The sequence below is a fragment of the Rhinichthys klamathensis genome, unplaced genomic scaffold, assembly GCF_029890125.1.
Source record: "Rhinichthys klamathensis goyatoka isolate OS25496 unplaced genomic scaffold, OSU_Roscu_1.1 h1tg000670l_1, whole genome shotgun sequence".
NCBI lineage: Eukaryota > Metazoa > Chordata > Actinopteri > Cypriniformes > Leuciscidae > Rhinichthys > Rhinichthys klamathensis.
The window spans coordinates 417,182-489,270 of record NW_026607106.1 but is presented as its reverse complement, the minus strand read 5'-3'; the positions used below and the strand labels follow the sequence as shown (position 1 = coordinate 489,270).

At 37.7% G+C, this 72,089-nt stretch overlaps 4 protein-coding genes across 6 annotated transcripts in view; all 4 read left to right on the top strand.

Annotated features, from left to right (window-relative positions):
- Window positions 1–3,154: 3,154 nt before the first annotated feature.
- il21r.2 (interleukin 21 receptor, tandem duplicate 2) lies at window positions 3,155–7,997 on the top strand. Its single transcript, XM_056241752.1, has 9 exons — window positions 3,155–3,381; window positions 3,628–3,757; window positions 3,856–3,979; window positions 4,101–4,267; window positions 4,353–4,504; window positions 4,676–4,844; window positions 5,937–6,015; window positions 6,132–6,216; window positions 7,310–7,997. The coding sequence occupies exons 2-9, from the start codon at window positions 3,652–3,654 to the stop codon at window positions 7,811–7,813; spliced, it is 1,386 nt and encodes a 461-aa protein (XP_056097727.1). The 5' UTR covers window positions 3,155–3,381; window positions 3,628–3,651; the 3' UTR covers window positions 7,814–7,997.
- A 10,046-nt stretch (window positions 7,998–18,043) lies between these two features.
- On the top strand, window positions 18,044–23,156 carry pdpk1a (3-phosphoinositide dependent protein kinase 1a). Its single transcript, XM_056241748.1, has 13 exons — window positions 18,044–18,637; window positions 18,817–18,859; window positions 18,950–19,087; window positions 19,198–19,342; window positions 19,423–19,520; window positions 19,820–19,895; window positions 20,001–20,069; window positions 20,485–20,581; window positions 20,661–20,834; window positions 21,693–21,889; window positions 22,211–22,268; window positions 22,426–22,578; window positions 22,839–23,156. The coding sequence occupies exons 1-13, from the start codon at window positions 18,362–18,364 to the stop codon at window positions 22,929–22,931; spliced, it is 1,617 nt and encodes a 538-aa protein (XP_056097723.1). The 5' UTR covers window positions 18,044–18,361; the 3' UTR covers window positions 22,932–23,156.
- A 4,124-nt stretch (window positions 23,157–27,280) lies between these two features.
- On the top strand, window positions 27,281–45,364 carry kctd5a (potassium channel tetramerization domain containing 5a). Its single transcript, XM_056241750.1, has 6 exons — window positions 27,281–27,586; window positions 32,815–32,923; window positions 33,091–33,182; window positions 33,995–34,090; window positions 41,487–41,612; window positions 43,025–45,364. Exons 1-6 carry the CDS (start codon window positions 27,365–27,367, stop codon window positions 43,052–43,054), a joined length of 675 nt encoding a protein of 224 aa, XP_056097725.1. The 5' UTR covers window positions 27,281–27,364; the 3' UTR covers window positions 43,055–45,364.
- A 7,297-nt stretch (window positions 45,365–52,661) lies between these two features.
- The window catches only part of usp31 (ubiquitin specific peptidase 31), a 26,243-nt gene continuing 6,815 nt past the window's right edge, over window positions 52,662–72,089 (top strand). For all 3 annotated transcript variants that reach the window (XM_056241742.1, XM_056241741.1, XM_056241740.1), the window contains exons 1-14: window positions 52,662–53,479; window positions 55,997–56,134; window positions 61,238–61,332; window positions 61,418–61,510; window positions 65,276–65,411; window positions 65,619–65,766; window positions 66,517–66,691; window positions 66,870–66,981; window positions 67,120–67,214; window positions 67,821–67,898; window positions 68,343–68,472; window positions 70,378–70,497; window positions 70,766–70,991; window positions 71,102–71,260. In XM_056241742.1, coding sequence (XP_056097717.1) covers window positions 52,949–53,479; window positions 55,997–56,134; window positions 61,238–61,332; window positions 61,418–61,510; window positions 65,276–65,411; window positions 65,619–65,766; window positions 66,517–66,691; window positions 66,870–66,981; window positions 67,120–67,214; window positions 67,821–67,898; window positions 68,343–68,472; window positions 70,378–70,497; window positions 70,766–70,991; window positions 71,102–71,260 — 2,236 coding nt within the window. In that variant the 5' untranslated portion in view covers window positions 52,662–52,948. The remainder of the gene's footprint in view (window positions 53,480–55,996; window positions 56,135–61,237; window positions 61,333–61,417; window positions 61,511–65,275; window positions 65,412–65,618; window positions 65,767–66,516; window positions 66,692–66,869; window positions 66,982–67,119; window positions 67,215–67,820; window positions 67,899–68,342; window positions 68,473–70,377; window positions 70,498–70,765; window positions 70,992–71,101; window positions 71,261–72,089) is intronic.

Here is a 72,089-nt window from a genome sequence, read left to right as displayed (position 1 = left end):
AGCCATTTTGTCTTTATTTAAACTTTGTTATGTAAGTGTGTGTCCAATAGGGGTCTGTCTTTGGGTAATTGGTTACTGAATATAGGTGGGAACCTTCCTTCAGGTGACAGGTGGAAAAGGAAATTCCTCAGGGGAGTGTTATTAGTCCTATCTTGTTCAACATAATGATAAATTACATATATGAACAACTGGGAGAGAGTAATGAAGACCTATTATATGCAGATGATGCTGTCATTTGGAAAAGAGGACGTAACATTTCATATGTTAATGATAAGGTTCAAAAGGTTCATATACTTGAACAGTGGGGAGTTGATTTGAGGTTTTAAATTTTCTATTCCAAAGTCACAGGTTGTGTATTTTACTAGAAAGAAAGTCCCTGAAACTTAAAGGGATACTCCACTTTTTTCCACATTCAACCGATCTCCGGTTCTGGCGGTACCACTTTCATGACAGCAGCAGGCGTAATGATATGACGCAGCGCCTGAAAATAGTTCCGTTGTGTTGATGGAAGGTAGCCTATTTTCAGGCGCTGCGTCATATCATTACGCCTGCTGCTCTCATGGTACGGCAGTAAAGTTTCTTGATTATTACGCAGGAATGAGAGTATAGTTCCTAGCCATATCAGCCTAGAAAATCGCAACTTTACATTTTCCGTCGTTCTTAGTGCACGATGTAACTACAGAAGAGTCAAGTTTTAAATAGGAAAAATATCGAAACTCTTTGGTCATTTTTTTTTTAGAAATGCTAATGTTCTTGTCCACTTCAATGATGTATGCTAAGCTATGCTAAAAGTGGTACCGCCAGAACCGGAGATCGGCTGAATGGATTCAAAAACGGTAAAACTCAACAGTTTAACTCTGGGGGAGTTGTAAAATGAGCCTATTTCCAAAAAAAGTGGAGTATCCCTTTAAGAAAATTATGCTGTATAATCAGCAACTTGAAAGAAGTGACAAATTGAAGTACCTAGGAATATGGTTGGATGCCAAACTTACATGGAAATATCATATTGAATATATTGAAACAAAGTGTAAAAAGGAGAATGGCCTTATGCAACATGAGGTCACTGGACATAATTGGGGAGATGACTCTAACATACTGTATATAAAGCACAAGATCAACGATTGACTATGGTTGTATAATGTATAGCTCAGCATGTAAGACATCCCTCAAGAAAATTGAAAGAATGCAATTTAAGGCTTTGAGGATTGCCCTTGGTGCTTTTAAAACAACTACAAGTGCTTTATTAGTAGAATCTAAGGAAACCCCTATTAATTTAAGGTATGAGAAATAGTCTTTAACTTATTGGGTTAGGTTAAAAGGAAGTTTTAACAACCCAGCTCTTTAAGTGCTTAGTGATTGTTGGGAATATTTTAAAAAGTCCAGTGGGTTTGGTTGGAATATTGACAATTTAGTGAATCATTATGGATTGAAAGAATTGAAGTATGGCCCAGCATTAGCTTTAAGCTGTGTTCCTCCAAACCAGAGGTAAACATTGATTTATTAGTGGAAAAAAAGTGAGCATCTCACCAAACAAAGTTATACTGAAGCCTGTTTAAGTTATTTAAATACTTCATATTATGGATATCTGAAAATATTTACAGATGATTGTAAAGAACCCAAAGGTCAATGTGGTATTGGTATTTATATTCCATAATTTGACAAAAGATATGGATATAGACTGAGTGACCTTTTATCAGTATACACAATAGAGATGACTGCAATAATAACTGCCCTTAGGTGGCTTGAAGAGACTAAACCTCTCTTTGGCAGTACTACAACATTTTATAACAGATAATGCAATACGAGAAGCTTTGGTATTAGAGGTGAAGCATCTTCTTTTAAATCTTATAAGCCTTGGATTAGTTGTTCAGTTCTGTTGGATTCCAGGTCATTATGGAATTGATGGCAATGAAATTGCTGATAAATTAGCTAAAAAAGCACTGGAATTAGACCAAGTAGGAATTCACATTGCATTGGGCAAAGGAGATGCTGAAGCATTAATTAAATCAGAGATGATGCTAAGGTGGCAAGATGAATGGGGATCAGAGAGTAATGCCAGACACTATCATGGGAACCAGAGCAGTGTTGGAGGGAAAAGAATCACTTCATTGGGTCTTGATAGGCATGAAGAAGTTGTTTTAACCAGATTGAGGTTGGGCCACACAGGCCTTAATTCCACATTATCCTTAATAGATACAAATAATGGCATGTGCTCTGAATGCAAAGTCCTGGAGGATGTTACCCATGTTTTATTTAAATGTAAGAAATTTGACCGAATTAGACAGAAATGGAAAGACTCTGATGCAGAAAATGACATTCATAATATTTTACAGGAGCAAGGAATGGAGGGACAAAGAATCAGGTATTTCATAATGTATCTTAATGATACTGGTTTAATTAGAAGAATTTAGTATTTTTAATATTTTTTATGATTTAATGTGTCAATTGCCAACGCCAATTTTACACACTCCTGTGTAATAGTCCAGTGGATGGCGGTATATATCGTGAAGATATGATCCGCCATTAAGCAGAAGAAGAAGAAGAAGAAGTGACAGGTGTTCCTTGAGGGAAGGTGCACTCAGTTTTTTGACCGCTACGTTATGCTATGCTACTCTGTGCTATGCTACGCTATATGCTATGACACGCTATGCAAGTAGGGAATCTGTACTGGTGATGGACTTGGAACTGTAGATTTATTGACTGTTTTTTTTACTCTTGGAATGAAGACCAGTCACGGTTAAATAAATCTACAATGTAAGCATATTAACTAGTGTGTGGACATTGAAGTGAATAACAACCTGAGCGTGCGTCCAGTTAACTGTTTGGTTACTGACATTCTTCAAAATATCTTTCTTTGTGTTAAGCAGAAGAAAGAAATTCTTACAGGTTTGAAACAACTTGAGGGTGAGTATATGATGATAGAATTTTAATTTTGAAGTGATATCCCATGATTACATGTTGTTTTATGTTTTTGTACACTGTAAAAAATGATATGATCCATAAGTTATGACAACATGCATTTTTCAACCTTTTTTACGTCATGCAAGAATCAACACATTTTTCAAGTCAGTTTAATGTAATTTAAGTTGAAATGACTATCAAACATCCAAGTTGATTGTTCCTGCAACTTTTTTTAGAGTAAGGTATGTTCACCAGGACAGTTTAATTTAATGTGAGAATTTACCTCGTGGTTCCACATGTGTGAGAACCTTGTGATGCCATCTTAAACGACTAATCGGAGATTTCAGATAACTTTGAGGTTAAGACCTCCTACATAAACAGGAACTTCTCTGTGTATAAAACCAACTTGATGCCCTTCACTGCCACAGATGTCAACTTTCACGCTATTATGTATGTCTCCAATGCTTCAGAATAAATTTGGTGAGTTGATATAATTGTGTCTGTTCTAACATGTGTTCTTTAAAATTTGAGCCTAAATACAGGAATGTATGATACATATGATTTGTGTTTTGGCTTTTAATGTTCAAGTACACGTTCAGGATAATCACCTTATTTGTAAAACTCTAGAACTTAAATCAATGGAACCTGATGGACTTATATTGAAAGTGTTTCTTTATCAGTGTAATTGTTTCATTTATGGCTAACTTTTCAATGGGGTCTTTTCAGTTGCATGCTGAATTATGTCTTGAAATGTGGAAGTGTGTGTACATACAATCCTTTACAAGAATGATGAACCGCACTGGAATGATCTGCATTTTCTTGGCTTTTTTAGTGGAGCTTAATGCCAGTTCACAGGGTAAAAAAAGGCTTCTCAAATCTGCACTTTTAGTCACAATGGATTTTACATGTAGTACTTCCAAAAATATGTGACCATTTTTCTGTTTCATGTTTCAGCTCTGACAAAAGGGCTCATCTGTGTGACAGATTACCGGAGAACCATCAGCTGCTCTTTAAAACTAACAGTCACACCCACTAGAAACACATCATACTGGCTGGAATTTAAAAGGTCGAAAGACTTGTAAGCAGTTATTCATTACCATTGTCTGTTTAGTAATTCATACACTATTTTTCAGTTGAATTTGTGTGCATTACAAGTGCATGTGCATTTGTGTGCATTACAGATTCTCCCAAACACACAGGCCGTATATATGTCCACTCCAGAGAGCACGTGAAGATCACACCTGCAGTTTCACAGTAGTTAAAACAATGGCTAATTTTCATGCTTATAATGTGACGCTTCATTATTTGGAAAACGGCAGTAATTATTCGTCTCTGCTGGATGATGATTTTCGTCCAGCAAAAAACAGTGAGTAAATCTTTATGTAACTAAAGAAAAAAGCTTTTTTTTTCTTTTTATATTTCACATACATGAAGCTTCTCTCTTTTCCCAGTTAAGCCAAAAGCCCCATTTAATCTGACGTTACAACATGTAAGTGGGACGTATCGTTTCGTTTGGAAGAATGGATACGAAGATCATCCATTCAAAAATGCTCTACCCATCATGTACAAATTCTTGTACTACAAAGATGGAGAAAATGAAAGCGTAAGATTAATTAGAGATTAATTAGAGTGATGATTCAGCTGTAAATGTCCACCATTCATAGTGTGTGTTCTCAGAGAACATCCTCAGTTTCACCCACATGCTTTGAAAATGAATGTTTTCTATGAATGGTTTCACAATGACGTACTTTTCTTTTTTCTTTTTTTTTTGAAGGAGGTTAGTGTTCATCCAAACACTGAAATGATTCAGATTGATGAAATGAAGCTTGATCCTGGAACTACGTACACTGCTATGGTGAGGACTGGGATACATAAAGATAAGACATACAATGGAACGTGGAGCGACTGGAGCAGGACAGTCAAGTGGAATACGGCATACAGAGGTGGATACTGTGATAATGATCTATATTTACACTCTCATGTACTTGATTTATATAAATCTATATGTTTGCTGAGAGATTAAAGGTGCAGTAAGCGATTAAAAAAAAATGCTGTTGAAAGTGGATTGGCCAGAGCAGCACCACACGCTTGTAGCCAATCAGCAGTAGGGGGCGTATCCACTCATGATGGGGGAGGAGAGAGAGAGAGTGAGCAAGAGGGAGATTTAGGCCTTGTCCACACGGAGATGTGTTTAGCTGTATATGTAAACAAAAAATTGTATCGTATCGCCGTTTCGTCCAGACGGATCCGGCGTTTTGGGAGCCTGAAACCGCTGTTTTTTTTTTTAACCCTTTCACACGTACGATCACACCGGTGATATTAGAAAAGAAAGCTGGAGAGACCTAAGCGGGAAGGCCTGAAAACGGACACAGAGATTGCGTTGTTTCTGAGTAACATTGACTTTGCTGATTCACAAAACAAAGATATGCCAACCCGATCTCATGACCAATTCGTACGAATTTGTACGAGTGGCTAATTCGTAACAATTCATACGACCTGACTCGTACGAATTTGTAGGATTTTTGCTAAATCGTACATATTTTACGAATTCCAAATTCGTATGAATTCATACGAATGACCTACCCCTGACCCCGCCCCTAAACCTACCCATCACGTGGGTTTAGACAAATCGTACGAATCCGTACGAGTGAGTTCGTATGAATTCGTACGAATTAGCCACCTTTTAATCATTCGTACAAATTCGTACGAATTGGTCGTGAGATAGCGTTGGATATGCTGTTGTTAGCTTTAGTAACAGGACAGTTCTGAGTGTCATTGAAGCATTATTTTGCTTTAGCTATAGCTATGATAAAGAGACATCCACTCTTGCATTGCGTTTTCATGCATTTGGGGGTGGAGCAATGAAGAGAGGGGTGTGTTTGTTTGGGATTATTTCAAATATCAACAGTTTCTCAAAAATCGCTTACTGCATCTTTAAAATATAACAAACTGGGATGGGTCAAATTTATAATTTTTTCTCAATTTTATTAATATTATTATTGTTGTTTTTTATTTATTTATATTTTTGGTACAAGATGAGTCCAGTCAAGTCAGCAAGATTGTCATTGGAACAGTTTTAATACTCGGACTTTTAATTCTGCTTCCTGCTGTAAGGTAATTGTTTATCATACATGTGCTATTGCCACAAATTTATGCAAAATTATGCAATACACCAACAGGTGAGACAGGAAAGGTAACTGGATATAAAATGTGACATTTATGCATTGCAGTTTTAAGATGAAAGAAATTTCATTGGTGCCGACACCAGCAACGTACTTCCAGCCTCTTTATCAAAATTACCAGGGCAATTTTCAGGTAAGATTTCAGACTTCAAATAGACCAGGGTTTCCCAAGTGAGGGACCCGTTTGAACCCATTGGTGGTACATGAAATGAGAACAAGGGACTTGTGAGAAAAATTACAAAAAATAAACATAAATAAATCATGTAAAACACTGAGAACCACTCAAATATAATATGTAAGCAATTAAGTACGAGAGGCTGTGCTGTATCGTGAATAAGTAACGGCTGAAGGGCGTTGTTAGGCACGACGCGAAGCGTCAATACAGGCAAGTGCTGTATCGTTATTCACGATACAGCACTTGCCTCGAGTACCTTATTGCTTTTATAAAACGGTTACCACACAATAAAAATATTAAAGTAAAAAAAAAATGTATTAGTGCAACTTTCATAAAGTAAAATCACTAAAAGCCTTCCTTCCGCTAGAAAAAAATAGTCCCTGACCGTGAACAGCAACAACGTTCCAATGTGTAATATGCAGGAAAGCTCAAATAAAAACAACATAGGAACTGCAGTGTTGCAACCGTTGGGTGGTCATAGCCGTGTTTTATCATGAATAAAGCACAGCTATTGACCAATCAGAATCAAGGATTGGAACTAACCGTTTTATAATAATTCATATATAGATAAATATATTTTTAAGCGTATTTTATTTGAAAAAGTATGTATGTGATATAAACACACACACACACAGTATGTACATGTCATGCCCATTACGTGTTTATAGGTGAGTAGTGTTTCTTTACAAAGTAACATCGCCAACTACTGGCCTGGCAGAATAATACAAAGTTTTTAGTCGTTTTCATGGAGATCCATGTTGTCTGTAAACGAAAAACGCAAAGTAACATAAGTCATATGTATAAAAAAGAAAGAAAGAAAAAAAAACGTATAAAACATTCAGAACCTTATGTTATCCTACATAATATTATGTATAATATCAATTAATTTACAGTATAATATATATGTATATATTTATACTGTATTTTTTACACACACACATTTATATATATATATATATATATATATATATATATATTGTGTAAGATATATCATCATATTCATATCAGATTAATATTTCCTCTTTTATTATCCTCTTTTTTCCCCCAAAAGTGTTGGGTTTTGGCAAAAAGTCCTTTACAAAACATTCATGTCATAGAAGACTTTTCAACAGTCGACAAGATTTCCGAGGTCATATCTACACTACAGGATCAGGTAGAGAAAACGGGCATGTATCCGGCAGCACAGTGCCATCAACCCTATGTGGGCCCCACAGCTGAGGTCTGGGCCCCACGCCAAATACCCAATACGTGCAGCGAGACCAGTATCCCATGTGAGGAATTTTCTTTGTTCTGTGAAGTGTTGCCAGATGAAGTGGACGACTTCATGCAGTCTCTCAGCGTGGCGTGTCTGAGTGGAGATGTGCTGTGTCTGAATGACTCTGCTCTTAGTCTTGAGAGCCTTGAGGACTTTGAGGCCTCTGAAGCACCAGTTATCATTAACCCAACGCCCATGCGTTCGAAACAGGACTACTGCACTCTCACCGACATTCCCACAAGCCCCGTCCCCACCATCGCCAGAGATATAGAGCTGGATGAAAACACCTTCAGGGATTAAATGCATGAAGACATCTGTAGTAGACAATGACATGTGGTCATTCTGAACTGACATATAATGCATTTATTCACTTTTTGAAGTATACAATTTATGCTGTAGAACAAGCCCTTTTCAAATAATGTTATCAAGGAATTCTTATTCTTCACTGAAAACAAGTTGTCCACGCTAAGAGGTGTAAAAGTAGCTCCAAAAGTAGCTGAGTTCAAATGAGGTTTGAGGTTTTGTGTGCAGTGATGTGATTCTCCAGATTCTGTTTTTCATTAGTGCTGAATATATTTCTATTTGTGATATTTGTACTAAGAAGAAAGTTTAAATATTGCGTATTTCATGTGGAAAAGCACACTAACACTTAAAGCGATTTCACCTTGAAGAATAGATGTTATTTAGTAATGCACACAGGAATTCAGTCTAATTCAAGGTTATTGAAAAAAATCACAATATGTAAATAATTTTCTGTTGTTGTTGTATGATTTATTATTGAATCTGTATCATGAATTCAATTTTCCAGCAGAACAATGACCCTAAACACTTAACATGGGAGAATTAGGAGTGTGTGTGTATATATACACATGCATCACATTTTGAGATTGCTTTTTATCTGTTTCTCTGTTCTGTTCATTTTTGAGTTTCTTTGTTAATCTTGGGCTAATCTTGGGCTGTTCTGTTCTCTCCCTGTTTATTTCTATGGTTTCTAATTGATTGTGTTAGTTTCAGTTCAGGTGTGTTTCATTAAGTATCTAGTTAGTTTCTCCCTTTGTCTGCTGTGTATATAATCCCTCAGTTTGAGTTTGTGCTGGTTATGGTAGGCTATTAGTCGTGTTAAGTTGTTGTGTACTGATTGTTTCAAAGAAGCTTTACAGATATAACAGGAAAATAATGCAACAAAGTTTGTATCTAGAAGAAAATAGCGTTTTTCTCCATCACCAAATGTTTTGACAATCACAATACACTTATTGTGATGCAAATTTTTAGTCATAGGCTGCCTGCATGTTAACAGGTAACCCGGCAGTTTTTCGTAAAATAAGTCTTCTGTAAAATAAAAATATTGTTATTATTTTCAAATTATTATTTTGTTATATTTATTATTAAATACTATATTGAACAAATGAAAGTATTATTACAATAGTAATATTTCTTATTTAGTTAATATTTTATTTAGCAATAATACATAATAATCATATTTATTATTAATTAATAATAGTCATATTAATATATCAGCACACAATTGTTGTGAATTTTAACCAGGATAAAAAAAATCGTAATTCGACTTCAACTTAAGTTATGCTGTAATAATAAATAGCTATTTTCCCAATACCTTTCATGCAAAGAAAGAAGCTCAAAGAGTGGTTCAAATAAATATAGTTTTAAACAGGGTGGGACAATTAGTTCTATAAGAGGTTTTGGGGCCTTCGTATTCACAAAGGGCCAACAGTAACACAAGTTACAGGGAGCCCTCATAGTTCAATTGCCTTGTTTAAAAGGTCCTGTATAGACTATACAGGACACATATATTACAGCATAAATAAACATTTGTTTTCATTGTTAATGGGTTTTCTGAACCAAACTGGATCACGCAGCCAGGGCCCCCCGGGCTTCTGGTAGTCAATGACCCCTGGGCACTGGCCCCATAGGCCCGGTACGTAATCTATCCCTGCATATAATGGCAGATCAATAATATTGTTGAATATTACATTAAAGCTGCAGTCCGGCATTTTTCCTCTTTGTCGCCATCTCTGTTCGAAATCTGCAATTGCAGTCATTCGCGGAATTATCAACTTTACGTGAGTTGTAGTTCAACACCCTCGACACGGCACAGCGCGGATGAACACAATGTTTGAGGAGAGTGTGCAGCTGTCAGTCACCGCGCCGATGTGGATATTGTCATTCAGAATCACAGATTATTCTTTTTGGAAGTATGACCAACATAATAATTTTCACCGGGAAATGTCATCTGAACTAGTAAGAAACATTCACTTTTGTTCTGGTTCTGACATTGCAGTAAATCGCGCTGATTAAATCTAACAATTGCTTATAAATTATCATTTCACGCAAAACCGTGCAAAGTAGCTATATGTTCTCAAATTGTTAATGTTAACAACGTCAGCAAGCATTGCGTGACTACATCATGTAATGTCCTTCCGATATTATCCTTGTTTTCGCATGGGTCCGGTTGCAGTCTCTTTTTTTCTGTAGCCACTCCGAAGTCCGAACGAAGTCTTTTGCATGTTACAGCGGGTGAGTCTCTAGTTGTCACTGATGATGATCGTCGTTTAAACCTTTCTGGATCCGCCATCAAATTGATAAGTTTAATTATATCAAGTGCTGTGAGAAAAGGCTATAAATCTCTACCTCCAACATCCTCACACGCAATATAGCTTATACTAGCCGAGACTCCTTCTTTATGTGTACAGATGTGACGTAATGACGCAAAGACATGCTCGAATCTCCCGCGGAAATCCACCAGTACCACTGGAATTAAAAACATTATTACAAGCTTACCGTTTTGCATCGAGCTAAGGCAAGCAGATAGTTTTGAACACTGGCTGGTTATGTATTTTATCAAATATGTATTTTGGATAATTTTTAACCCAAAAAAAGCTACGGACAGCAGCTTTAAATGTCCCCAACTAAGCAAGCCAAAAACGAAGGATCTACAGGAATTTTCACATACAACCATCTCTATAGGGTTTACTGGAAAAGGTCTGAAAAATAGACAGACAGACACATACACACTCACTCACTCACTCACTCACTCACTCACTCACTCACTCACTTACTTTTAGGGTAAACTTCTGGTACATGGAAGAGCGAATGAATGAATGAATAAAAGTAACCTTCACCAGGCTAAACTTCAAAGGAGGCAAATGGGAGAGCATAAATCAATAAACAGGTAGACATATATTTTGTCTTCCCAGTTGCTTCAACAGCCAAAGAAAAAATCCACAACTGTTGCGTTTCCACTAGGCTACAACAATCCAAAAGATTAAAACAATGCAGAGATTACGGCTGTCAGATGAGGGAAACGGTCTCTCCATTGGCCGTGCTGTGCTGCCCTCTGCTGTCCGGAGAGCCCGTGCTGCAGTTCTCACGGCAACTTCTCCACTGCATGAGACGTTGTTGTGGTGTGACGTCAGAGCTGGCAGGAGAGAGAGGCAGCAGCGGCCATCCACTAACAGCTCTGTAATGACAACATTACTGAGACATCTGCCTGTGAACGTCCATGGCCAAGACCAAGACCCAAACAGTGAGTATATGATGACAAATACAACATTAGACACCGAGTGACACTGAATGATAGGGTGTCATGGTCCTGCATCTTTACAGTGTTCAAATTAGCCAGTTGCTATCTTCTTCTAGCTAAGCAGCTTATTGTTTGGGGAGGGATTTCACTTTAGTAAGTTGCAATGTCTCTAAATGTAATTCAAACCATTTAAGTAATTTGTTTGGGTGTTTTGAAAGACGAAGAAAGGCGTGTTTTGCACGCACTTGTTTGTTTTCAGCATTTCCAAAAAAATAAATAAAAAAATGTAAAAAATAAAATAAAAAACTCTTTCCGTGCTTTAACGTAGTTCATCGCTATTGCATGTAGTGATGCCATTTATTATATATCATTTTATTTTAATAAGCGCGGTTGTTTTGACATGTCGTTTGTCAGCTGACAGGCTAAAAACAAACAGCAGTGCTCGTGAACATGCCAGAGGAAGTGACGCAGCAGCGCAGAGTCGGTTAATGATGGATTTGTTTAATTTGTTTAAGGTGTCCGTACAGTGTCCTCACGAAACTGCTCTCACGCGAGACGTGCTCACTTGACAAACAACACCGTGAAATTTAACAAGAGTTGCACAAGCTAATCTAACTCTAAAGACGCACATCTGACTATCACTGCTGCTCTAAATCAGCAGAAACATTTAAAACAAACAATGCATAAAATTAACTCGACATGATTATGTCCACAGATTAGCCCAAAATTTTAAAGCAGAAGGATGAACTGGTTTTCGATTATTCTGTTTAACACGTTCAGAGATATTCACCTATGTTTGGGTGCCTCTTCTGCTTTTTGCATTTTATGTGTTTTTCCTTGGCTATCACGCTGTCCAAGAAGTTACCATTTTATGGCTTAAAGGTACAATATGCAGGATTTTTGCAGTAAAATATCCAAAAAACACTAGGCCAATGTTATATATTTTGTTTAGTTGATTACTTACAATATCCCAAATGTTTCCAACTATTCGTAAATCGTGAGAAAATTGTGATTTTAACCAAGGAAATGGGGCGTGTGAGGAGTCGCAATGGCGTATATCCGCGTTACCCCCGGTTTCCGCCAGGTTTGATGTCGTACTGCATCAGTAACCATGGCGACAGACGTAGACAACTGGGTTATGGCTAGAAGGACGCTCACGCTGTTGTTGTTTTGTTCAAACATTATGGACCATGGCAAGCAGACTTTGAGACAAAAAGAGGACTAAAACGAAGATCAACATCTTTCGAGATGCCGAGAGCTCCACGTCCGCAACTTACTTTGATTTGACAGAGACGCGAGTGTTGCATGTTACTTTATTAGACCGGTGATCAAATGTACATAAAACTAATCAATGTTATGTAGTTCAACATGATGAAATGTTAGAATATGATCTGTATGTTATTCTCTAATGTTAATCTAGCTTAGTCTCATACAGCCAACAAACAACCTAACTGACAACATTCCACCCACAAATGCCGTTTAGTGTGATAGTGTAACTGTTAGAGCAAGTGAAACAGCGCTGCATTACCTCAAGTTTAATTCCTCTAATAAACTGACCTGTGTGAGTATTAATTCAGCACTTGCGTGTAGTTCGGTAGAATGAAATGTCCTTATTCCTTTATATACGCGGGACTCGCGTTGCGTGTGGCGCTGGTATACGTCTAGCAATCGCACCCTGCTTAACACCACAGTCATGTTAAAAACATCAATGTATTCACTCATCCATAAAAGATACATCAGCTTGACGACAAGATCCATAATTCCGCTTAATGGGGAATATACGTCATTAATATACGCCTTTGTTATTGTAAGAGGTTAGCGACCCCTGGTGGCGAAAAATCCTGCATATTGTACCTTTAATTTTCGGAACATTTGTTGCTCAACATTATTTTTATAAAGGTTTTCCCCTTTAGGCTCATGGTCATGGGAAACCTAGAAGAGTCGTGGGAATGAATAGAATCAATTAATAATCCAAATATCAACATTGTTGTCTTATTATGGAAGGCCATGTCTGCCAAATAAGAAAAAAAAATACTTTGTTAAATCATAATTATGAAAATTACGAGATACTAATTCATTATGAGATTAAAAATTCACAGTCATAATTATAGGTACTAAGCCATAATTATTTTAAGATATATTAATATATTAAGATAAAAAGTCAAAATGATGAGCTATACTAAGCCTTTATGACATACTTTTTATCTCATAATTTCAACTTTCTCATGATTATGGCTTAGTATATGTCATAACTTCGAATTGATGTCAAAATTATGAATTACCAAAGCGTGATTTTTTATTTTTACTTGGCAGAAATGGGCTTTCATGTATTAGAGATATTATTTGACAGTAAAAAAAAAAAAAAAAAATTCAAGAATTAATGATTTAAGCATTGGAAAATCTGCAAATGGAAATCTGCCACAGCAGAATCTGCACAATGATTATAAATAAATAAATAAATAAAATGCTTAAGTATTACAAATGAAATTCAAGGGGCCAAAAGAATAGACCCTATACATATTTTCAGAAGGTTATATAAGGTTGAAAAGATTATGAGGGTTTCAAAAGATTCAATAGCCTCCTAATAATTACTAAATTTAATTGCACAAATCCAGCAGTGCTGGGAAAATCGTGTTATGACATCTGCATCAGGATGTTGTTTATGTGGCTACATATTTGATAATGAGCCACAAACACATGCAGGAAATTCATGCCTCATCTCTCAAATCAACTGAATGAAACAGTTACTTGAAGTCAATCTGCTAAATGTGTTTGTTTACAGTCTAAAAGATATGATCTGATATTTGCAGCTTGTATGCCTCGACCCAGATCAGGGATCTTGAGACGTAGTCGAACAGTAATATTGTGACAGTGTCATTGTCAGTAATATTGTCACAGTAACATTGTGTTGCCTTTCACTGTTTGAATAGGAGTACGATTAAATTTTTTTTTTTAAACCCAAATAAATAAAAGCACTTTGTCTAGACGTTTATGAATGTATTTTTCTTGTGGTGGCACTTTATGACCCAGCTCGCAACTCGGTTTGTATTCACGCTTACTTTGGCATCCTGTCAACCTTTACTATACTGTCCTCTCATGCGTACAGTGCCACTATTTGCTTTTTAAATCATCCAGTGCCGGCCGTCAGAGATGTAAGTGTATTTGGTGACTCTATCTGAACTTCACTTCCTAATCTAGTTTTAAATACGACTTCCAGGAAAACTGGCCGTTGCTATCAGATTACAATGTGCCACACCATTTGGATGCCATTGATCCAGAGGTCGTATTGCGCAGCTCGTAATCGTCATTGTTGTTTTAGCCATTGTGTTTATGCCACTCCCATTTATATTATTAATGTGTCATAAAGAAAGTGATGCTACCTGTGTCTGCTTGAATTACTTAAACTGTTCAGATGGCTGATCCTAATACAAACATACACTAGCAATCAAATGTTGAACGTATGTTCCTCGTGATCTTAAATTCGGACAAATATAAACAACGAATGTGTGTATTTCTTTACAAACCTAACATTTTAATTAGTTTAGTTTGAATTATTTAAAAAGACATGATTTGGACTGGATAGTGAACAAAAAATCAACCAAAAAACATCCCTGTTAAAAAAAGAAAAGAAAAGTACAATCAACTTGGATATTTAATTCATTTCAACTTAAATTACATTAAACTGCGTTGAATCTTGTAGAACTTATAAAAAAAGGTTGAAAATTGCTTAACTTATTTTGATGAGTTAAAGCAATGTAAAAAACAACAACAACATTTGTTGTCATAACTTGTAAGATGCACTTTTTTTATTCCTGCATAATGCATTTTTTATACAATTAAATCGATAATGTCAAATATGTATATTTTTCAAAATACTATCATTTAAAAAATGTACAAAATAAATGCAATAAAAGTAATAATAAAGATCTAGAATAACGTTTGCACTGCACGATGTCAGATTTCTTTGCATGTTTTTTTGTGCCTCTCAGTGCTGTTTGCAGACAGTTTAATTTCTTTCTTTCAAAATGTCAATATGCTGTGTGCATATGCCTGATTTTATTTATTTTTTCTCTTCACGTCAAGCTCCTGTAGCATCCATTCCTTTTTATTTAGTCCGTTACAGGCAGGGGGGACAGTCCTTTTTAGTTTCTGTGGTTGAGTGTGTTTGGCAAAGAGGTAGGCTATTGGAGAAGTGCCCTAGCAGGTGTCTGGAAAGTACCAGGTTTTACACTAATAACAGAACCTTTTAGAATTTTTTTTTTTTTCTCCCTCCACTGTTCTCATAGTAAACAAATGAGGAGTGAGCAACCTGCTGTGGGGAAGCAGATCTGTCTTTTATTTGCATGGCTTTGGGTGTTATCTCAGACTTGAGGCTAAAACTACCTCAGTATATATATATTTCTCTAAAGTAGGCATGAAACACAAGTTGCAATAGTCTTTTCTTCCCTATTGTGATGCATATACGAGTGAAAAGACTTATCGCATGAGAAAAAAATGTTGGGCGGGACTTGATTTTGTCCATGGGGAATTGATTGGATGGTTGTGGTTTGCTATTGGTCGATCTCATGTGAGTGACAGGTTGCTACGCCCTCATGCCAGTAAACACATCATCAGAGAAGAGAAGAGATGTTGCTGCAAGACTCTAATTCTAATTAAAGATTACATGAAGGTAAAATAATGATGTGCACGGATACATCATTTATGATAAATACTGCAATATTCCATAAAAAATAACTTACTGAACATGCTCTTAATTGGATGGTTTAGTCTTGGGTTACTCTTGGTGAAGTCATCATTATAAGCAAACTAATAGTCTATCTAAATGCCATATTGTCCTATATAAACATAAAATGGCATTTATAAGATAATAAATAAATAGATGGATTTACCTATACTTGGATGTTACTTAAAGAGATTATACACTCACCTAAAGGATTATTAGGAACACCTGTTCAATTTCTCATTAATGCAATTATCTAATCAACCAATCACATGGCAGTTGCTTCAATGCATTTAGGGGTGTGGTCCTGGTCAAGACAATCTCCTGAACTCCAAACTGAATGTCAGAATGGGAAAGAAAGGTGATTTAAGCAATTTTGAGCGTGGCATGGTTGTTGGTGCCAGACGGGCCGGTCTGGGTATTTCACAATCTGCTCAGTTACTGGGATTTTCACGCACAACCATTTCTAGGGTTTACAAAGAATGGTGTGAAAAGGGAAAAACATACAGAATGCGGCAGTCCTGTGGGCGAAAATGCCTGGTTGATGCTAGAGGTCAGAGGAGAATGGCCCGACTGATTCAAGCTGATAGAAGAGCAACTTTGACTGAAATAACCACTCGTTACAACTGAGGTATGCAGCAAAGCATTTGTGAAGCCACAACACGCACATCCTTGAGGCGGATGGGCTACAACAGCAGAAGACCCCACCGGGTACCACTCATCTCCACTACAAATAGGAAAAAGAGGCTACAATTTGCAAGAGCTCACCAAAATTGGACAGTTGAAGACTGGAAAAATGTTGCCTGGTCTGATGAGTCTCGATTTCTGTTGAGACATTCAGATGGTAGAGTCAGAATTTGGCGTAAACAGAATGAGAACATGGATCCATCATGCCTTGTTACCACTGTGCAGGCTGGTGGTGGTGGTGTAATGGTGTGGGGGATGTTTTCCTGGCACACTTTAGGCCCCTTAGTGCCAATTGGGCATCGTTTAAATGCCACGGCCTACCTGAGCATTGTTTCTGACCATGTCCATCCCTTTATGGCCACCATGTACCCATCCTCTGATGGCTACTTCCAGCAGGATAATGCACCATGTCACAAAGCTCGAATCATTTCAAATTGGTTTCTTGAACATGACAATGAGTTCACTGTACTAAAATGGCCCCCACAGTCACCAGATCTCAACCCAATAGAGCATCTTTGGGATGTGGTGGAACGGGAGCTTCATGCCCTGGATGTGCATCCCACAAATCTCCATCAACTGCAAGATGCTATCCTATCAATATGGGCCAACATTTCTAAAGAATGCTTTCAGCACCTTGTTGAATCAATGCCACGTAGAATTAAGGCAGTTCTAAAGGCGAAAAGGGGTCAAACACAGTATTAGTATGGTGTTCCTAATAATCCTTTAGGTGAGTGTACAATAGCTAAATGAGTGCAGTTTTCTTTCCTGTGTCCCTTTTGGGTTTTCCTAATTTTTTTTTTTTTTCGCTAATCCGTTAAACTCAGGGGCTGTTTTACACGACACCGTTTTCAACTAAAAACGTAAAACTTTTTATGCGTTTTTTTGGCCGTTTGACAAAGATCGACAATGGCGTTGTGGGTGCCTGAAAACGCAAACTTTTTGAAAACGGGTTTCAAAGTGCAAGTTTTTGAAAACAGTCTCCGTGTAAACAACAAAAACGCGAATCTCTGAAGACGATGACTTCATGCACACGAGTATTACGTATTCAGTCTATAGTGTATCATCGCCATCTAATGGCCTGGCAGCAGAATACAGCGTTTTTAGTCGTTTTCGTGGATCCGTGTAAATGGGAATTGTTTTGACAATGGTGTCGTCTGTTCGCGAAAAACTTCTCTGTTTTAAGCATATCGTTGTCGTGTAAACGTACCCTTAGATGTACGAATCTGATATAGCAGTGGTCGTATACTGCCTCCTAGTGGTGTGGATGTAGCATCATGTCAAAGCAAAAGTTTACCAGTGCCATACAAAGGCATAATTCACAGTCAGTCATGATTCATTTATACCACAAACGTTAGGTTCCAATAGCAGGACAGGGGTGCTTGCTGGGATAAAACTAGCAGTATTCGGCTGGTCATGTGATCTCAACATGTCTGTCCCCATGAGGAGACCCACTCCCATGTAAAATAAAGCTGGCGTTATCAGGCTACTAATATGACTGGAGTCTTCATCTCTTTTGACTGAGCATGATATTTTTCCAAAGTACTATTCATCTCTTTATATCTTTTTTTTTTTTACTTTTTAATAAGTGACTGAGTGCACCTTTAAACGATCAATCACCTTAAACTTTTAATTCAGGTAGCCTATTATACGCGTGGTTACTCAGCATCAAAAGTGTGGTTAGACTTAACCAAAAACGGTGTTTTCGCAACTTCAGTAGGGTAAATATTTTGCGTTCTCTGCAGCGTAAACAAAGGCAGGTCTGAGTGAATGAATTTGAGTACTCGTAATCCTGGGTGAAAACAAACACAGCCCTCCCCTCTGCGGAAGCTCTACTGTACTTTATCAGCTGCTGGTTTACTGCCTCCAAGGTGGTTTTGTTCCTCATTGCACATGCACCCGCATGTCTGAGTCAGTGTCATGTTTGCTCTGTGTGTGTGTTTTGCTCGTTCAGTACGATGCTGCTCCCATCCAGCCTAGCGTGGCGTTGTGTTCCTGTGCTTCTTCATCAATGGTAAGGACTCAGCTCAACTCCAGCCTTCCTCACTGTCTCAGTATGGAGGTCCGCGGGGGTGAGGCAAGCGCCCAGCCGAAGACATCGACCCTCAAACCTCCACAATCACGCAAGAAGGAGGACTTCAGCTTTGGCAAAATTTTAGGAGAGGGTTCCTTCTCGACGGTGGGTACAATTTGTGTGATTTTGCAATGAAAGATTTAATCATTAGCAATTTAACAACTACATTTGAGGACCAAACAGCCAGTATAGTGACCGATATTTTTGTTAGTTGAATAACAATAAAGTTTTACGATGATGGCTCCATTGATTTGTTGTAATAGCTGAACACATTTCAATTGCAGGTTGTGCTTGCAAAAGAACTTGCCACAGGAAAGGAATATGCAAGTAATGGGCAATTTATGTTATATATAAATGTATCATAGTAGTAATATATTAAATGAACCACACTGATGTCATTTGAAATGTGTTTTTCAGTGAAGATTCTTGAGAAGAATCACATCAGGAAAGAGAATAAAGCACACTATGTGTTCAGAGAGAAGGATATATTGTCAAGCATAGATCATCCCTTTTTCGTAAAGCTCTACTTCACGTTTCAAGACTCGCATAAACTTTGTATCCTTTTGGGGAGGAAGGGTGTTGAGCTGTGAAGCTATGAAATCAGGTCTGTGTTTGTTGAACTCATTATTACTTTGTTAAAATGTTCTTAACTTCTAATCCGTCAGATTTCGCCCTCAGTTATGCAAAGAATGGAGAACTACTTAGATACATTCGCAAAATAGGCTCATTTGATGAGACTTGCACGAGGTTCTACACTGCTGAGATAGTTTGTGCACTCGAGTATTTGCACGCACTGGGAATTATTCACAGGTAATTCGACTAACAATATGAGCTTGATTGAAATCATCCGTGATGCATTTTTGAATATGCATTTATTTGTTTTTATTTAGGGACCTTAAGCCAGAGAACATCTTACTGAGCGAAGACATGCACATTCATATTACGGATTTCGGGACAGCGAAACAGTTGTCTTTGGACAGCTCTCAAAGTAACGTATAGTTCATGAATATTTCATTGAATTGCTTTGCTCTGGTTGTTGTTGTTGTTGTTTTTTTCATAACGACTGTCGTTAACTTCCTTCAACCCCCCTGTAGGTCAGGCATGAAGTGTTTGTTATCTATAGATACACTCACAACAGTACTCAAGTAGCATAAATATGGGACAGTCTATCATTTTTCTTCATGCACATATGAGTTGTCAGCAGGGTTACGGACCCTGAAGGGGACAGTATGTGATGATGTTTGTCCCACCTGAATGTGAACCTGAAAGATTTGTCTTTCTTTACAGCAAGAGCCAATTCTTTTGTTGGCACTGCACAGTACGTTTCTCCGGAGCTGCTGACGGAAAAATCAGCCTGCAAAAGGTTTGGGCATTTAATGTGCAATAGCGCAATATTACTACCAGATTAAGATGTTAGTCAATTGCATCAAATTAGTTTTTTTTATTTTCTGTGATGTTCCTCTTTTAGTTCGGACCTCTGGGCACTGGGTTGCATAATCTATCAGCTGGTGGCCGGATTACCTCCGTTTAGAGCTGGGTGAGTTACTGATCAATTCAGATTTAGTTCAATTAAACGTTTTTAATAATGCTTTGCACTACAGCCGAAGTGCTGGTGGTTGATCACTGTTGTAATTGCAGTTTTTAAAAACATGGTGTGAAATAACAGGAAATGTTGGCTTTGGTGTTTATGACTTGTTTGTGTAGACAGTACAGAGGGCTTCTGAGGAAACCCCAACCACTGGGTCACATGACCCGCTTGCAGTTTTGGTTACATTACAACCAATAAATTGGCTAGGACAGCCTTTGAAAACAAAACACTTGAACCATGAGACTGTAAATGAACCCTTTCCTTCTCTCAACTGATTATTAAGAGCTCTTCAGTTGTGAGACTACAAACCGTTCAGTTGATATTGATTTGGTTGAGTTAGTGATTTACTTTTGTCTTTTAATAGGAACGAGTACTTGATTTTCCAAAAGATAACAAAGCTGGAATATGAATTTCCTGAGAAGTTCTTCCCCAAAGCTAAAGATCTGGTTCAGCGACTGTTGGTAATAATAGTTTGATTTCATTACATACCTTCACTTTCAGTTGATATGAAGAAAATTCATTGTTTATGCCTGGTTTCAGTCTTTGGACCCTAGAAAGCGGCTAGGATGTGAGGAAATGGGTGGGTTCAATCCACTAAAAGGCCACATGTTCTTTGAGACAATCTCATGGGAGAATTTGCCGGTTCAGATCCCACCCAAGCTGACCCCTTACCTACCAGCCATGGCTGAAGATGATGAAGACTACTATGGCAATGTTAGTTAGACTTATCTTGCATATTATCCACTATTCTGTGCTAAATTACTGTCTTTTGTGCTTTTTTTGGTGTTATTTTTTCCCTTGCTTTTGTTTTATTGTTGCGTTGTTGTTGTTGTTTTTTTACTTTTTATTTAGTTTTTTGTTTTTATTTATTGTTGTGGTTTTTTTAAACCTTTTTGTTTTTTTCTTTGGACTTTTTGTTTTGTTGTTGTTTTGTTTGGGCTTTTTGTTTTAGTGTTGTGTTGTTTTTGGTTGGGAGCTTTTGTTTTGTTGTGTTTTTTTGTTTGGTCTTTGTTTTGTTGTTTTTTTGTTTGGGCTTTTCGTTTTGTTTGGACCTTTTGTTTTGTTTTGTTGTTTTTAATCAGAATTGACCTCTTATTAAATGTCCTACATTACGGATAGCATTTCATGTTTTCTTTAAAGTCTGCTTTAAATCAAAACTGACCCTATTTACTTTGTTTGCGCACATAACCAGTATTGTGGTGAACAAATAATCTGTGCAGAGAAAAAATGTTTTTGTCGTAATCTTTAGTTAAAATCCTTTAGAATGGCGTTCTTTCTCTAATGGGCAGAGAGTCCTTAAACGCTCCCCTCCAGCCCCTGACAGTCGGCTGTAAGCTAGAGATGGCGAGGAAGTGCGCTAAAATCAAGCTTCACTCTTATTTTTTTCACATTCAGTGATCCTCAGAATTACGTCACAGTATTTTAGTAAAGTCGGCCACAACCACCGGTTAAATAAAGTTAAATATTTAAGTGTATATGTTCAGTTAATGGTACAAATTGTGAGCTCTGAATTGCAGGCTCACTGGGTCTTGTCACTGTGTACTGATTTGCTGTTTGCTTTGGATCCCACAGTATGAAGATCTCCTCAGTCAGTTCAGCAGCCTGCAGGTGGTTCCATCCAGCTCATCTCAGATCGTCCCACTGAGACCCTGCAGCAACATTGAGCAGTACATCCATGACCTGGACAGCAACTCCTTTGAGCTGGACCTGCAGTTCTCCAGTGAGGAGAAACGACTTCTGCTGCAGAAGCAAACAAGAGGCAACCCTTGGTATGTCACAACCTTCATTCAGAAATTAGTTGTCCTGCTCATAAACCTTCATTCTGGTTAAATATTAAATGATCATCCTGTAATGACAGCACAGTTAAACACATATTTATTTTGTTATTATACATAGTTAGGGATTGTGTGGGTGTATGCACTAATAATGATTAGTTTTTATCTCACGCATTTCCTGTTGAGTTGTTTTATTGCATGTTGTAAAAGGAACTCTTGATCATTATAGTTCTGTTTTCAATCGGTCAACAACACGGGTAGCACTGCCAGCTTGTTATTCATTAACATTTGTGTGGTTTTTTTTCTGTTTCAAAGGCACCAGTTTGTTGAAAATAACTTGATATATAAAATGGGACCAGTTGACAAAAGAAAGGTAACATTTTCCATCCTGTTTCTTATCTTATATGGTATGAAACAGGTGCATGTTTTTAAAAAAAATATTTAAGTGTTAAGTGAGAAAACAAATAGCGCCCTCTTTTGGCTTCCTTTGGTAAGTGTTTTTAACCCTTTCTTGTTTGTCATTTTCACAGGGACTGTTTGCTCGACGCCGTCAGCTTTTACTGACTGAAGGACCACATCTGTATTACGTGGATCCTGTGAATAAAGTACTGAAGGGGGAAATTCCATGGTCTCCAGAGTTGCGCCCCGAAGCCAAGAATTTCAAGACGTTTTTTGTCCACACGGTACAAATTATAGTTATTATAGGTATACATAGTTAAATATATAGCTATTTTTTATAAGCATTTGCCTAATAGGCAGTGCTTCTCTGGGAGCTTCAGTTGTAGTATCATGGTACTTTGATAAACACATCATACTGAATGATTACTAAATATCATTTATAAGCCATAGTGCACATGGTGCAAAAAGCATGGTAATATCATGGTACTTCTTGGAACTTTTTCGAAATGCTGCTAAATCTTGTCATTGTTTTCCTCATATGCAGCCAAACAGGACATACTATCTAATGGATCCCAGTGGAAACGCAGACAAATGGTGTAAGAAGATTCAAGAGGTCTGGGGAACCATTTATCACTAACATAAGACTACTGGCATGACTGGTCATCAGAGGACCACTGGAGTCAAGGCAAGTCTGAGAGGTCTGAGCACCTCCACCATTCAACTACCAAACAGGAAGATCTTTTCATTTATGGGACTAGTGCATCAATATTTCTTCTTGAAGACAAAATATGTTTTGCTTGCAGTGTTTTTGTCATGTTCAGCAGTTGTAACATGAAATCAAAGATCAGTAAAACTCAGCAAATCCACAACTTGTACACTTTATGTGTATATATATATATATATACATAGGAAAATATCCACAAAAGCTTGGGGGGGAAAAAACACTCATAATCTGTTGCCTTTTAAATAATAATAAGAGCGCTTTAGGATAGCTGTAGAGGACACTGAAAATGATCCTACAGGTCAAGTAAATATTAAATTGATACACAAATCGTTAATATATTTATATTTATTCTCAGTCATCTTGTTCACATGTATATCATATTACATGAAATTATTATCATCAGAAGAAGAATCACTGTTGAGCTGTTATATTTAATATGAAATGGCAATGGATTTTGTGGGTTCAAGTGTGAAACTCGCACTTGGTTCCTTAAATCTGCTGTTTATATATTTTTTTTATATTATATTTTATTTATAAACATTGGTTCAGATTGAAAACAAGTACTTGATAAGGTACGTTACATAGTATACGCTGCAAGCGAGCGGCACGATGTTTTGCAACAAAAGTGGATGGCTGTCGACAGTCACATTGCGTCGTACCATGTGAGTCTCTTGCAATGTAGATATGGTGTAATACCTATGGGAATTATTGAGCTGTGAAGAGAATCGCAACTGTAAATAAGGGCCGCGTTCGGAGATGCCGTTTTTGACCGCTTTATTGTACATTGAAAAAGGATGTTGGTCCAGCACAGGCAAACGGAAATGCTGTAACCAAGTGAGAATTAAGCACAGAAGTGTGTTTTTCCTCTTCTGTTGCATTTCCTCCTGGCATTTTTTGAGGAATTGTTCAACTGTGTATTTATAATTCGACTGGGTTTGTCACCGAATATAACTGTGATGTACAGATGATGTATTATTCAGAAAGTAACACCGTGTTACTGGATTTGCACCTTGTATAATTTTATTCTTATATAAGATTATTTGCTGGCAGTGGCGCAGCCTGTAGTACCTTGTATTATTTAAATTGTAATATTCAGGGGCCATGTGTTGTAAATATGGAATATTGCCTTTGAATGTGAATGATTGCTGTAATTATTTGCTAGATTTGTATGTGTCCTAATCAGGTCACTTAAATTATATCAGATTCAATGTTTATGCCCTTTGGTTTCTACGTACCTTTGTGGAAGCTTGATTCCACCAGGGAGTAAAAAAAAAAAAAAAAGGTAATTGCAACTTTTTTATCTCACAATTAAATTTTTTTTTGTTGCAAGATATAAACTCATAATTGAGAGTTATAAAGTCAGAATTGCGGGATATTAACTCGAGTTATATCTCACAATTCTGACTTTTTTCCCCTCAGAATTGAGCGATATAAACTCGTAATTGCTAGTTTAAAGTCCAAATTGTAAGGTAATACTGACTTTATAACTCTCAATTGTGAGTTTATATTGAAATTCTGATTATAACACGTAATTCTGACATAACTTGCCATTGCAAGCTTATATCGCGCAATTTTGACTTTATAACGCGCAGTTGCGAGTTTATATCTCATAATTCTGACTTAACTTGAAATTGCAAGCTTATATCTCATAATTCTGACTTTATAACACACAATTGCAAGCTTATATCTCATAATTCTGACTTTATAACACACAATTGCGAGTTTATATCTCATAATTCTGACTTTACAACTCGCAAATGCGAGTTTACATCTCATAATTCTGACTTAACTTACAGTTGCAAGTTTATATCTTGTAATTCTGACTTAACTTACAATTGCAAGCTTATATCTCATAATTCTGACTTTATAACACACAATTGCGAGTTTATATCTCATAATTCTGACATAACTTACAATTGCAAGTTTATATCTTGTAATTCTGACTTAACTTACAATTGCAAGTTTATATCTCATAATTCTGACTTAACTTACAATTGCAAGTTTATATCTCATAATTCTGACTTAACTTACAATTGCAAGTTTATATCTTGTAATTCTGACTTAACTTACAATTGCAAGTTTATATCTTGTAATTCTGACTTAACTTACAATTGCAAGTTTATATCTCATAATTCTGACATAACTTACAATTGCAAGTTTATATCTTGTAATTCTGACTTATCACACAAAGGCAAGTTTTCAAATAAAAGTCGCAATTACCTCTTTTATTTTTTTATTCCATGACAGAAACAACCTTCCATCAACCTTTCATGAAACTGGAGGATGTTGAGGAGAAAATGAAGTCTCATAATAAAAGTATACGCGAAGATTAACATCTTTCTGCTTCTGTTTCTGACAGACTGTTGGTAGCATGTGCAAGACAGCAGTGCTAAGACAACAGCTCCCAGTAGACTTTCCCTGTCTTTTACAGTTGGGTCTCTCATGCATGCTGGCTGTTTACATTTCTCAACATCTTGCAGCGCTGAAACGAGGTCACACTGAATGAACTCGCTGTTCAGCTTTCCAGGTCTTAGGTAAACATACAGTAAGAGAATGCCCACAGGCATTTCCTACGCAGAAAAACATCAGCTATGAGAAACACATCTCACCTAGCAATAGCAGGACCATCAAGTGATGATAAATGCCTGCTATTCGCTGTACTGTCTTTTGTATTATCAATCTTCACACGGCTCTCTCAAATGATCTTCAGTCTATACTAATTGCACATGAGAACACAATTGCATAGCACTGAAGCAGATAAATGATAATCTGATTAAACCACAGAAATATGAACTGAATCACTACTGAACTAACTAGCCATTGAAATATGAACTTTATTTGTCTTTGTCTGACTGAACCATTCAAATATGAACTGTTTTACCTGTATATGATTAAACTATTGAAATGTTATCTGTTTTACTTGTGTTTATCAAACTAATCTCTGGAAATGTTAACCATTTTACTAGTGTTTTTTTTTCTGAATAGACCATACAAATACTGTCTTTATCACTGTGGAAGACCATTTCCATCACATAAGAAAAAAAAGTATGCTTTTGTAAATTATAATTATGACATAAAAAGTAAGGTTTCTGAGAAGAAATTACATAAATATGAAATAAAGTCATAATAATGAGACGAAAAGCAAAATTATTACAAAACAAAGATGAAATTATGAGTCAATTGTGGCAAAGATTACGACTTTCATAATGATATGACAGAATTTGTACGTACCGGTAGTTTATCATCAGAGTTTTATCTCATAATTACGAATGTATTTTATAATTTCGATGTTTTGTCATAACTGACTTTTTTCCCCCTCATAATTTAGATTTTTTTTAATCTCAATTATACCTTGTCATAATTGATTTAGTCATTTATAATTTCAGCTTTTTATCTGGTAATTACTTTGTGGACTTTTATCTCACAACAATTTTGACTTTTTATGTTGTGTTGTTATGTTGTGTCTTTTTATGTTGACTCAGCAAACCAAAGAATGCCTTTTTTCTTCTTCACATGTGACAGAAATTGGCTTCAATACTTATCTGTCTTCTAAATCGTTGTATTAACAATTTGACAAAAAAGGTGTTCATCTGACTAAACAATTTAAGTAGCCTACCAAGTGGTTTTACTAGTGTTTAATACTACTGTACACTCTCTTTGACAGTCAAGTCAAGTCAAGTCAAGTCACATTTATTTATATAGCGCTTTTCACAATACAGATTGCATCAAAGCAGCTTCACAGTGATAACATGAAAGTAGTACAACACAGTTCAATAATATTGTTGAATATTAAATATCCCCAACTAAGCAAGCCAAAAGCAAGGCGACAGTGGCAAGGAACCAAAACTCCATCAGATTGGATGGAGAAAAAAACCTTGGGAGAACCCAGGCTAGTCAGGGGCCAGTTCTCCTCTGGCTAACAATCATAGGGTTTTAAAGAAGCTTTACAGTAAGTCCATATCAGAGAGTACCTGGAAAAAATACATTTAGTTAATCATGTAATATTTAGGGGATAACAGTCATAAATGTATGTCTATAATCATGTGGCTGTTAAAAAAAAAAAATCATGTGGCTGTTTTAAACGCATAAACAACAATGACATAATTGTTCAAAACGTACAGAGCTGCCTAGCTAGGATGCGCATCACGGCGCGTGCAGTATTCTTGGGTGGCAAAAGTGCGGTCTAGATAGACAGCACTGTGTGTATGGTGACGGAGCCTGTGTGAAGGGAGGGCTCAGGGCACAGCGGCTCTCAAACTCCCTACACACACTTCCTGCTCTAGTCTCGTTCTGAGTCAGCTCAGTTCCATCAGTCGACAGCCAGTCAGCGGGAGCGCAGAGGAGGGATGGCGGAGAAGAGCCCTGACCCGAGCGGCTCGAATGGTCGGAGGTGTCCCGTTCTTTTTCCCGGTGAGAGACTGCAGCCGTCGGGAAGCGGCTCGTCCAAATGGGTTCGTCTGAACGTCGGCGGCACGTACTTTCTCACAACGAGACAAACGCTGTGCAGAGACCCGAAATCTTTCCTGTACCGCCTGTGCCAGGCCGACCCCGACCTCGACTCTGACAAGGTATTTATACCGCGAGCTCTTTACTAGCATGACAGTGAACACTAACCGCGACTTCACGTATCCGGACTTTAGGCAAATCAGTTGCACTGTGTAGACGCAAAATAATGGGTTTATAGTCTAACATTTCGCTATATTGATGTGTTTTACTATTTTAGCTGGACGGCTAGCTAGTAAAGTTACAGTCAACGGAGCTCCGCTTACTAGCTTAGCTTAACTGATAACACTTGATGTGGCTTGTTTACTAATTAAAGTTAGCTGTAGTCTGTCAGATATGTTCAAAGAGGCTGCTTGTAGTATATTTTGATTAGCATTAGCTCGTTTAAATATGAAAATACATCGCCTATAGTTCTTATATCAGTACAAACTTGCATGCTACATGACATGTCAAGTGCTAATTGCAGAACTTTCATTACTGTTTTCACTAAACTTTAAATAATAAAAATATTACAAAGATTACAAGCTTTTACCTGTTTAACAGTTTGACTTTTTTTCTGACTGGATACCTAGAAATATTAACTAAGTTCCTAGCTATAAACCATTGAAATGCTAGTATAATAACTTACGTCTTTACCATTAATTAAAATCATTAGTTAACATGAATTAATAATAAGCAATACTCTTACAGCATTTATTAATCTTGGTTCGTGTCTAGATATGGTGCTGCTTGTAGTATATTTTGATTAGCATTAGCTCGTTTAAATATGAAAATACAAAAATACATCGCCTTTAGTTCTTATATCAGTACATACTTGCATGCTACATGTCAAGTGCTAATTTCAGAACTTTAATTACGGTTTTCACAAGCCTTAAATAATAAAAATATTACAAAGATTACAAGCTTTTGCCTATTTAACAGTTTGACTTTTTTTCCTGACTGGATACCTAGAAATATTAACTAAGTTTCTAGCTATATTAAACCATTGAAATGCTGGTAACTGTTTATTAACTTACGTCTTTACCATTAATTAAAATCATTAGTTAACATGAATTAATAAGCAATACTCTTACAGCATTTATTAATCTTGGTTCGTGTCTAGATATGGTGCAATTTGAACTTGAATATTTTGAATTAAAATGAATATGAACATTAATAATATGAACATTAATACCGGTATGAATATATTGAGTTGAATATTTTAACACTAATGCATTATTAACTAACAATTCATGATAATATATTTATTAACATTATATGGTTATTAAATGCTGATTATTGCTGAAAAGTTTGCTCATTGTTCATTTATAATAGCTAATGCATCAAGATCCAATGCAAAATATTTAATGTTAAAGGTCCATTGAATTAATATTGTTTTTAAGCTTTTAGTATGAATATGTTAGCCTTAATTAATAAATAGCTGCAGGGTTATGAAATGTCATTCTCCTGTATATACAGTACCAATCCGCATTTTGCACACTTATTATTCATTAGGGCTGTAACGATACACCAAACCCACGATTCGATTCGTATCACGATTTTTGACCCACGATTCGATTCGTATCGCGATTCTATCACGGGGCGGGGCTTGTGGTGAAAAAAAGAGATTTTGAGAGAAGAAAAAAAATACCGGTATTTTTATTAAATAACATCAGGAAAAACCTGTATAATCTAAACACCAAAGAACAATAATAAGTATCCAAATTATTAAACTATACTAGGCAGTGTAGGCTGCTGCTTTTGGGCTGTGTTCTGTACTCCAACTAAATTGATTTCGGGATGGTGCCGTAGGATATGCATCTGCATGTTGGACGTGTTGCCGGTCAATTGAGGATTCATTTAATGCACTTTCTGAGAATTTATATTTCAAGTTTTGGCTGCAAATTTCACGTCCATAATGCTGAAATTGCCAAATTTTAAATAATTTATCCTCAACTAGTTTTGTGGTGTAGGTCTACGTATTTTATAATGTTAACTTCAAATAATACTAATAGTAATTTAAAGATGTGGTAGTTCTCAGGGCCTGAATTTCGTTTTGGAAAATGGGGGGATCCCCATTTGCCAAAAACGATCTCCCCTTTAGATGATTCTCATGGGGGGGATTTTTTTTGTTTGAGGGGGAGAAAGGGGGGGCATTTTTTCCAAACAAAATTATTACATTTATCTTGCCTAAATGTTTGCGCTCATTGCATTTTTACAATGGGGTAATATTGTTGTTAAGAATTTACACATCACAAGGAAGCTTGATTTAAATTGTTTAATTAAATTGAAAAAAAGTAGCACAAATAAATACAATAGAATAAAGATACAAATAAAGACAATTAAAGAGAAAAGTTTTGAATAGGTCTAACACTAGTATTCATATACAGAAACTGAATAAAGTAATCAAATGGAAAATAACACTGGGTAGTATTTTAGTCCTGAATAAATTAAATAAATAGGCTATTAATCCTGATTCCTTTAACTTAAAGCTATCTTTTGTTGTTTGACAACAAAATTAATGACAGACACATATGGCTGCCGTCACTTTAAGAGCTAGTGCACGGATCCTGTGTTCATTACTGGCATGCGTTTTATGCTTATTAAAGACAAAACCAACTATATTTAGAGTATAGCCTACTCACAAAGACCGAAATTGACAATTTTGCGTGTTAAAGCAATATAATCCGCGAAAAATAGTTACTAGCCAGCTGTTTTTGAGGCGGATTTTCTATAAATGAGCGCATAGAAAATAATCTCAGAGAGCGCGCGAGCACTGATTAGTTTAAAATCGCTTGAATGTTTAAACTGGTAAGACTTAAATAGACTTCAGTCACGATGCATTGCTGGCCCGATTGTGCAAGTGAATATTCCGTCATGTCCCGACCTTACAGTCTATGGTCCCGACTCCTGAACACGAGTGTGTATTATCGCCGCAGCTCTTGATGCCTGCCTTGCACAACACATTATGAGAAGAGATAGAAGACGCGCGCGGCACCGCTGAACACTCACGCTGTTTGTGAAATTGCGTCTGGAAGATAGTTGTTAAAAGAATGATTTGATTTTATTATCTGTGTGGATTACAATTGCGGGAATTTCCCGCATTATAAATGGGAGACCTGCGGGAATGATTAGAATTATGCGCAATACCCGCAATCCCGCGCCGAAATTCGAGCCCTGGTTCTGGACAGGAAGTTGGAAGGGGTGTGATCGCGATTCTGCCTTCTCACATCGCGATACAGGATCGTGGACCTGAGTATCGCGATTTCGATTTTATATCGCGTATCGTTACAGCCCTGTTATTCATTATAAGTAGATTAAGGTTATGAATAAGCTCGTGTGTTCGAAAACAATGACAAAATTCGCATTTAGGAGATAAGCGTTCAAAACTTAGTACGGTAAAATGGATCACGTATTTTTATGACATCACCCCGGACTTCAGCTTCTCATCACATCTTCTGTCCAATCAAATGCTCTCTAGAATCTAAAGCTCCGCCCCCTATGCTTTAAACACTCCACCTGGCCAAAGCAACCGTTCACACGTCACGGAACAATATGGGTTGGAGATGTGAGTTTGGTTGCTCAAACGCTTTTTTATTCCGTTTTCTAACTGTACATTGGTTAAAGGTGCTCTAAGCGATGTCATGTGTTTTTTAGGCCAAAACATTTTTTGTCACATACAGCAAACATCTCCTCACTATCCGCTGGCTGCCTGTCCCCTGAACACACTGTAAAGAAACGCGATCTCTGTAGACAGCCCATGCTTCACAAACAGCACCAAAAACAAACTGCAGCGACCCGCTCCCCAAAACATAACAAACTGTTCCAGCCAATGACCGACAAGAAGGGTTTGGGGGTGTGGTTTGGGGGGTTAGTGTGCGGATGAGGAGGAGGGAGGGTCTAGCTAGCCTCCGTTTTGTTTGACAATAGTTCGAACGTCAACAAGAAGTGACGTCACCCAGGATCGCTTAGAGAACCTTTAAGAATGAAATTGCTAGAATTTATTCACACGTCTACTAACGTTTCATCAGCACTCGGATTCGCTTCCATGGTGGTGTCAAGTACGACTCGCAGTTTGTGAGGTAAACTAAACGCTATTGGCTATTTGAAAAGGGGGAGGAGCCGTTCAATATGTCCCGCCGTAGCTTCCTGTTACAATGGAAATTACGCCAACGCATCATACAAAGCTGCGCGTTCCAATGCACTTCAGTGGGCCTTTAAGTATGCAATCTTATGCTATAAAATATTTTACTACTGCTTATCTGAATATATTAATTATTGTGTTAAACTAGTGTTTATCCAATTAAACCATTTCACTCATTTTTATCTGGTTAAACTAACAATATTAAAAATTATTAATATTATTTATATGGTTTAGTAGAATTGTTTTAAAACTATTTCACAAGTATTTATCAGGAGCAAACAATGGAAACTGTTAGTCAGTTTACTTTGTAAATAAGAATTTAATATAAGTGAAATCAAATATTTTTTTTTTAAGTAATTTTTATTATTTTCTATTGAGTTATTGGTTGTTAAATGCCTTTACCTTACTTTTTTAAGCTGTGAGCAAAACAGTTAATAACTACAAATCTTTTAATACTCGCGCACAACGCATAATAATTTGCAGGAATTGATCCTGAATTGAATTAGCAACCAATTAAACTGGTATAATTAGTGAATGCACTAATATGAATATTTATCATGTCATACAAGTATATACTGGTCTTTTTTTAATTAATCCTCTAGTTTCTTCTATGTGACACAAGAAGAAATAGGGTTGCCTGCATGCTTTTAAACTTTTAAAGGTCAGTATGCATCATTTATTAGGGCAACGGCAGTGGAAAGCTGCTAAAAGACAAATCGTTTCTTATGTTCTCTGCTTAGTCAAAAATATTTCTGATAAATAAAGATGTTTTCATTACAAAAAAATAGGAATTTTAACTGTGAAGTTGCTCTTGCCAATTGCTTTCTTTTAAGGGTAAATGTTGTGGAGTAAAGCTCTCTTCTTTCCTGACCTCAATATTGATCCGTGGTGATCATGTTGTGCTGGAGATGGATCAGCGTCCCTATGGGCTTTGCTGCATGTATGTTAAATGTCAGCCACACCTTGAGTACAGATAAAGTCAGATATACCCTTGAGTACTGATAAGACACTGCTTATTATTTCTTTTAAAATGTTCTATAATTTGAACAAACTATCTGAAAAGGTGGTGAGTCGTTATAGCCAGATTTAATAACCTGCATGATGTTTATTATGCTGCAATCCCTTTGTAGACAAGCATCGTGGTACTGATAATGCTCTTTCCTCATCCAGGATGACACGGGTGCTTATTTGATAGACCGTGATCCCACTTATTTTGGTCCGGTGCTCAACTATCTGAGACATGGGAAGCTGGTGCTGAACAGAGGCCTTGCAGAGGAAGGTATGATGGGAATGCCACCAAGAACTTTAAGATATGTCTGGACATGTTGTTAGATTTCAAATTCAGTTGTAACTTGTTTTTAAGTTCTACATGTTTTGGACAGCAAGCTGTTTTGTCTATGATATGTGGTTTTTATTTAAACATTTCATCTGTAAAATGTTTCTCAGGTGTGCTGGAAGAGGCTGAATTCTACAATATCACTTCATTGATTAAACTGGTTAAAGACAAAATCAGGGAGCGGGATTGTAAAACGGCCCAGGTAAGTCATGTTAAGATTGTGCTACTTCCTGTCTAACAAAACAACTAATCTAAGTGTTTTCACTTTGATATATTTATTCGCAATTGCGAGTTTATCTCACAATGCTGAGAAAAATAGTCAGAATTGCGGGATAGAAACTCACAGTTCTGAGAAAAAATTGTGGGATAGAAACTAGCAGCTCTGAGAAAAATTGTAAGAATTGTGGGATATAAACTATTAGCTCTGAAAAATAAATAGTCAGAATTGTGGGATAGAAAATCGCCATTCTGAAAAATGTCAGAATTGTGGGAAATAAATCTACAGTTCTGAAAAACTAGTCATAATTGTGGGAAATAAACTCAGTTCTGAAAAAGTCGCAATTGCCTTTTTGAATTATTTATTCCCTGGTGGAAACAAGCTTCCTTATCGCCACTTCATGAAGCAGAGCAAATGTATGTGTAAATCTTTCATAAAATCTTCCTGCGTAAAATGTTTAATTGAATGGAATATTTTTATATATAAAAAATATTTTAAAAAAATGTCATTATACAATTTACACACTATTTGTGTTTCATGAATTAGGCCCATTGATACAAAACAAACATATTAACCGGTCTGCATGGTCCTTTCAAAATGCTCCTGCTGTATCCCATGACAAAGGTGTCTGCTGAAATCTGCCTTCTCAGCACCTTAATCTGATGACATTTGTAGGTCTGCAGGAATGACAGAATCATTTTACAATTAAATCAGAGCACCGACAAAAAGAAAGTGTGCCTTGACTTTGCATAATATGGCAGGTTTTTTTGTATTCTCAGTCTTTCTTCTGCCCTCAGCTGCCCGTGAAGCACGTCTACAGAGTCCTACAGTGTCAGGAGGAGGAGCTGACACAGATGGTCTCCACCATGTCAGATGGCTGGAAGTTTGAACAGGTGATTAGAAGCACAACACTGGGATTACTCTCTTGTTTTTAGCACACTGAGGAGTTTTAATTGGAGATGCTCAAAATATCTGTACTATATCGGTTTGTGGCCGAGACTTTACCGTTCAAAGGTTTCGGGTCAATAAGATATCTACATATTTTTTAAGAAAATGGACACATTAAATTGATCGAAAGTAAACGCATTTAAGTTACGAAAGTTTTCTATTTCAAATAAACGTCGTTCTTTGAACGTTCGATTCGAGAGTTCTGAAAAAAAAAAAAACTGTATCGCCGTTTCCACAAAAATATCAAGCAGCACGACTGTTTTCAACGTTGATAGTAATGCATTTATCTTGAGCAGCAAATCTGCATATTAGAATGATTTCTTAAGGATCATGTGACACTGAAGACTGGCTTAATGGCTTCAGAATAGGGGTGCACGATATTGACAAAAAGGTGATATTGCGATATCGATAATGAATATTGCGATATCGATGTTAATTTCGATATTTTTAAACGTATGTGAAACTACAAAAGTTATGGGAAAACGCATCAAAAAAGATTAATAAATAAAACAAGTTCTTACAACATAAGGTTTATTTCAACTGACAGTCATATTGGACTGGTACAACATGAATAAATAAATAATAACCATGTCTACAGAACAGGACATGTTTTACTGGTTGTATGTACACTACAGTGTAAAAAACAATAAATAAAGAGCAAGTCTACAGAACACACCTGGCCACTTTATGCGTTTTCTGTGATCGGATAGCTATCAGATTGTGAAAAGACCAGGTGTAAATACCATCCGAAACGCGTTCGAGACGGATTTGAATCCGATCGCTCAAACCACATCAGGAGGAGGTCTGGGCCGCATTCCTGACGAAACTGGACAAGTGTAAATGTAAAATGAGAACGTGTTACAGGCTACATGTCATGTTATGGCCAGATATGACGACGCGCGTAGCTGCAACACGCATCACCGCAGATGAGTATCTCTTCATCAAGCCAACGCGCAAACGATCGCAAATCAAAGTGAGAGTAAGTCGCAGACGCTTTACACACAATTATCTTCATTAAAAGTAAATAAACGAAATGATCTGAACAGGGCTGTTGCCGTTCTCTCTTACTGCGTTATTTGATTTTGACATTTTAGCTGATGATCGTAAAATGCAGATCATAACTGTTGCTTTCGGTGACGCGCACTCCATTAAATCTGCATAGGCTATAGCGTGGGAATTGACCCTTCGCTAAGCCACGCCCGAAAACCGCCACTGGCCAATCGTGGCTTAGCAACCGTAACTAGGCGCGGGAGGTCTGTCAAGCTTTCGAGCGAGGCAAACATGCCGAAGCGTTGTGTGTATGGATTGTGCAAATCTGATACCCGGTATCCTAAAAGTTTGGACGGTGGGGTGGCATTTTTTCTCTTCCCGAAACCTAAAAGCCAAAGGGGAGAAATCCCGGGCGTGGATCAAGCAGTGTGGAGACCCATTCACAACTAAATGTCGACAGGATCAACAAAAAAAAGACGCCTATTGCTTGGAAATAATGGCGGTTCTTTGTTCATAATGCATATATTTGAACGTAAAATAAGACGATTAAAGGCAAGACGGAGGCTCACTGACATACTTTAAAATATGTTTCAGCATTGTGTTAATCGACGGCGGACGGCCTACTAACGTTAACTTTACCCCTGTAACTTTACCCCAATCCGATCGCGGCTCTCCCGGTGTTAGATTGATGGGTAAACTGTTTGATTTAAATTGATTTGATATTAGATTATTTTCACATTTCACTTACTCTGCTGTGCATGAACATAGCTGTTCAATTTGTGTGTTTCCCATGTGAATGGTCTGCTAAGGAGGCGGCTGCTACTTGCGCTGGGACCTAACGTTATAGGCTTTAGCTTCAATTTTGATGAAATTATTCTCTAATCGGTTGCATATTATGTCGTGGATATATCCCTCGAATGCATACTGCTGTCCCTTTTGTCTTGCTCTCTCAGATATTTCACTTGTTCGCCAAAAATGACTAAATATCTCCTTGGGAATGTCTGACACCGGTGCATTCACACTGTAATAGACGTGGCAGCCGCGAAAGCTTGACAGGCGTAGCAACAGTAACTAAGGAGGGCGGGGCTTAGCGAAGGGTCAATTGAAGATCGGATTTATATCCGTTTTGCAAAAACACATTTATGTGACCAGGTGTAAAAGGAATATCGTTTTGATAAATCAGATAGGTATCCGATCAGTGAAAACGCATGAAGTTGCCAGGTGGCCGGCAAGTGTGTGGGGACTGTGTGGTAGTAGAGCAAGGGAGAAGTGAGAGAGTGACGGCGATTAGCTTTAGAGGGAGTAGCGACTCAGTCATATTGAGAAAAACAAAGTGTCTCCCCTGTTCTTTCTGACCACTGTGGGAAATCTGTTGCATGAAAAGTTAACCCTCTCCTTGATTTCATGTTGTTTATGGAGAAGGAGAATCAGGAAATGAGTCTGGGGAAATGCAACGGTGCATGTCGGACCGGACGCATCATAAACAAAATATCCCATAAATATCGCGAGATTTTCGATATTGATATCGAGCAACGTGATATCGCAATAACGATATTGATTCGATATATCGTGCACCCCTACTTCAGAATAAATATATTCAAATAGAAAATGTATTTTAACTTGTAATGTTTCACAATATTACTGTTTTGCTGAATTTGGTGAGCATAAGAGATTAAATTTTTTTTAATAGTGGTTTGGACAAAATGGTATATAGTTTAACACCAGCCATTTATGGGTTGTCTGCGATGGCATTGTTGGATATATAGTTACCAGCTGATTGGTCTGTGTTAGTGAGTGTTGTACGATGGTATGCAACTTCCAGTGTGGACTGACTAAAGCTGTTGTGGTCATCTGTCGTGTCTGTTGAAGACAGGGTGTAACAACCGTGAATAATGCGCTGGTCTTTAAATGTGATCGTTTGGACATTGTGATCTAAAGCCAGCGGTTAGATGTAACTTACTGATTCAAATTTTGGGATGCTAATTTTACTATTCTTACGGCAGTTTGCAAAACACTTCTCTTTTTCTTTTTTTTTTACCTGCCAGTTAAATCAATGCTTTTTCTTTCTCATAAAACCTATGAACCAACTCAGCTCAGGTTTGTATGAACTGACATCCATCCAGTGAAAACTCCTGTAGTGAATGGGGATGTTTTTCTGTCTATATGTGGTGTAGAGGTGGCGTTGGCCAATGAATGAACCGTGTGGTATAGGAGGGTTTTCCCCAGCACAGTGAGTGAGGTGTGGGGGCTCTCCTGACCTGCTTTTGGCTCGTCCTGAAGTGTTACCTTATATGGGCAGCTGTAAGGTGACAGAATGCCAGGCATTCCCTGTAATGCACCTTTGAAAATGCTGTGGATGGAAGCACCGATAGATACAATGTTGGGTTGTTGTTTCCATCAGCGTTAGATGTCATCATCCATCATAACAGCTGTTAAATATTTAGATTGGAAAATACTTTGCCATTAATGTTGTTGAAATTCTGTCTTACTAAGCCACATAATAAAATTGTGTGTGTGTGTGTGTTTCTATAAGTGTGTGTCTATAAGTGTTTTAAGTATTTTAAGTGCTTGTGTATTTAATAAAAATTAGAGATCCACCGAAATGAAAAATTCTGGGCTGAAGCTGAAAACCTAAAATGTGTTGTTTTTGTGTGTGTTTTTTTTGGGTGGTAAGTAACACTTTACTAATATAACATGCACTATAATGAACTGCATTTCTAAAGCATAATAATCTCTGTTAATGTTAATTTTAACATTTACTAATATATTATTATATACATTTTAAATTAGCTTATTTTTGTATAATTTTATTAATATTAGACTTTAATGAAATTCAGTCATTTTAATGATAATGAATTTTAAAAAATACAAGTCTATATGCCCCGATACTACTTTTTCCAGAACGATACCTATACTTTTATTTTTAGTGCTTGCCCATACCGATTACCGATACCTGTACTTTCATTGCACTTTTAACTTTTAAAAATGTTGGGCAGAGAAGCCAAAAGAATATGAATTGACTTAGCAAATAGATATTTTCTTAGATATGTCTATTTAATAGATATGTCTGTTACACTTTTGTAGTAGGAGCTACTGTTACTTTCACTGTTCATATTATTGCTCTTATCATATTGTATCTTTAATTTAATAGCAAGGTTAATATTTAGAGTTGCTTCAGCGGGGCTTAACTAGTCAAGAGCAGTGAGTGATTTTCTCAGTCTATAAAGACGCAACTTTATATTCATTAAATAAAACACAACATAATCCACTAATTTAAAACTTTTTAAATACCGGTAATATAAACATCTATTATATAACCTTTATTTGACTTATGAACATCTAAGTAATTACAACTCTGTGGAAATTATTAATTATTGAAAGAATATGAGAGAACTTATGTGTAAACGCAGAGATAAAAACAGCGTGCTGTCAGCAGGCATTTCATAATGTAGACCAGCTAAAAATTATTAATTCTTATAACATGCCAAATGAGATGGACTCTGTAATTCGCTGTTTTGTTTATATTTCTGTTGTTTATTGTTCCATTCTCTTTACTCCGTCCTTTAGTGTATTGAACAACACAAACCTTTTACAACTATAGTTTAAACGAATGCTTACATTTATGGGGAGTTGATAGACTCCACTGTTCTTTATTTTATGTTCTCCATTTGAAAGCATTAGACTTTGTAAGTAAATATTTCCTGTTGTTAATATTAATGCTGTTGTTATAAATAAAAAGATGAAACTGGGATATTATTAAGCTACACTTTAGTAATTCAGGTTATTTAGAATGTTTTGTATTTGTTTTTATTTGTTTGAATTTTACATGCATATTCGTTACTTGTTTGTTTACTTGATCAAAGATAAAAAAAAAAGGCAGTTTGGTGACAGTGCACTATATTCTTAATTGTAAGTGTGTTTTGGTTTGTATGCAAGGAGGGAGTGTAATTGGAGAAATTACAGTATTTAAAAAGTGTTAAAACAGTTTGTTTCGTTCAGCGCTGTTGTTATAATTGTCAAAAACTGAAAACCATAAATTAATATCAGTTCAATATATCGGGCAGACGGACACATAATCAAGCAAATATTTGGTATCGGTTTTGAAATATCAATATCGGTTGATCTCTAGTTTTTTAGTGATACATGTGATGTTTGCTTTGTTTAAAGTTGAGATCAATATGATCAGTGCATCTAGTAGGAGCAGTGGAAAATGTTTTTGGAAGGTTGCTTTTATTTGACTAGCATGCTAAACATTGTTTGCCTTTATTTTTGCATATGCATGCGCTTGTGGTGGAAGGGTAACACAGAAACGAAGTGTAGGCTTCATGCTTGGATTGTTTAAGGGACAAGATGTAATTTGTGGTGCGAATGGGGGGTTCGGTGCTCGAGTGCGTTCATCCCTAGTCAGTAGCAGGTGTGAGGAAGTGTCTGTGGTTTAACAACCTGTGGTGAGTGAAGCATCCAAGGCAGTGGTTCTCAACCAGGGGACCTCAAGATGACTTAAAGGGGTCCTATTGTGCTGCTTTACAGGTTGATCATTTTGTTTATGGGGTCTAATAGAATACGTTTACATCATTTATTGTTCAAAAAAAACAATTTTTCGTATTTACTTTTGTTGCCCCAAAGCCCCATATGTTTTCACCCTCTGTCTGAACGCTGAGAGAAAGTAAAAATGTAAAAAAGCATATTAGGACCCTTTTAAAATAAGGCAAACACAAGCATGAAAATGGGCTAAAACTAGAGATGTCAAAAGTACACACTTCGGTACCAAGTCTGTACTGAAATGTACAAAAATGGACTATACCAGCATTTCCCTCTAGCATTTTGAGCGCTGCTGAACGCATTCTAGTCATTGTGTTAATATATGTCTATAAACACTGGAGCGTTTGAAAGCAGGCATCTATCAGCGAATCCCTAATATATCCACTGATAGACAGATCCGCTTTCAAACGCTCCCATCATAGACATATGTTTGTGGCGCTCAGTGACTGTCTGTCTACAACTCTGCATAGCCTTACTGAACGCGCTGATGACATGTGATGTCTGCGTGAGCAGGGTCCCAAGAACTATGGAAATGCATATGTTGACAGACAATGATTGCACGCACATTTTTTGGTCCTGAGACTTCCACAGAACATAAATGTGCATGTTTTAATATTTTGACCACTTTAGGGGTGTGCGATATCACGATTTTTGATCTTTAACGATTTTTTTTCTGCTTTTGAAGAAATATCGTAGTATTGTGCTACAGTGAGTGCGTTCTATCAGTTGCAGTTCCGGCGCCTCCATCTCAACATACTGTACAACGCGACGTACATTCACAAATGTTAACGCAGAGATACGGGACACTGCAGTTCACAAAAGTACACTGTTTGCATGTGCTTTAAAGCCTTGCCGGTTAAACATTTCATTCGCGTGTTGATGCGCTGTTCTAACATGCACTTTTCTGAGCACATAAAGTGCACACACTAAAAGCCTGTCAAACAGCGCCTGGTTACAAGTTATCTTTCGAGCCCTATTCCGCTAATACTGTCAAATACACACAAGGTTTACATAAACACAGTTGGTTATGTCTAAAGTGATAGCAAACTGAAATTTAGAGAGAAAATATGGGGAAAATTCTGTCATCAACAATGTTGTTCCAAACCTGTATTAATTTCTTTCTTGTGCTGAACACAAAAAAAGATATTTTGAAGAATGTGGCTAACCATACAGTTGCTGGTCACAACTGACTCATATTTGTTCAATTAATTTCTTGAATGCTACTGTTAAATAAAGCACTGTTTATTTCATTAGTAATTAGTATATTAAGTTGTGTATGTGTAATGTGTACATCTGTTCTTATTTTTAATGACAAAGCAAATAATGACACAGATTTTTTACCTTCGCCACTTTGGCCTAAAAGTCTGCAATTATTTTTTTATTTGATATTTTGTTACCTTGTAAGGCTTTGTTTTTAAAATAGGGACATTGGTTTGGCTGTAATGCTCAGTCACCTGCAAAATAGTCGAACCAACATAAAAAAGAATCGTGATAAAATCATGAATCGTGATTTTCCTGAAGAAAAAAAACGTGATATGATATTTTTGCCACATTGCACACCCCTAGACCACTTTTATTATTAATTGCTATCAGGATGAGAAGAGAGTATCAACCAGTATAACAAAAAATGTTTATAAAACAAATTGCCTACCCTACTTTTAATGCAAACATGTTTTTCTTTATTTTCTTTTGATTTTTGCGGTTTTACACATTATTATCAGGCAACAACTGAATATATTGTATCATAGTCAAATCAGTTCACTATGGAAATACTGTCGTCATGTGTTTTCCTTTCCTCTCTCCTGGCAGTTGGTTAGTATCGGCTCTTCGTACAACTATGGAAATGAGGATCAAGCTGAGTTCCTCTGCGTGGTCTCTAAGGAGCTGCACAATCAGTCATACGGCACAAACAGCGAGCCCAGTGAAAAGGCCAAGGTGAGGATAACAGAACCCTTTTACAGTCTCCCATGCACTCTTCCCTCGTGCACGGACAGAAATAGTCACTTGCGCACAGATCGTAAGAAAATATCCCACAGCCCTGCTCTTCAGATGGTCACATGGCATAACAGTACTCAAAGAGTTGATTAACCAGATCAAATGTGTTCATGCCTGAGTGTTTTGTTTCCCTGCATGCTGTGCACACTGAGGATATGGAAATATAAATATATATTTTTTCCAGTATTTCTTGGTGAGGCATCATTTACATATCACTTAAGCTGATAATTAGGTCTCTGCTGAATGCTGAAGGCAGTGTCACTCGCTCGCTCCCTCCCTCTCTGAATCTCTGTTGCTAGTGCTCAATTTGACGCATGCTGTCTGGCTGTACTCGTGCCTATTAGAAAGCCCTAGAAGTATATCCTTAGCTCATCTAGTCTGCTTTTCTCTCCCAGATAATGATGGAAAACCTGCTCAATGTTTAATGCACCCCCACCCCTCAGGTCAACAGAGGTCATGCACTGTAATAAACACATTGGAGTGAGATCACCAAGGCATTGTTGTACGTTTCCTGTGAGGTCCACACAATCGCTTGAACAAATAAGCAAAGGCCTCACGTTTAGGGCCGGGGGATATAGCAAAATAAAAGTCATATATGATTTTCATATATTCAGTATACATCTTTATTTATTTGCTGTGCTGTGACTTAAGGGTAAATATTTTTAGTATTATTATTTTTTTCAATTTCAACCAAACTGCCATTAGCCAAGTAGTAAAACACAGTAGAACATTAGTAAAATTCCAATATACATATATTTATATATTTTTTATTTTAGTTATATTATAATTGTATTCATATTTTATTATGTATATTTTATTTTCAGTTTCCATATTATTCCATATTTTTAGTAGTTTTGTGATTTATTTTTAAAAAATTTTTTAAATATTATTATTTAATGATTTATTTTATTTCAGATATAGTTTAATTTAATTAGTTTAAACTTATTTTAGTTTATTGCCAAGGCAACATTTCTAATTTTTAATTTACTTAAAGTTTTTCAACTAATGTTTATATTTTATTTTATTTTAAAACAAATGTTTTTAATAGTTTTAGTTAACAATAATAACCCTTATTATTATTATTATTAAACAACATACAGCCATAATTTAAAATGTTTTCATAAATATGTACTCTGCAGATACTTCTTTGAACATTTGAGAGTAATGCCAGTCGATTCAGTGTTGAAGTGATGTGCAGAAATTAACCAAACTGATTCTCTTTTTCTTTTTTTTTTGTGATGAATTTTAAATCTTATTTTGAATATTTAATAAGTCTGCCCCTGTTTTATCTAGACATTGCTGACTTTCATTCTCCACTCCATCCATTAACCTCTCTTGTTCCTCTCTTACAGATTCTTCAAGAACAAGGCTCTCGAATGTGAAACAACTGTTTTATTTCCTCCGGTCCTGCAGTTGCCGGGCAAAACAACGTGCACCATATCACACCGAGAGAGAAATTTGACAAGCGGAATGACAACCTATTTAAAGTGGATGTTCTGTTTTGATTTCGAATAATTGACACTTGTTTGTGCCTGCACAGTTATACCGGACTGTTGGTTCTTGACATCGGCAGATCTATCTGAATCGTTTTGTTTGAAAGGTAGGAATATGCACGTCATTAGTAAGCTGAGCAAAAAGGGCCTCAATCACGTCTGGTCCAATCATATTTACTCAGGGTCTCTAATCGACTTTCACAAAATATGTTTATCACATCATTTGTGGTCCAATGAGCAATTTTGTCAAAAAAAATAAAAAAATATATATATATTTAAAACTGTATATATTATGCCAGGAAGTTAAATCTCATCATTTGACATTATAATTAAGAGTGAAAAAAGTATTTTTGATTGAGATTACAATATTCAGATGGCTTATGTGTAACGTTGACTGGTAAGGAATGGTGGATTTTTATAGCAAGGATTTTTGTTTTAGCATGTTTGTAGGAACAGATGAGATGATTTTGTTGATTTTTTTTTTTACTTGCGTAGTGTTAGTTTTTATACCAGAAGGGTGAAAGAACATCCATAACAGTTTGCCTCAAAGTTTCCTCACGTTTTGTGAGGTTTTGCTGTTGCTGCCTTGAGTTGGTTAAAAACAGAACAGAAAAATGTTTGTCTTCCATCCCCACATTCATTCCATTAGGATTTTTGTTAAACTGGAACTTTTATTTAAATGTTTTTTTTTTTTCATGACCCCAAAAAAAAACACCCGACACTGTTAACAAATGAAACGCGTTGACTTTGTGAAAGAGATGTTTATAGCTAGATTTGGTTTAGATGGAGAATTAAGGCAAGGCTACAAAGGAATTGAGCCTGATTTGTTTTGGCAATACCGTTTCGAACAACGCTTTACTTACATGACAGTGACTGTTAATTAGTGGTGTTGTAGGGCGTCTTTTGTTCACACTTTGGTAAGTGATGGAGACCGAAAGGGCACTTCTAGAAGAGTGAAAAAATATTATCCACATAGTTTAACACTGCAGTTTTTGATTTGCTTTGTTTCAACTTGTTCAAGTTGAATTTAGATTCCAAATATACATAATCCTGTAGTTTTATTTTAAAAAAATAATAATATTTTGACAATGTTGCCTTTAACGAACCTACACAAGATCTGAATTTCATTTGGAATTGTGGTCAGGGAAATAACACATCACTTTTGCTAGGCTAAAAGCATATCTATTTGACGTTGTGTATATAGACTAAAGAGCATAATATTCAGTGCATGTTATTTTTCCTAATCCTCTCACACACACACACACACACACACACACACAAAGGGCTTTTACTAGTGGAATACAAGCTATAATTTTTTGCAGAGATTCATCCGATCTCTTAATATTGCCTGATCAAGGCGAAGTTTACATGGCTAGTGTTTTATAACAATAATACTACACGTTTACTTACCTTGACTATGTGACACCACATTCTAGTTTGGTTTCAAGAACTGTATGTTTACATATCCTCTCAATTACCTAGTTAGTTACTGTCAACCTTGTGTCTTAGCAGCTAGAGAGGAGGTTTGGGTCCTTATCAGTGGAGTGTTCTGTTGCTTGCTCACTGAGTCAGTGTCTCGTGGTGAAATGTGCCTCTGTTAAAGCCTCCGAGGCTCCACACAGTGCGTGGCATCCAGACAGCGCACTGAAAACACCCATCGCTCACCGCCGACGTCCAGGCCGAGACACTGGAGAGTGATGGTTATCATCACTGTGTAGGGCGCTGCAGCCCTTAAACTCGTTTTTTTTTTAACGTCCTGCCTCCCAGATCTTGGTGGAGAAAGTAGGATGTGCACACTGATGCACCGATCACACGTCTCCATTATGCCTGCTTGCATTAACTCGTTTCTGATGGGCACCAGTTTTGTTTTGTTTTCCTGAGGCGGGCATGGGTGTCTGATGTCATGCCTCCGATTTTTCTTTTTCTTTCGTTCTCCATTAAAAGCGTGCAATCTGCAAAATGTATTTTGAAAATGGGCAGAAGCGGACTGATATGTCTTTTGCTCCACTTTGTCACTGCTGTTCCTATACTCTATTATCCTATAACATGTTTTTGTATTTGTATTTTTTTTATTATGCTTACAATTTGTGTATTCACATAGTATATTATATATGTAATTGCAAGTTACGACCGGGGAAAATGTATATGATGGTAATGCTAGAACCTGGTCAAACTAAATAAACACTTTTGAATTCTGAAGTGTTTATTTTTTTTTCCTTTTGTTTTCCTTCTAGTTGAAATACTGATATGCATCCTTTCTGCATTTTTAACACAGACTTAAATGCATAAAACAACGACAAAAAAAAAGTATAACTTCAAAGTTTTGAGCAGAGATTTAAATTGCTGGAAATATAAGTATTACAAAAAAATAAGTATTACACTTATGAATTTATGATCTTTGACTACAGGACATTTGTGGGAAGGGTATGAATTAAGCCTGTTTGAGTCTAGAAATGCTGCGCTGTAGTGACACAACTGGCACAGCAGAGGGCATTTGTTATGTATTTTAGAGTTGGAACATGTAAGATAACGTAGATCCTAAACTAGGTGTTTTCTGACCCAAAAGGCTTGCAAAATATAATGATGATCCAAAAATGAAAATATGAAGACAGCCATATATTTTAATGAAAAAAGCATAAATAAATTAAAATGGATTTTATACTGTCAAAGCCTATATATGTTTACATATATGTCTCCTTGAAGTTCTTATTGGATTCAGTTAATGGTTATTTCAGGTGCAACATTCTTTGCTGCAATTCCCTTGCATGTGAGGCCATTTTAATGCAAAGCAATGATGGCTTCACTTCTTTCTTTGGAGGTAACCATTGCTAACACAAGAACACTATGATTGCAGCACTTCTTCCTTTCATTTCATCAATCAGTCTGCTCTTATAATGATAGTGCTGACGATATGATTAGTCAAGTCAAGTCACTTTGTACCAGGGCCAAAAAACAGTGAAATTGTTTTCCACTTTTTTTTCTCTTCTCTAAAAGTTTCCACATACCTCCTTGCACCCTCCTTGTGGCCCTTTGGAGGTCCCAAACACTTTTTTTTATTTTTTATTTTTTATTTAAGAATAACTGCACCACCCACTACAATATCCTAAGTACTCTGGCATTCATAAATACTCTCATTGCCTTTTAACAAACGTGCCCTTGTTTATGTGTTTGATTGCACAAAACATTGGGGTGCATTCGCTCATGCATAACCAGGGAGCCTGGTACAGGTGCACTTGTGCAATTTCCCATGATATTTCAACAAGCTGCGACACGCTCTTCTGCCTTGTGTATCTCTCTCTGCTTACAGGGTGCGTACTCTATTCAGCAGTGTGGGAATGCCCTGTTCCTCAATGAGTTACTGCACTTTGACTCTTAGCAACAAGCCAGCCAATCCCTCCACAAAACCTGCAGCAAGCTCAGATTTCTATTGGCCAAAATGTCAGAAGTGATAGATTTGTTGGGGAGCAACTCGAGATGTAAGCATTATTAAAGAGAATTTGCCCAAACAGGACAGCCCTGTTACATCTTAACCTGATTAAGTGCCAGTAAGAAAAACAGTGGTTTTGTTGCCAAAGAAAGCTTATGGAGAGATTGTTTTCTCTCAAGATGATATAATGTCTGTCTTTTTTTTTTTATGAAATGAAAGTTATTTATCTTGTCATTTACATGAAAAGGTGATACATGACTTGCCATTGAAATAAATGAGTCATTTTCTGCTTCTGATCTTGGATGTGACATACATCATGCAGTGCTTTGAGAATCCACAGATTTACCAGAATCCACAGGGGGGGGAAAGCAATAAAGATATAAATGAACAGTCATTAAAGGTCATACATTTTTAATACGTGTCCTATATTGAGCATCCCAGCTATTCTGTATTGCCATGCAGAAGAGAAGGGTTTTGTGTGTAGATAGTGTTATGCAGAACGGGTGGACTGCAGGGGGAGAGTGGAGAGGCACACTGAGGTTTCTGCTGGAAAGAGATGCTAGTCTCGTGTTACACCAGACCTCATGTCAAATGACCTTGAATATGTAACAACTGGATCATCTGTGGCAGCAGGCCAAAACCCATCTCAGTTCTCTTGTGCATGCATTATAAATACCATATTTACAAGAATCAAATATCAACATCAACTTACATGTTATTAATAACCTAAGATAAAATGACAGATAGATAGATAGATAGATAGATAGATAGATAGATAGATAGATAGATAGATAGATAGATAGATAGATAGATAAAATGAATGACAGAGAGATAAACAGACAGAACGATAACTGAGGATGAACTAGAGCATAATGTTTCAGTATAAATAGCATCCATACTTTTTTATTAATAAATAAACAAATTGTGAAGATTTCTCTAAAAATACTGTTCTCTAAAAAGACTTCTCTATGCAAAACCACAAAGAGTCTGCTTCCCAAAGCACGAAATTTAGTTGCGCTGAAATCCTGTTTGACAAGATTTTTAAACGAATCTACAACAGGTTGCTGTGCCCTAACTGTAACCGACAGAGCCTCAGAAACACATTATATCCTCTCACATTCTCACATGGAGACTGTACAGTGCTGGTCAAGACAAATCTATGGAAGTAAAATAATGTCAAATGTTTTTGAAATAAAAAGCCTGTTGAATTGCACTACTTGAAAAAAAAATAGGCATTGCATTAACCATGCTTGCATTTTTATGCATTGTATTTTTAGGGCTTGCATTTTTATGGGCTGAAATTCAACATGGTTGAATATTTAAGCTGTGAATATTTCAATTAAAAACATTTCAAACACATTTTCACTATTAAAAATTCAATAATCCATATTCACCATTCATATTTCATTTCCAAAATATTCAAACTGTTTAAAAATACAACCAATAATATTCAACAGGCAATTTTCGGTCCATTTTATTTCGCTTTGCAAATTCGCTTCCACAAATTGAGTTGGTTCAAATTCGACAGTAAATTCAACATTGACGTCCAGGAACTGCAGGAAAAGCAGAAGATTGCCGAGTATAATCTCCATCTGCTGTTAGTCGACCTCACCAGCAGGGGGTGCAAAAGCGCGTGTTGTTGACGAAGACCAGCAAAATTAGAGCAAGTCATTCATTCATAAAACTCATTTACAGCAATGTAAGTTTATTAGTGATTATTATGACGGCTGTTTTTGTTAAATTCGGTGCCTTCACGGTTACTTTTCCTGTGTAGCCTACATGCATATTTCTCTACCGTGAACGAGATCATAATTTTATTCCCCGATGCGGATATACAGATCCAATGTTACATTTTTGAGGTTGACATATATTTCTCTTGGTTGTTTAGTTGCCTTAACTTTATATTGTGGCGATGTGCTGCATGCAGGCTATTAGGGTTTCCCTCAATACTTCAGGATTCCCCTGCTGGACATATAAGCTTAACGTAGCTTAATGGACTAGTGATGTAAAAGTCCAAACTCACAGGCAAGCAGAAGGACTCAGAATAACGCGCACAGCTAAGCGTTTCCCAGTGATAGACTGGCATTAAGTTGGCTTGATGTTGGACATTCGCACATTTAGGGACCGTCTCTAAAGTGTATACGACTTTGGTATACACGTTTCTAACTTCAATAGCATTTGAATAGAACGACTTCCAGTCATAAAACCAACTGTAAGTGTTCATGTAGTGTCAGGCATAATGCGCACCCTTTGGATTTTTGATATTTATTCAAATAAATATAAGTTTGCGATTGAAGTTAGAAACGTACTTGCCAATGTTGTATGCAACTTTAGAGACGGTCCCTAAATGTGCGAATGTCCAATGTCAAGCCAATTTTACATTTAGTCATTTAGCATACGCTTTTATCCAAAGCGATTACAGTTAAACTAACAATAGGAGGACAACAATGTGCAAGTGCTATGATCCCAGTTTAAGCTAATGCAATACACGTAGGCATTTTATATATATATATATATATATATATATATATATATACACTCACCGGCCACTTTATTAGGTACACCTGTCCAACTGCTCGTTAACACTTAATTTCTAAGCAGCCAATCACATGGCGGCAACTCAGTGCATTTAGGCATGTAGACATGGTCAAGACAATCTCCTGCAGTTCAAACCGAGCATCAGTATGGGGAAGAAAGTTGATTTGAGTGACTTTGAACGTGGCATGATTGTTGGTGCCAGAAGGGCTGGTCTGAGTATTTCAGAAACTGCTAATCTACTGGGATTTTCACGCACAACCATCTCTAGGGTTTACAGAGAATGGTCCGAAAAAGAAAAAACATCCAGTGAGCGGCAGTCCTGTGGGCGAAAATGCCTTGTTGATGCTAGAGGTCAGAGGAGAATGGGCCGACTGATTCAAGCTGATAGAAGAGCAACTTTGACTGAAATAACCACTCGTTACAACCGAGGTATGCAGCAAAGCATTTGTGAAGCCACAACACGCACAACCTTGAGGCGGATGGGCTACAACAGCAGAAGACTCCACCGGGTACCACTCATCTCCACTACAAATAGGAAAAAGAGGCTACAATTTGCAAGAGCTCACCAAAATTGAACAGTTGAAGACTGGAAAAATGTTGCCTGGTCTGATGAGTCTCGATTTCTGTTGAGACATTCAGATGTTAGAGTCAGAATTTGGCGTAAACAGAATGAGAACATGGAACCATCATGCCTTGTTACCACTGTGCAGGCTGGTGGTGGTGGTGTAATGGTGTGGGGGATGTTTTCCTGGCACACTTTAGGCCCCTTAGTGCCAATTGGGCATCGTTTAAATGCCATGGCCTACTTGAGCATTGTTTCTGACCATGTCCATCCCTTTATGGCCACCATGTACCCATCCTCTGATGGCTACTTCCACCATGTCACAAAGCTCTAATCATTTCAAATTGGTTTCTTGAACATGACAATGAGTTCACTGTACTAAAATGGCCTCCACAGTCACCAGATCTCAACCCAATAGAGCATCTTTGGGATGTGGTGGAACGGGAGATTCGCATCATGGATGTGCAGCTGACAAATCTGCGGCAACTGTGTGATGCCATCATGTCAATATGGACCAAACTCCCTGAGGAATGCTTCCAGCACCTTGTTGAATCTATGCCACGAAGAATTGAGGCAGTTCTGAAGGCAAAAGGGGGTCCAACCCGTTACTAGCATGGGGTACCTAATAAAGTGGCCGGTGAGTGTGTATATATATATATATATATATATATATATAGAGAGAGAGAGAGAGAGAGAGAGAGAGAGAGAGAGAGAGAGAGAGAGAGAGAGAGAGAGAGAGAGAGAGAGAGAGAGAGAGAGAGAGAGAGAGAGAGAGAGAGAGAATAGAATAGAATAGAAAGTGTTAGTATTAATTGATCAAGTGTTGATTTTATGCCAGTATATCACGAAACGCTCAGCATGAAACTTTGCGCGTAAAGTTTATTATCTGAGTCCATCTTCTTGCCTGTAGCCTATATAGTAGCCTACAGCCTACATCCCCAAGGTGCAAGATTGGTCTTTCATATCACTGTATGTGTTAAGCGTTTTGTCCCAACGGAAAGGGAATCCTTGAGTATGAGGTATTGAGGGAAACCGATTATAATCCTGTTCATGGTAGAGAAAGCTGATGACATGTAGATGCAGGGAAAGTAACAATGAAGTTATTGAATGAAACATAAACACAGCTTTTGTGTTTATCATCTTTTCCGCATATACTGTCACAGATAATCATTTCCATTTTATGAATGAATGTCTTCGTCAACAACACGCGCTTTTGCACCCCCTGCTGGTGAGGCCGACTAACAGCAGATGGAGATTATGCTCGGCAATCTTCTGCTTTTCCTGCAGTTCCTGGACGTCAATGTTGAATTTACTGTCGAATTTGAACCACTAAATTTGTGGAAGCGAATTTGCAAAGCGAAATCAAATGGACCGGAAATTGCCTGTTGAATATTATTGGTTGTATTTTTTTAAACAGTTTGAATATTTTGGAAATGAAATATGAATGGTGAATATGGATTATTGAATTTTTAATAATGAAAATGTGTTTGAAATGTTTTTAATTGAAATATTCACAGCTTAAATATTCAACCATGCTAAATTTCAGCCCATAAAAATGCAAGCCCTAAAAATACAATGCATAAAAATGCAAGCATGGTTAATGCAATGCCTATTTTTTTCAAGTAGTGCAATTCAACAGGCTTTTTATTTCAAAAACATTTGACATTATTTTACTTCCATACAAATCACGCTTAGTGTCCTCGGTCCTTTCACTGTCTTCAATCTTTGCTGTTGACAAAGTTTAACATTAAATCTTCCTCACAAAGTTTCTTTATGATTGCCCTCTGAATGGGCGAAAGTTGTGGTGTAAACAAAGACCATGTTTTAAATAGTATAGTCAGTTGCAGTTTGTTTTCCACATCACTGACTGTTTTTTGTTTTAAAGTTTATTTAATATTATTCAAAGTAATGCAACATAATATCCAGTATAATATGAGTAAAAGGAACACAATTCTGGTTTGATAAAGGGCTAGGCGTACTTGAGCCTTACTGGGTGGCTGTGGGGGTACCACCCTGTAAAGGCTTAATAGTAGACCATAGATAAAATGGCAAACCGTGTTTTAAAACAATATGTTATTGTCGTGCACTATCCAGTGCGTTCGAGTAGTCTGATAGTGAAAAATAAAGTACTATGACTCGTTCGAGGTTGAGGACACCCCTAATCCATTGACACCAATACAGTAGCCAGAAACTACCTGAACGAGACTGCTGCTGGGCTGTGACGTCACGGCGCACCGCCGCCCTGCAGTGTCAGTGATTTTAGAAAAGCTCTCGAGGACGAGACGGCCCACCAACACACCACTATCACTATCGGAATCCACCAGACTTGTTCAAACTGCACGGGCTAAAAGAAAACCGCTGAGTCAACGAGAACACGCGAAAACACTACGGATTTGCGGTGCACGACGAACTCTGGCTCGGTCGCGCGCATCTGCTGCTGCTGTACTGTAGCATCGGGCTCGCGCTGGAAAGCGGTCGTTGCGACGGATGAACTTCAAATCTATATAACTTAGACAAAAAAACAAGCTAAAGTATCTCGCCTTCGCATATTTAGCTATCGGAACACAGCGTCATTGCCTGGGTGGAGTTGCAGTGCATCGTTCAATTATGCATGAAGAAGCGGTAACGTTAGAGGCTAGCGCACTAGCAGCGCGAGCTAACCACTGTCCTGTATTATGACAGTGATCTGCGTGCCTACAGCGTTTGATCACGCGCGGCAGTCAAGCGCGTTTGATGCTGATGCTGATGCTGGACAGGATCTCCGGTAGAAATTAACTTTTGCCCGTCGTTTCATTGACATGGCAAACGGTTAACGTTAGCCTCGGCAGGCCTAGTAGTTAGCCACTGTGTTTGCTAGTAGAAATCACTTCACTGGATTATAGGCAGCGTGCAAACCTAAACGGTTTGTTTAGTAGCGGGTTATACCGGGGAGCCAGTGAACATAATACAGTGTGTCATAGATAGACAACCAGCTGCAAGTTAATAACCGGCTGCTAGGTTACTGCCAACTTCACATAACAGGTTTTTAAATATCTGAAAAAGTGGCAGGCGTGAGCGCTTCACAATGCATCTTCTCAAGGCAAATTCGGGTTGTGTCACTGAAGCAAACACTTGGATAATAGAGGCACTGCCTCCAGCTAGCTAGCCCTTTGAGAAGTAACATGCCAGATATTGAGTCGATGTTATGCTCTAAATAAGCAGCCAGCGATTGCACTCGATTATCACTGAGAGAGGGGATGCCCTAAACACTTCAAGCATGTCCAGCAAAGCTTCGGGTAAAGAGAAGAAGTCCGGCTTCAGCAAGAAGCTGTTCCGCCGGGGCTCGGTGCGCTCCGTGGGGAGTTTCATGAGCAGAGTCCTGAAGACTCTGTCCACACTCTCGCATTTCAGCTCGGAGCTGCACGCGCCCGTGGGCGACAAGGACGATGGGGGGTTCACTGCCTTCAAGAAAGAAGGCAAGGGGTCCGTCGCGTCGGACGAGAGCGACTGCGGGGGGTTTCTGTCTGGGGACAAAATCCCCGGAGTGTCCGGGTTGAAAAACCACGGCAATACGTGTTTCATGAACGCTATTCTGCAGTGCCTGAGCAACACGGAGCTGTTCGCGGAGTATCTGGCGCTGGAGCAGTATCGAGGCGGTCAGACGGAGGATGAGGAGAAACCCAAGACGAACGGGGTCGTGCAGAGGAAGGGCGGTCAGGACAAAGGAGAGGTGACCGAGCAGCTGTCGGGGTTGGTCCGAGCCCTGTGGACTTTTGAGTACACACCTCAGCACAGTCGAGACTTCAAAGTAAGTTCACGCGAAGGATTATCACGACGACGTCGTTCACACACACCTGGAAATATTTTACATATCTGCCTTCACCATTCATAAAATGACACTCGTCTCTTTGATAGCTCTGTGGAAGTAGGATCTTTTCGATGAACCATGTCACCTTGAAAATCAAAATGGAGTTATTTTGCCGTAATTATTATAAATGATTCATCCCTACACAAAATAATAATTATTTTTAATTCACTTGCACTGTAATCTTGGTAAAACTTTGTGATGGTCAATTTTGAACATTTTGTTGACTATAAGTAACTGCATCACGTCAACTAACTCATTTGAGTATTAGTAGACTGTCTGCTTAATATCGCCAACTTTTTTATTTTGATGCTCCCCCAACCGACATTCTATAAGTAACTTTACAACAGGTCATGTCTTAACCCTACCAGTCTACTAATTATTATTATTATTTTTAATTCATGTGCACTGTAATCTTGGTAACTTTGTTTTGATGGTCAATTTTGAACATTCTGTTGACTATAAGTAACTTTGCAACTATGTGTCTGTGTCAACTAACTCAGAGTATTAGTAGTATATGCCAACATTTTATTTTGAAGGTCTGGCAACAGACATTCTTCTGAGTCTGACTATAAGTAACTTAGTTTGCAACTACGTGTCAACTTATTTTCTTAACCCTACCAGTCTACTGATACTCTACTAACACTCTAGACATGTAGGTGCAGTGTTACTTAAAGTCAACAGAATGTGTTAAAGGGACCATCAAAAATAAAGTGAAACCGTTATCTTTAATCAAAATACCTTCCCCTCCCTTTAAGATCGATTTTTCTTCTCTAGCCCTGTCCCAAATGCCACACTTCATGTGCACTTGTAGTCTTGGGCAGTCTTGCCCAAAGTATACTTCGGCCCATGCGCACTTTTGCAGACCCCGCAAGCTCCGCGGCAGACTTCTACCCGACAGTCAAAGCGGCGTTACGTCAGGAAAGTGTGCACTCAGAGGAAGATCGTGAGGGCTTAGGGTTCCATTTGGGACAGGGCCTCTGATGAAGTGTTTACTAGTGTAAGGGCGGGCGGGACAGCCAGCCACTCACATAAGATCACAGCAATAGCAAACCACAACCATCCAATCAATTCCCAATGTACAAAATCAAGGATTTTTTTTCGTGTTTGAGAAGCGTTTCACTCGGATATATGTCGCAGTAGGGAAGAAAAGAGTATTGCAACTTCCGGTTCATGCCAACTTAAAAAAGAAAAGAAAAGAAAAAAATGGTTCAAACAGGTTATTCATGAATTGGACTGAATCAGTTTGAGCGTTTTTTAGTCAATACCTTCAATAAATCAATAAGCCGAGAATTTAACTTGGTTGTTTCATAATTTGCAGAGAACCGATTATACGACGAGTGAGTTCGTTTTGTAATTGTTCTTATTCTCAGAAAGAAAGCATTCAAAAGAAGTGATTAATGGAAATGTTTAACTTCTCATTACTAATGTCTGTAAACCACACAAAAACATAATTTGACTGTGACCCATGTTTGTTAGCCAATCAGCACGCTTGTAGGTGTTTGAACACTCAGTTATTATCTTTGCGTCACACTTGGTTGGTTACTAGTCAGCTTCAAAGATTAGCCTAGGTGTAAATAGTTTCTCATATCACACTTTACAACTACAAGCAAGCCATGAAAAAAGTTTGCATGTGAGTTTTGTTTTGTGTGATGTTTAAAACATCAGCCTTTTGTGGCCCATGTTTTTTAGCTCATGCAAGAGGGAACAAAAACACCCCAATCCTATTTAGAGGACAACTAAACTAAGCAAAAATAGGCATTTTGGTGCAGATGTTATTTATATGCCCAAAAAGTAAGAGGGAATTCTAGCTTCTAATGTAAATCAGTGAGATCTTTGTTACATTATAGCAGACTACTTGCATAAAATGCATATAAATATAAGTTTATCCCAGTATGTCTTTAGTAAGATATACAATGCTCAGTTATATGATCAAAGCTCTTTATGTATCATATATGTGTATGTATCATATTTGATATGCACAAATCTTTCTGTTTATGGATAATCAATCAATCCTACGTTGCTTCAGTCCAGTAAGTGTTCATCTTGAAATATTAATAACAATATAAGTTGTTCTAACGTTTACTTTATAAAACCCATTAAAGAGTTTACAGCAAAAAGACCACAACCTTAAGGTGGACATTTTTACAATTATACTAAAAGGCCTTTTCTTGAAAAAACAAAACGATCAATCAGACGACAGAAGGCATGAAGTAGATTGTGTACAAAAGGTTTTTCAGCAAAGCTTTGATCATGTTGAGATAGATGAATTTCTACGGGGTCTAAATTAGCCTATCAAATATGATATGGCTTTATAGGGTTCAAAATACTAGGTAAACCCCTAAAAAGCTCAGTTGTCAACACTGACTGGAGCTGTTCCATATGTTCTTGCTTCTAGAGATCAGAAACATTCATGCCGCCTTGTTCCAAACTTGACTAACACTGTGTGTGTTTTGGTAGAATGCTGTTGCCAAGAGTGCATTGCAGTACCGTGGAAATGCACAGCACGACGCCCAGGAGTTCCTTCTCTGGCTACTGGACCGTGTCCATGAAGACCTCAACCATCTTGTACACCCTAACATCATAGCCTCTATAAAGGTATTGCGGATGTCATAGTGAAACGACTGAATGTGTTGCTGGTGCATAGCTACTTAGTCTAAGGAAGTTGTAGTTTTCTCCTCTTAAGCTCAGCTGAATTTGGAGACCGTTAACCACTCTTGCTGTTTACAAAGGTTGCACAGAAGGGGGATTGTATTGGCAGGTCCATAAAAGCTTGAGATTGCAATCGTTTTAAATGGCAGAACAGGAGAAGAGCCAAACGTGGCTGGATTTATAGGGCCACTCTGCCCTGGAATGACAGCTAGGAGTTAAAAGAGTTAAATTCTGCATTATATCAAATACGTGGGACATTAAGTCACATCCTACGGTCCTGTTTGGAGGAGGGCTCGTTTGGTTTCTTTTTACAGCCTTTGGTGTCCTGGTCAGGGTCAGCCACTTGCATCCTCGCATGAGGTCATTCAGCTTGTCTGATTGATTTAGATGTACGTTGTGGTTTCTAAGAGTTTGTGCCAAGGAGCAGGAGGCTGACAGTTTCCTGGCCGACTGACTTGCACTGCCCTGGAGAGTCAGATGCTTGGCTGGAATCTTAAACTTATTAGAGAATGTCAGTCTCTCAGATTACCAATCACTCACACTGTCTTGGGGGTTTATTTATTTACTCAAGTTCTTCCTTTATGGTACGGCATAATCATATGCATGCACCTTCACTCTGACGTTTGACGACAGTCCTTCTGTGCGCTTAGATTGAGTAGATATTAAAGGGTAACTAAACCCCTGGTCAGAGCCTGACTCCACCCACTGGCAATATTTGAAAAATGCTGGAAAAGTGGGCGGAGCCCAGCGGAGATAGAGGGGATGAACGGATACTCTATCCTGATCGTTTTCAATACTCGCAATTCCAACTCCTGATTCGCTACAGTGGTTTTGACGAAACAAGATGGTTTTTATACTGCCATGGGCGTGGTAGCTCGTACCAAGGGCGTGGTAAGCTGAAACCTGCTTACGTCAGCTCTCACCGCTACGTCACAAACTACCGCAAACATCCAATAGGAAAATTCAACTGCAGTAGCCACCGTTCAACCTGAAGAGGGCAGCACTCAGACGTTTTTACACCATATATTGTAGAATTAAAACACTTTATACCCAAATGTCAAAAAAGTTACTCGAATCAATGAATAGCACTAATAAAGCCCCAGTCTTACAGATCATTAATTAAAAAAAGTTGGTTTAGTTACCCTTTAAGTTACAGATGTTTTCTGGTCTAACATGTTAATTCTGGGTTTTTAAGGAATGTTCTTGGGTCAATACAAGTCAAGATCAGTTGACAGCATTACAGTATACTGTAGCATACATACAGTGGAAATAAAGCGTTTTGGATGGTTTAAATGCGCAAGTCTCTTATGCTCACTACTAGTGCTGCATTTATTGGATCAAAATACAGTAAAAACTTGAATATAGTGAAGAATTATTACAAATTTCAAATAACTTGTTTCTATTGTAATATATTTTAAAATGTAATTTATTCCTGTGATGCAAAGTTGAATTTGCATCAGCATCATTACTCCAGCCTTCAGTGTCACATGATCCTTTCAGAAATCATTCTAATATGCTGATTTGATGCTCAAGAAACAGTTATTATTATCATCAGTGCTGAAAACGGTTGTGCTTCTTAATATTTTTGTGGAAACCGTGATACTATTTCTTCAGGATTCTGATAAATAGAATGTTCAAAAGAACGTCATTCATTTGAAATAGAAATCTTTTGCATCATTATAAATGTCTTAACTGTCATTTTTGAATAATTTGGGGTGGTGATGATGACGCAGTGGATAAGACATGCCTTTGGTGTGAGAGACCCAGGTTCGAATCCACTGTGAGACACCAATGTGTCCCTGAGCAAGACACTTAACCCCTAGTTGCTCCAGAGGTGTGCGACCTCTGAAATATAGCAAGTGTAAGTCGCTTTGGATAAAAGCGTCAGCAAAAATGAATAAATGTAATGTAAATGTAAATTTGGTGTGTTCTTGCTGAATAGAAGTAGCCTATAGTAGAAAAAAACATCTTACTGACCCCAAACCTTTGAATGGTTTTATATGTGCAGCAGCGTGCTAAAAGCACATGTACTGTCCAGTAAAAATTAGTGAATTTGGAGAATTTCCTTTGACACATTCCTTGTGGTGATCTGATCATGTGTTCTCAAGTTTTATATGAATTAGTATATAGGCCACGTTCACACAGCAGCAGAATACGGTTGTCAGTCCTGTATTCTAGTTCTTAATGCGTTATTCCTTTCGCACATAGTATGATTATTATAGAGTGACGAGTTAACCGCTTCCTATAACCAAAACCGTAAAAATTTTCAGGACTCACAAACCTCATTCCCGGAAAAAGTATTTATATCGTTTTTACCTCTTGTAACGCACAGACCGAAGCGCCCGCGCCCTCAGATCACTTGGACGTGGCTGTGGTTACAAGAGGTAAAAACGATATAAATACTGTTCGTTTTCTCACACAAACCCCTCGTTTCGTGTCTTAGACCATCAATGTGTACTTACATTTACGAGTCATTAAATAATGTTTAATTTGTACTTCTCTGTGCATGCTCTTTGAGGAAGTTATAGACCTGCATTATATGACTGACAGACAAGAACGGTTTGACCTAAAAATATCAAAATTGAAACTTCTGCGGAAACAAAGACACCTACATCTCAGATCCCCTTGAGGTAAGGTAAAACATATCAAAAATTAATTTCAAAGTGAACTATCCCTTTAAGTTTCACTTTCGATAGGTGACCGACAGAGGAGCGTCTTGTCGGCAGGGATTTAAATCTTTAAAAATGTCTGGGATAAGAAAATCTAAAGATGCACACCATCAGAAAGGATATTCTCCAAGGCTGGATTTAGCATCAGGAAAACCATGTTCGCACTTTTGCCGGCCAACGTTAACAAGTTGGTTTTCTCGGGACATTCAAAAACGCTGAATGTTAAAAAAGCTTTTAAAACGCTTAAATGGCACTTTTAAGTGCTTAATGTATGTACACAGTAGGCTACACAGTACACACCATAAGAAACCATTCTATGTGCAGATAAGCAGATGAACCCAGAATATGAACGCAACGCGTTCCTCCAATAGAAAGTCGCGTAAAGCTTTTTCTTTAACGGTTTTCTATGGGAGGAAAATGCTTAACGTATAATAAAACGCGTTGCGTTCATCTGCTTTTCTTTAGGCTATATGGTATGGTTTATTAATAAGATGTGTATGGGTTGATTTTTTTTTTTTTTAGATCCAGTGAAGTCGTCTTCATCAGGGGTCATTCCTGGTATGCGGTGACATTTTGGCTTCATAAGTGTTGGGGGAAAAAAAGGACATGATTTTCATGTTTTTAGCATTCTACTGAAATAGTGACATGTTTAACTATAAGGAATACATATTGGTCAAGCTCAGGGACTCTGAAAATAATAATTATGGGTAGATATCCACCCTTTTAGGGACATATACATAGTTAAGATGTTAATAATGTAAATGATAAACAATAATGAGCTTTTCTTGGATAGTATATGTCCCTTATGTCATCTTAGATTTTTTTTTTCTTCTTGAAAGGCGTAATTTGCGGGTGGGACATGTCCCCACCTCTTTTCTCAGGATCAATATTGTCCCCCACCACGTTTTGAAACATTGCACGGATGCACCTAATACAAATAAATAAAAAATCTCCAGTTAACTAGCAGAGCATTAATTTAGTTCGCTATTAAATAAGAGATCTAGCGCTAAAATCTGTTGTTTTTCAATCAAGCTGAGCGCTCATGTCCGCTGCTATCAGTGTCATGGATACAGTTCTGTTCTCTTGTGGCGCGCGCAGTCTTCACTCGGACGCGCTGTTCAATCTATCGCCGTTGCGGAGACTCTCTATTCGTTCCGGTGAGATCACAAAATAAAATGCACAACACGTTTGTGTCCCTGCTTTATATAGACTGTAACCAATGATGAACACATATTCGGTTTTGATGAGAGTGAGAAAAAAAAACTACGCGAGTGCGGATTAGAACCCGTAACCTCTGACACGCTAGGCAAAATATCTACCACTAGACCATTGAAGAACTAAATCAGCGGCTCGATGGATTTATTTACGGGTTGAGCAGAGAGGCTGCACAGTTTGAGCAGCGGGCCGCCAGATGGTGTTGCTAAGAACTTGCAATGTATAACTATTATCAGACCGCCCCTCGCGGCCTCGAAACACTATCGGCCCACCGGGGAAACTCCTGACTTTAAAATGTTAAAGCCCCGCCCCCTCCCCAACACCACACACATGATTCGACTATTTGTCGACTATAGGCAGGACTTGACGATTCTGATTTGACGATGAAAATCCTTAGTCGGGGACACCACTCATCTGAAGGTTTTTAGATCCAGTCAGTTTTCCACCGAAACTGCTCCCATCAGTTTTGTTCTGTGCCTGACTGAAACGTGTGTGCGTGAGATGCCTACAAAAGAGGCAACCACAACGGTTAAACACATGCGTCTAGCATTTTTAGTTTGCATTGAAGCTGCTGTCGGTTAATGAAGATTTGACGGATTAACTCATGGCTCAATCTTTTTATGTTAAAAGTGATAAGACTTTTCAGTTTTATGGACATTGCCATCTTTGATATTACTTTGGGGTTGCACTTTATTTTACAGTACATGCACTTTCAATGTACTTAGTGTGCTTACCAAGAAAGTACTGAATAATATAAGGTATCTACATGGTTTAAGATTAGGTTTAGGGGTATGTTTAAGACTAGTACCTAGTTAGTACCATTTTTTGTAATTACTACAACAAGTATACAGTACATGCATAACAGAACTGTAAAATAAAGTGCTTCCTAATTTGGTCACTGGTAAGAGAATATGAGCTTGACTCCCATATAAAGTATTCAAGACGCTACTGTCAGTTGCTGTTTAAACGGGGCATTTCGAGACTTACAACTAAGTAAATGCGGTTCATCATGTCCCTTTAGGGACCATGTTTATGTTCACCATGTTTATGTTGATGTATCATATGCAAATCTGTTGTGCATAATATTCAATACTTTACCACCTTCCTGTTTTTCTTGAGTTACTGGTATTAGTATTGTGAACACTTCTCATGTTTGTCACCATAGCCACCTATCGAGGAAGATGATGGAGCATTAGAGGGACCCTCACCTCCTCTTTCCGCCGGCTCATTTGTCCAAGAGCTGTTTCAAGCTCAGTACAGGTATGATCATTCTTGTCTGTCTGTCGACTTTACTTAAATATTTGTCTTGGTTTAAATCACTCACTGTGACCTCTGTTGATTCCAGATCCTCGCTTACCTGTCCCCACTGTCAGAAACAGAGCAACACTTTCGATCCTTTTCTTTGCATCTCCCTCCCGATTCCATTACCTCACTCACGGTAAGTACTGATGTCAGAGAGACCCTGATTTAATTTCCTTGCTCTGTTTTTTCATGACAGCAACATGTTTCATCTGTAGTGAGGACATAAAGGCAGATTGACCTACGTCATTTCTTTATTAATGATGAGACTGATCATCAGGGGTAGGATGAATATGAAGAAATATGTTCGGACATCTCTGCAAAGTTTAGATTAAGCGTTCGATTTGCTGACTGATGTTGTTAATTTAGTCAGCTATGGACTTTCAGTTCACATTCAGATACAGCTAATGGCTTCATTTAACTCTGGAAATTTTGGGGTGGATCTGTGTCACAGCCCACGATATATCCTTACCAGCAATGAAACATATTGTTGTTGCTTTGACTAATCTGTATAAATGGATAAATGACCGATTAAAATATGTTTTTGAAAGAATTATGTTATGCTCATCAAAGCTGCATTTATTTGCTTTAAAAATACAGTAAAAACCGTAACAATACAGTTAAAAAAAAATAACTTTTTAATACAATTTTATAATCAAATTTGTTTCTGTGATCAATTACTCCAGTCTTCAGTGTCACATGATCCTCCAGAAATCATTCTAATATACGGATTTTCTGCTTAAGAAACATTTATTATTTATCATCAATGCTGAAAACGGTTGTGCTGCTTAATATTTGTGTGGGAACTGAGATGCATTTTTTCCCTATTTTTTTCTTTTATTTTTTTTTGTTGAATAGAAAGTTCAAAATAACAGCATTGATTTAAAATATAAATATTTTGTTACATTATGTCTTTACTGTCACGTTTGTTAATTTTTATGAATCCTATTTCTTGCTGAATAAAAGTATCTTCCATTCTAATAAACCTTACAATGAAAGTTTGTGGAGCAAGTGAAGTGGAGGTGTGAATCTCATATTTTTGTTAAAGGGCTTTAGAAAAGCTATTGCTGTTGTTCACGTGAGTGAAGTTTGTTCCATGTCAAAAAGTATGTTTAATATATATATAATATTAGGTGTGTAACGGTACACAGAAGTCACAGTTGCAGTTGGCTACGTACAAAAAGGAAAAATCATCACAAAAATGTATCGAAAGCATATAGGCTTCTAGCAAGCTCTTGCGTGCCATGTTGTTTTGGGTTGGTGCGTAGATCGTCTCTTCTTCTGCTGCTCTTTTTCCAGTTGTGGCGGTTAGCAATCAGTGTTAAACCAATTGGTTCAACAAATTTTCTGTAGAAACTGACAGCATACCACAGATATGACATAGATGTCTGTTTTTTTTTGATAGTGCATAAATTCCTTTTTCTCAAAATATTCCTTCATAAAATACAAAAGTTGTGAAGTTGCCATTTTCTCTTTGATTTAGGTGCTAAAAATATACTTTTTCCCTTCAAATTATTATCCAGTTCTGCTTCTCTCCTGAGATGCTATTTTTAAGAGGCCAGTGAAGTGGTTGATCAAGGAGAGCACTTGGTTTAATCCAGAAGCATTTTTTAAGTTGCTGAATTTATTAGGACACGTTAATGATTACAGGCGGCGTACTATTAGAAGACAGTGATTTACAGCCCACCTGCCCCTCATAGTACATCAGAGATGATGAACCAGTGAATAATAGTCCCAGGGAGAGTAGAATAGCTGGGCTGGATTCACTTCCACATCATTATTTTGTAAAACCCTGCCAGTGATTTCATATCATCCCTAATCCAAGAAGTTCTACATCATAAAGAGGAATCGGGGGTATTTTGACCCTTCCACCCACAGTAGCTTTCTGCACTGTCGGCGTCTCTCCACTCTGAAAAACATTAGTGCAGAGAGAGAGTAGATTTAGAGCTTATGCTCTGCCAGCATGAAGAATGACCGATCCGAGAAAGAGGAAATTTCGTCTTGAAGTTCAACGATGTGCAACTTAAGCGCTGACTTATAGTTGCCCTGGTCGTCACAGTCTGTGGGAGTAGATTTCATTTGCCCTCTCCTTAATTCTGTTTATCCATGCTTCGCAATTGCTGTTATCTCTGTGTATTATTTCATAGGCCATTTATTCCCTACCCTTCCTTGATATGCCACTTCACGTGGGAAGATCTTAATGAAGAGTTGTTGATTTAGCCAGTAAGTGTTCGTCTTCTGGGGCCACTGCACACTGCGTTTCCTCTTTAGAGACGAGTTTGCTTCCTAATGCATTTGGAGAGGTGATCAAGCATCATTAAAGCAATGCTAAATGCTTTCAGTCCTTACAGACTGCTGAATGCATTAAAAAAGTCCGCAAGTAGTGCATTACGGTGTATCTGCTTGGATTTTAAATTAATGTTTTTTTTTTCTCTTCTTTTTAATGTTTATTTTTATCTAAACCCTCACTTAAATTACATTCTAAACGATGCTTTCAGGTAAGAATATAATAGCATTACTTTTTAAAAAGATCGTTCACCCAAAAATGCTAATTCTGTCATTATTCACTCGCAATCATGTCGTTCCAAACTCATAAGACTTTCAATTATTGAAAGGAATTAAGGTATTTTTAATGAACCCTAAGAGATTTCTGTCCCTCCATCCAATGTCCATTCCACCAAAACTTTAAAGCTTCAAAAAGTTCATAAAGACATGGATTAAACTGCTCGATACATATATGGATATCTTTTACCAAGTCTTCTGAAGAGACACAATTGCTTTATCAGGGATGGGCAATGTTGGTCCTGGAGGGCCACTGTCCTGCAGAGTTTAACTCCATCCCTGATAACACAAACCTACCTGTAGCCTTCTAGTAATCCTGAAGAAATTGTTTAGATTGTTCAGGTGTGTTTGATTAGGGTTGGAGCTAAACTCTGCTGGACACTGGCCCTTCAAGGACCACGTTTGCCCATCTCTGCTTTATGAGATGAACAGATTTAATTTAGGCTTTTATTCACATTATTAACAATGATCAACCCACATACATAGAGCTCATCAAATATGGTAAACTCAAACATGCTTGCTTGGTGCGCAGTAACCAACCAGTGAAGTTCATTGTTGCATTGTGAAGTGATTCCTATGGATTACTTGGTGTCTTCATGAACTTTTTGAAGCATTGAGAGTTTTGGTTGTGTGGTCTTTCAGTGGAGGGACAGAAATCTCTGAGGTTCATTAAAATAGCTTCATTTGCGTTTGGAAGATGAATGGAAGTTTTATGGGTTTTAAACAACATACGGTGAGAAAAGGATTGCAGAATTTTCATTTTGGGGAGAACGTGCCCTTGGTAAGTCAATAACTGATATATTGGCCGATAAATCTAAATCCACATTTGTGAAGAATTTTTGAGAGCCTGATTAAAAACAAAGTCTCAACATTAAAAGCCATGTCCCCAGCGCACAATTATAATGTTCTCATTTTAATTTTATGTAGCCTTTAAGACTGACTTGCGCTGCACATGTTGCACTTGTATTTCAAGCAATTCAAAACCATCATGGGAAACGGTGCTCATCTGAAGTGCCTCAGCTAAAGGAAATAATCCATTATTTATCAGCGTCAATATATCGGCCACATTTTCTCATCGGGCTGATAATGCTAACATTAAAAATGAACATGTATATCGGCCAATACCGATATGGTGGCCGATATTTCGTGCATCCCTAGTTAGGTGGTGATGTGGACTAATGGTTAAAGATCTGGGTTGGCAACCAAAAGGCTGTAGGTTTGAACTTTTCATGGTGCGATCCATGAATTTTCATTATTGTGCCCTTGTTTGCGCTGGGATGGCGGTCTCTGTGCACCAAAAGTTGCTTTGGATTAATTTGTTTCATCACTTGACTTTCCCCAGGCCTCTGTATGTGACCGTGGTTTATCAAGGCAAGTACTCTCACTGCATGAGGATTGGTGTGGCCGTACCACTCAACAGCACTGTGTCCAGACTGAGAGAGGCCGTATCACGTGAGACCAAGATCCCACCAGACCAGGTGCAGTTTCCACAGGTTTTTTTGCATCATTTGAGTCTTGGTTTAAAGATCTTTACTGTTTCCCTGAATACAATATTGATTCTCCATTTAATATTGAGGTGTGGGCACTGATAGAGGGTTACAGTAATTGCTGTTTGTGTGTTCGTCTTCCCATATAACGTCATCAAGCAAAGCCGTTTCCTGTTTGTTTGCCTTATGTCTGTGCAGTTTGTCCTGACTGAAATGTATTACGACGGTTTCCACCGCTCCTTTTGTGACGATGACGACGATCTTGATATCATTCAAGAAAGTGACTCAGTCTTTGCTTTTGAAACTCCTGAGACTTTTAGATTAGAAAACATTCGCTCTAAAAGAGGTACTTTTTCATGCATTGCACTTTGGTTAAAGCCCAAAGTATACGTCAGTTTTGACGCAAACACTTAGCGTAGGCCTACAGCTAAACACGTATTCAAAATATTCTCGGTTTCGTAGCAAGCGCGAAAATAGCAGGTTAACGCATGCTTACTAGAACTTTTCATCTTTATCCAGTGTTGGTTTGTGCTATTTCTCTCCAGAAGTTATTACTGATGAAGAAGTCTTTATTACTTGTGTGTGTATCTCTTAAGCCCTTTACACAATCACTCTTCAACATTGTCGTTTATTGTTGTTGCTCCAAGAGTTTTTTGTTTCGTCTCAGTTTCTTTTTCAACAGTAAAAACGGGCCAGGCCAGTGTTATTTAACAGTCGAAAGTTAGTATGTTAGTTTGGACCAACTAATTGGCGCAAAAAATAATTAATGGAAATTGTGTGAGCTGAGCATACGGAGTACGTGCGGTTAGAAAAATCAGGCCGTGCTGATGACAATATTTTTGTCACTCATGCTGTACGCATACCCTAGTGTACACGTAAAAACCGAAGAATACTTTGGGCTTAAGAAAAACTGTATAGTCATGTTAAATAATCCTAATCATAACCAATCAGCCTTTATTGAAACATAACTAATAATTAACTAAAGATAGTCCTTTTTTTCTTTGAAACATAGGAACTAACTTAGCTTAGATCTCTTCTTACTAGTTCTGTCTCTTTTGTTTTAAACGATGTAAGTAACATTTTTAACGATTTCCAGGGAGCCTCCTTGCAAATTTGAATCAGAACAATTTGAAATACGGAGCAGAGACCAGCCGAACACCATCTTTCATGCAGGGTGCAATGAATCCAGCATCACCCAACAAAAACACTGGATGTGAGAAAATGATTCTGCTGATCTGTAACAGAGCCTGCACTGGCCATCAAGGACGGAGGTAAAAGCAGCAGCCGAAAACAGTCAAAACACCCTGATTATTGTCTTTCCCTCATGCTAACACATCAGTTGAATTTCCATTATATTTGACACAACATCTTACGTGGAGAATGTCTTAAAATGTATGCAAAAACCTCCAGACAATATAAGACGGTAAGTGGAAAATCTGTTCGTTGCAGGTTTGGTCTTCCATTCGTACTGTATCTAGAGCGCAGTGTGACATGGGATGTCTTACAGAAAGAAATTCTGGAGAAAATGCGTCACCTACTAAGGCCGGGGGTTTACATTCAGGTCAGTGATACTTCTGCTGGTGTTGAAATGCAGCTATTTATTTGTTTTAATTGATGTTAGTCTGGTGGGATCAGTACAAATAAATAATTTTTGTCTTGCATACAACTTGCACTAATAAAGTGGATTTATTTATTTTAGGTGGGACCTTTTAGTCTGCGTGTGGTTGGAGTGGTTGGAATCACATATCTTTTGCCACAAGAGGAGCAGCCACTATGTCACCCAACTGTGGAAAGGTTTGTTATGCATGACCACTGTGTTGTGTGAACTTAAATTTCAGGTGTCCAACTGACTGGTTTAAAAGACATGTACATCATGTATGTGCAGCCAGCAAATACTCAGTACTTTTATTAAAGCGCCATTAACTACACCCCTCCAAAGACATCACATTAGTCTAGATGTTTTAATGAGCATAAATTAAAAGTTCATAACCGCTTTAGTGTTGCAGGCAGGGTGATTATTAGATGAAACAAATGTAATAAAACAAGGTTGCTTCATTTTGGATACTGAAACATCTGTTAAAAGGAAAGTTTAGCCAAGCATAAAAATTATTTTCACTACTATTGTAGTGATCCCTGACTTGGGGATGTTTGGCTTGGACAGGCACTTGAGTGGCAAAGCTAGCACTCATTGCTTTAGCATGTAATGACTGCTGTTGAAGCACTTCATCAGAAACTCTACTGGCCGTTTGACCTATTGAACATGTTCTTAATATTTATAAAACGTACGTAATAGCATTTCAAATAATCAAAATGTGGTTGTGCTGAAGAACAACAAATTTCATTGGTTATCACTATATCAGTAATTTGATAAATCCTGTTTCCTCAATCTCTCCTTTGTAGAGCATATAAATCCTGTGGACCAGGAGGACCTCCTCATGTTAAAATTGTAGTGGAATGGGACAAAGAGACCAAGGAATAGTAAGTAAGACCAAGCCATAATTAATACCATTCTGTAGTTTTTATATAGTGGACCCCCAATATATTTGGAAAAATAAACCAAACTTTAAAATTAATGAGTCATTAAAATAGATACGGGTATCCCAAACTAGGATTTGCAAACCTCTGGAGGTTCATGAGTTGATTTCTGAATTGGTGAAGGGGGGGAATATTGCATATAATTTGTGGGAATCAGGGAGCCGCAATCAATATGTGGGGTATTGCAATCACTTTTGAATGTGCGCTCGTTTTTTTTTCTTTTTTTTTTTTCTTCAACACACGTGCATGTATTAAACATTCTCTGGCAGACTATTGGAAAAATATCTTGCAGAGACAAAATAAATATGTTGAAGTCATAGGATAGGAAGTCATGCTTGACTGGTCTGGTTAGAGATTTGTCTCCAGTGTTTGTTCTGATTCCCGCAGTTTGTTTGGACACACTGAGGAAGAGTACATCCCTGATGCTGAGAGTGTGTATCTGCACAGAGAGCAGCACCATCAGCCGCAGGCCTGCACCCTCGCTCAGTGCTTCCAGCTCTACACCAAAGAGGAGCAGGTAAAAGTCTGGCTTAGTGCACACTCAAGGGATAGTTCGCTAAAGTAAAAATTCTGTCATTATGTACTCAACATCATGTCTTCCAAACCCGTATGACTTACTTTATTCTGTGGAACTCAAAAGGAGAAGTTACTAAAATACTCCATAGAAAGAAAAGGAAAGGAGACCAAGGCTGTCGAACGAGATTTTTAGTGAATAGCACCTTAAGGGCGTGTTCACACTTGTAGTTTGGCTTTTATGATGTATATTTTGCGATGGAACTTAAAGGGATAGTTCACCCAAAAATGAAAATTCTGTCAGTAATTACTCGCCCTCATGTTGTTCCAACTGCGTAAGACTTTCGTTCATCTTCGGAACACAAATTAAGTTTTTTTTTCTATAAAATCTGAGAGCTGTCTCACTCCTCCATAGGCTTCTATGTTATTGAAATAAGACTTTATTCAACTATTCATTTTCTTCTCTGTGGGCCTCGAGGGAGTTCACGTAGTCGTGTAATAGCGCAGCGCTTCTGTGTTGTATGTCAGAACGTAGGCTCACTATTGGCAGACGCTGGTCATGTGTGTGATGCGTGAGCCTACGTTCTGAAGTACAACACAGAAGCGCTGCGCTATTACACTACGTAAACACTCAGAGGCCCACAGAGAAGAAAATGAATAGTTGAATAAAGTCGTTTTTTTGCGCACAAAAAGTATTCTCGTTGCTTGATAAACTTAATAAAGCCATTGTAGTCACTTGGATTATTTTAACAATGTTTTTACTAACTTTTCTGGGCCGGCAAGTTTCAATAACATAGAAGCCTATGGAGGAGTGATCCAGCTCTCAGATTTAATCAAAAATATCTTAATTTGTGTTCTGAAGATGAACGAAAGTCTTACGGGGTTGGAACAACATGAGGGTGAGTAATTACTGACATAATTTTCATTTTTGGGTGAACTAACCCTTTAACGAACATCCAAAACAATACTGTGTGCTAAATGCACTTGTATGTGCATACATATGACGGTATTTTTTACTAGCTGAGAACTTATGAAGAGCTTATAAAATGTGTAAAGGATTCAAAACAGCACCAGGAATTCCTCCGTTGCACACAAACTGAAGATCTGCTACAAGGAGATGGTGGTTCTGATGCCTGTACCGAACTGTAATGGGCAACGTAGTGCCTATGACGAGAAAAATAAGGTGTGCCCTGCATTCTGTCCTTTTTAGGATCGCATCTTGTGACATCATGCCCTGTTTTTTTGGTTTAAGATGTCTTTGGTCCATGTTGCGTTAATTTTCAGTCAAACCGCATCAAAGTTAGTTTAGTGCGCATTAATGGACCAAACACACCAGAGTTCATTTTAACTGAACCAAACCTGCCAATTGTGAACACACCCTAGGTTTCTGTCTCTTCCTTTCACAAGAGGCAGTTTATGATGCTTTTGTCATTTTTGGAGCTTGACTGCTCCCATCTACTTTCCTCGTTTTGAAAAGAGCAGCTCGGACATTCTGCTAAAACTCTCCTTTTGTGTTCACGGAAGAAGGTTTTTGATCGATATGTGGGTGACTAAATGATGACAGAATTTTGATGGTTGGGTGACCTGTCTTTTTAAAAGAGTTATCACACTCCTTTAATTTCTACTTCTCTAAAGCTGCCTTTGTGGACACATATGTCAAGGTTTCTCTATTTCTGCTGTCAGTGCTGTTTTAAAATTGCTAGTTTTTTTGCAAACACATCTGTAACCCTGGAATTGTTCCACATAGCGTATAAATATACACTGTGGTTAGCCAGAGCTGGCCGCGGGCAATTATGAAAGGGTTTGGAACTGGCTGTGCTTTAAGGAAAATGAAGAAACAGCCAGATTTGTCAAATGTAAAACCCCTCTGACTGATTTTGTTTATGTCTGCTTCCTGTATGCCTTCCAGCTGGCCCCAGACGATGCCTGGCGCTGCCCTCATTGCAGGCAGCTGCAACAGGGTCGGATCAAACTCAGCCTGTGGACCCTGCCTGATGTTCTCATTTTGCATCTCAAGAGGTTTAGACAGGTGCTGTACTAATCAAATCACATCACCTGCGCAAATGGTGCTCCCAACATGCAGTGCAAATGTGTTAGAGTGGCCTGTGGTTAAAGTTTAGTTTAGACTAGACTAGTACTTAAAGGTTCATACCCCACTAGGGGGCGATCCATTGGTTATCATGAATATCTACCATGAGATATGTGTTAGCATTCCTATTCAATATCTTTGGATAAATGTGTGTGCTAAATGGTAAATGACTGCCTACTTACTAATATGTGGGCCTTGTGTTTTCAAGGAAGGGGATAGGAGGGTTAAGATGCAAAACATGGTGAGATTTCCTTTGATTGGCATGGATATGGCACCCCATGTGGTGAAGAGAAGCCAGAGCAGCTGGAGCTTACCCTCACACTGGTCACCATGGAGACGACCTTACGGACTTGGCCGAAACCCAGACGACTACCTTTATGACCTCTATGCTGTGTGTAACCATCACGGAAACATGCATGGAGGGCATTACACGGGTAACACCTTAAAGAGAACTAGGCACTTCAGTGTAGTATTCAAAATAGTATTGTATTAACTGCTTGATTGGTGGATTTGATATTTCATTCCCTGTTTTTACTCTTAACAGCGTACTGTAAGAACTCCATTGATGGGCAGTGGTATTGCTTTGATGACAGTGAGGTTCAGCCTATAGCTGATGAGGATGTCTGTCAGCAGACTGCATACATTCTGTTCTATCAAAGGAGGACAACTATTCCCTCCTGGTCGGCAAACAGCTCTGTTGCAGGTGACTCCTGTTCCTTGTTAAGTTTTGGGTTGACACAGTTTGCTGACTCATTTGTCTTATTCATTTAGAAGGCTTGTGAAGGTGCTGTTTTATTTCCACTTCGTAGGACCCCAAAATTGAAATTATTAAAATGTATGACATACTTTTTTTTTTTTAAACAGCACAGTTTACTATGCTGCTGTACCTTTAAGAATGAATGCACAGATCTAATTTACTGACATACATTCGGATTTCACCCCACTGTTTATGTTAATTTAAGACATAACCGACTATATGTTTACGGGAATATTCCACACATTTTGACATTATTGTGCATCTATCTGACCATTCAAGCACAATAAGATGCGAAAGAGAACTGAATGTGCGATCGCATGCTGTCTGAGAGAGGCAGCTTTTTGTGCACACGCTTCAGCTGTGTGTCTGTCAGCGCTAGCACCAACTGCATTGAGTTCTTTTTCACAGCTGATTAGGGCTGCAACAAACGATTATTTTGATAATCGATTAATCTAACGATTATTAGAACGATTAATCGACTAATCGTCGATTATTTCGCAGACTAATCAGTAAGTTTGGAACGATTATTCAGCTTTTCCAATTAGTTAAAACATTGAGTTATACATATTCTAACTATAATATAAAAAAAGAAAATCACTTCAGCTTTTGAAATAGTTGTTTTAATGAACTTTGAGCCAACTAAACAGGTCATTCTCTTTAAGTTTTCAGATTTCGGTCCAACTCAAATCACACACAAATGCTCTCTAAGCATTGTTTAATAGGCCCACTGCTTTTCTTAGAACTGAAACAGAAAAAGGGACATTTACTTCAGGAC

Excerpts from the sequence above, each read along its gene's own strand:
- il21r.2 (XM_056241752.1), top strand. The coding sequence starts at position 3,652 with ATGTGGAAGTGTGTGTACATACAATCCTTTACAAGAATGATGAACCGC. Across the intron at positions 4,268-4,352 it reads TTTTCGTCCAGCAAAAAACA|TTAAGCCAAAAGCCCCATTT; the intron begins GTGAGTAAATCT and ends CTCTTTTCCCAG. Across the intron at positions 4,505-4,675 it reads AAGATGGAGAAAATGAAAGC|GAGGTTAGTGTTCATCCAAA; the intron begins GTAAGATTAATT and ends TTTTTTTTGAAG.
- kctd5a (XM_056241750.1), top strand. The coding sequence starts at position 27,365 with ATGGCGGAGAAGAGCCCTGACCCGAGCGGCTCGAATGGTCGGAGGTGT. Across the intron at positions 27,587-32,814 it reads CCGACCTCGACTCTGACAAG|GATGACACGGGTGCTTATTT; the intron begins GTATTTATACCG and ends TTCCTCATCCAG. Across the intron at positions 34,091-41,486 it reads ATGGCTGGAAGTTTGAACAG|TTGGTTAGTATCGGCTCTTC; the intron begins GTGATTAGAAGC and ends CTCTCCTGGCAG.
- pdpk1a (XM_056241748.1), top strand. The coding sequence starts at position 18,362 with ATGTCTGAGTCAGTGTCATGTTTGCTCTGTGTGTGTGTTTTGCTCGTT. Across the intron at positions 19,896-20,000 it reads GAAAAATCAGCCTGCAAAAG|TTCGGACCTCTGGGCACTGG; the intron begins GTTTGGGCATTT and ends TTCCTCTTTTAG. Across the intron at positions 20,835-21,692 it reads ATGAAGACTACTATGGCAAT|TATGAAGATCTCCTCAGTCA; the intron begins GTTAGTTAGACT and ends TGGATCCCACAG.